The sequence below is a fragment of the Thunnus albacares genome, chromosome 4 (genome assembly GCF_914725855.1).
Source record: "Thunnus albacares chromosome 4, fThuAlb1.1, whole genome shotgun sequence".
NCBI classification, from domain to species: domain Eukaryota; kingdom Metazoa; phylum Chordata; class Actinopteri; order Scombriformes; family Scombridae; genus Thunnus; species Thunnus albacares.
The window spans coordinates 6381767-6449238 of record NC_058109.1 but is presented as its reverse complement, the minus strand read 5'-3'; the positions used below and the strand labels follow the sequence as shown (position 1 = coordinate 6449238).

The following is a 67472-nucleotide window of genomic DNA, read 5'->3' as shown; positions in this document are numbered from 1 at the left end:
TTGAGTTCCCTTTTTATTCCCTCTCTCGGTTTTCTCTTCCTCATCCTCTCTCTTCCTCATCCTCTCCCTCCAGTCTGACCCAGGAGCAGTTGACATCAACAGGAGGTGTGTGGTCAGCCTGCGACCAGTTCGCCCAGTTGCCACAAGGTTAGTCCAGTCAACAGGATTTTAAAAATGTAAATAATCGGAGGGTGATTGTCATTACCGTGTGCTGATCTGTGATGACATGCGTTCCCACTATTGCCTCACAACAGGGGATATCTGTGTTGAGCTGTGTTGTTGTGGTTGACAGCATGAGAGCATAGTCTTAAAAATCACTTTCAGCTGTATCAGAGCTTCGTTAAGCTGCTGCCTCACATTAAAAGCTTTCCACCGGTGAACTTTCAGATTCAGGTCTTCTCAACAACATGTGGACATATTTGGGGATATCTGGGAATCAGCGAATCAGTTTTAAATATTACAGGGAGGAACAATATAAGCAGAAACGCTCACATTGACATGTTAGATGATCTTCTAACCTTGGTATTTAGTGCAGTGGAAAAACACTCGCACCGCTCAACTGCTTGGGGCTGTTCACAGCACGGCTCAGCCTGAATACCTCCTAAAATACATTACAATTCTGTCCAACTCCAACTTGCTTTTATTGTATTTTAAAGTTATATCAGCTGCAGAAGTATTAGTGTCAATAGTTTCAGTAGTGATATTTGTGTTTGCAGGAAATGGTGCCAGTGCAATAATTGAATGATTATAATTGAAAATAATTGTTACTGGCAGCCCTTCTGCACACACCCTTCCTTTCCCTTTTATAGTTAGTCACTGCAGATCAATTTCAAATTTCAACTGTATGACACTCAGTCTGTATGACAGTGAAATCTAATGTGAAGAGCTTCGTACTTCCTCCTGGTTTGTGAATCAGCTGTTATTTCTAAGATGATCTGATGAATGTGGGACTTCATGATCTGCCAAGAAAAAGTGTTTCAGTATATTTATATTTCTGTTCTTTTGTCTTGAAGTTTTTCCAGATTTTAATGAATTACGGTTTGTTGATGATCTTGTATTTGTATTCTACAGATAATAAGGCAGCAGTGCTGGTGGTTCTGTCTGATCAGATCGGAGTTGTGAAGGACGCGATAGAGGAAATTGAACAGGTACACACACACACACACACACACACACACACACACACACACACACACACACACCGTAAATTCTCCAATAGTGGCCAGAGGTTTTTTTGAAATGGAACAGTATGTAAGAGGACGGCCTGTATAAAAATTGTTCCTGTGTTGTAAGTATAAGTTTATCTCTTTAAAAGCCTCCTTTTGTCTTCATAAATTCAGGATGATCTATATTTCCACATCACTGATTCCACCTGTACGTAAACATAGTCATATCATACTAAACACTTTGCTGCTCTGAGTTTCAATAATGTAATTGATTGTTAGTGGCAGCCCTATTACAAATGTGAAGTTTTAACAACATTTTCCAACAGTTTGAAATTCTGTTTGCGATGTTAAATATAAAAACATTGTTCCTCCTCCACCCAGGCGTTATCCGAGCCTCAGGACCCGTTCAACGACATCCTCGACGATGATGAGGAAGGTGACGAGCCTCGAGGCAACCAGGACACATATTGGTCGGAGAAGGACCGGCAGGTGATCGGTCCGTGCCAGGGGCTGATGAAGGCGTCGGCGGCGTGTCTGAGGAAACTGACGTCGGCCGTCAAAGCTAACGGTGACGTCACCACGCCTCAGAACCTGGCCCAGCTGGACGACCTGGCTGACATCAGCAAGGACATCAGTCCTGGGTACACACACACATACACACACATACACGCACACACACACATACACACACATACACACACACACACACACACACACACACACACACACATCATTTTAGTTAACTGTGAATGTTTTAAAGTCAAATTCTTACTTAATTCTTACATATTGCACCTTTAACTCTTTGGTGCATATTGTAATAACTTGATTTTCAAGATTTAGACATTTTACACATTCAAATTCAGCAGTAACTCATTTTAATGGAAGTGCAGACACTGAGCATAGAAGTTTTTTTTTCCTGCATCAGTCTTAAGTGTAGAAAAATGTTTTTTTCTTTGTCTGAACATCAACAGTTCAAATTCATTTTTTTATACTTGTTCATTTGTTTCTGCTGTTTATGATTGTCATGATTGTGGAAAGAATGTTGCTTCGCCGTAACACATCAAACACTTTATCCAACATTTAATCTGTAATTTTTAATCTGTAATTTTCATTAAAATAAGATATGCATGTTTACAATGTTTCAAAAAGTCAGGATAAATGATTTTCTCACCGTCTTTTCTCATCAGTGTTGATGATCTGGCTCTCTGTCTCTACCCCCCCATGGACTACAGTGGAGTAGAGAACAATGTAAGACACACACACACACACACACACACACACACACAGCTGCACATACAAACACACAACATGAGCTGTGTTTATTTATAAGGTCTAGTTTTTCTGTTTGTGCCTAATGGAAATGGTTTTAGTTTATATTTATTGCCTGTTTTTAGATGCATCACTTGACACACTTATTGTCGTCTTTTTATTTATCAGTTTATTGACTGTAGTGATGTAATGTTTTTTAATTTATTGGCTATAAGGACTCCTGGGCCACACTGACGTCTTATTGGAATATTTGTTAGATTGTGTATAAATATTAATGTTGTTGTGGCAGAAGACCTGCTGCCTATGTAGCTATAAAGGGCTACTTCTAAGGTAGCAAAAACACAGTGATTCTTATTTTCATGGGATTATACACTAATTAAAACATAGTTTTGAATATTATATTCCATTTCTGCCACTAAATTCTACACACTGGTCCTTTAATGTCCTTCATTCTGGGGTTTATGTGAATACGGGTTATGGACTTTGAAGAAGTCATTTTACCTGGTTCTGGGAGGCCAATAGTGTAAAGTCTGTGGTCCGTCTGGGATCTTCTAGCTGCCGTCACATGATTGACCAATTGGATTTGCTGAAGCGGCTCCAACAAAGCTGATTGGTCAAAAGTTGAACGTCCCACCTCTCTTTCTCACGAAGCTCAGTGTACAAAACCAGAACATGCAATAATGTCAAAAGTCTGTGTGCGGGCACACACACACACACACACACACACACACACACACACACACACACACACACACACACACTTGTGAGAATACAGGCTTGCAGTCTGTAACTGAAAACACAAACTTGCAAAACAACGTTTGCAAGGAGACACCGAAATGTTCAGTCTGCAAGTATGTATGTGCAACCAGGCAGCACAGAATTAACAGATACAAACATAAATGTACAAGATCACAAAAATAAGGTCACAGATACAAAACTCTGTTTTAAAACACATCTTTTTTTAATGATATAATATTCTATAGATATTTCCATCAGGAGTTGGTAGAGAGCAAAAACAGCTTAAAGAGAAAGAATATTGGACTGAATTTGTCAAAGTTAACCCTCCAACATATCATCAGGATAAGTAAATACCTCTGACTGCGCTGTTCTTGACTTTATAGACATCATCTCCAAGTGCTGCATCATAGACTCTGATCAGTGTTGTTCATAGTTGCTGCACCGTTCTCCCAACTGATTGAAATTCGGCTCAAATGCAGCCTCTGAAAACACCGGCGTGGATTAAATTGACGTCCCAGGGATGCACAGACGATGTTGGATAATATATTTACTGATTGTTATCTCTGCATTAAAAATTAGCAACAAAGGTTATTTTAAATGGGTCAGTCCTCATGTGGTATCTTGACATGCAGATAGTTTTGGTTTTATTTGTCCAAGTTTTGAGATAATACGTCTCTGAGATTTTCTACAGTAACGTCACTGTCTAGAAGGTGTTTCCCAGTAACACTAAATGATCCAAAGAGCACACCGTCACTGACAGTTTTCAGAGGAACTGTTTTCCCAGTGAAAAAAGTTTACAGTCACACTGCTACATCTTGCATGTATATATATATAAAAAAATCAGTTTTCAGATATTTGTGGTTGAGGATCAGCAGAAGCCCTCTGTGTTATCAGAGTCCAGCCCAACTGGCCCGACTTGTTTTAACGCTTCACTAGTTTTCTGAAGGAAAGTCAAAACTCTGCTGCAGTCAGAACAGGTTACATTTTTTTCTAATTTTGGTGCTTCAATGGAGAAACATTCATTTTCAGTGATTGTATCAGCTGCTCTTGTGAGGAGCATACCTCTCTGCCTGAAGTATCTTTACAGCAGCGTAAGGTTCTCGCTTAAACCTGCAGAGAAAAAGGGCATTTCAAAAAGGAATTTTGTTATTTTTATGCTTTCCCAACCTGCTTCTGTCTCAGCTGTTGTACATAAATACAACAACAACAAATAAATGTGTTTTTTTTTCTCTGCAGGTGTCTAAATTGGCAGCACTGTTAAAGAAAGTTCTAGAGATCATCAGGTAAGATTGATCCACCTACGCTTTTTAGCTAAAGCTAATACAAAAAGTTTTTCCTTGGAAGGTTTTCGGTGTCTTCAGTTTGTAGTTAATGGGTTCCAACATGCTGAGATGTTACTTACAGTGAGACGAATCATAAAGAAATGCAGGTGTTGAAATCGACAGGATAAGTGATGCAAAAGATAAAAATGGATTCAGTGAATGTGAGAAAAAGTGTTTGAGAAACATGTGGGTGGTGAGTCTGAAATCTGAGAAGTCGTCCTATCAGTTCATTTGAAGGGCCCGAACTCGCTGAAAACCGTAAATGATGCGCCTCATTTGAAGTGCGTCATCTGATGCTCCTATACGACGCGCTGCGGGCATCAGATTTGGAACGCTGACACCACAAAACCGACACAGATTTGTTCTTCGTACTTACTGCTGGATTAGTTGGATGGAATGAATGAATGAAAAGGAGGAAATTAAACTAAGAGCGTCTGTCTCCACGTTAAATCATCTGTTTGATGGTTATTTATTTGTGCTTTAGAACGTAACCGCCATGAAACAATCAGAAAATAATGTTTTATTTCTCTCATTCAACGCCACCGTGCTCGCTCTCTCTCACTTGCTCGTGCTCTCAGTTAGCTCGTGCACTCTCTCTCTCTCCATTGGCTGCAGAAGAAAACAGTTTTGGTCGCTGGGTCTTCATTTAACGCTCCAAAATTTGAAACAAGGTCGGATTAGGTGCGTCAAGGCAGTTTGACGCGCCTCATAATGCTTTTGGTGCTCGTTCGGCCATTTAAAACAACAGATTTACTTCAAAATGCGGGTCAGACGCTTTCTGAATCCAGTCAGCTTGTTCACTTCCTGTCACTTCATGACGGACGTGGAGCCGTCTGACATTTTAAAGTAAATACAGTTTCTGTCTGTGACTGATAGGAGCCGATGACGAACTTAATAAACAGAATATTGTTCTAGAAAATAACTTGATCGTCCTTTATTGTGTCCGTTTTTCTCTTTTTCATAACTCTCCTCTCTCTTCTGGCCCTACAGGTCCAGTCACGTATGCGGGGAATCAGAGCTGACCTGGGTTCAGTTCTTAGAAGGAGCTGTCGAACACAACCTGCAAAAAGCCAAAAACCTTATTCACCAGGACAGCTAGTGCGTTTGTGTGTAATTAAAAGTGTGTGTGTGTGATTTTATGTGCCAGTGTGTGGAATGAATGGCTACAGTGTGTGTGTGTGTGTGTGTGTGTGTGTGTGTGTGTGTGTGTGTGCGTGTGTGCGTGCGTGTGCGTCCTCTGCATCTTCAGGACTACATATAAAAGTGTGGATTTCTAACAGTGTATCATTGTGTTCACAAGCACCTGCATGTGCAACGAATAAAAATGAAATAGGTCATATATCAATTGTGTCATAACATGAACTCTTCTGTGGAAAGCATCATGTCATCCTGTAATCCTTCGCATGTCATTACTGCCGTCACAGTTAATCTACTTTTGACTGTTTGCCAAATACACACAGAACATCCTCGTGATGATGGAAGAGTTGTGTTCTTCTGCAGCAACTGAGTTCATTAAAATAACAAGAAAATCTCTTTTGAATCGTCTGTCATTGTCTGTCTGTGACGACTAACTGAACAACAAAAAACCTGACTGATGATCTCCCACAAAGAAAAGTTCAGATAGACTTGAATTAAAAGTTAAAAATGTATGTTTTCACTTTTTTTTTTTACTGCAGCAAAGATGATGAGGCATCTAATGTCACACTAGTGAATTAGTTTCACCGTCATGATGATGTCCGAATTGGCATAATGAACAAATGTGACCTTATATTTATTTATTTTTTGGTTTTGTTTTTCTCGTTTTTTGCAGTGTAATGTATGTAGTGATGCATCATGGTAAAAAAAAAAACTGTATTCCAAATATTTCCTCTTCATTTGACGTACTGTGTATTGAGATATGCTAAATATTTTTCTGGCATACTAAATATTATGGATACGGGTCTTTTAATAATTTTATTTATTTGTCTACTTTGCAACGCTCGTCCGTACATGGGCCTTTAAAATATGTTTGGAAAGCTTAAAAAACAAAACAAGAAAATGCATACAAAACATAAACAATGACTTAGAATTTTTTAAATTTTTTTGGACATGAGATGTGAGGTAACTCCCTGAAGATGAAGAGGTGACATCAGGTGAGTTGTTTCTTCTCATCCTAACTGCTCGTCATCATCTTTCAACGTCTTTTGAATGTTTAGTTAAAACTAAAAAAGGGAGTGTTTGGTGTTTGTGACAAAGAGCAGGTGAACAGAGAAAGGACAGTGATGAATAAAAGATTAATGGGAGTCGCCTGATGATCCTCAGTCTGTCGTCAGTCAACAGATCACAACTCATTGAGGTGGATTTCTCGCTTTTCAACCAGCCTGAGGATAGAAACAAACATCTCTATAGTTACCAACAAGCCACCTAACCTTTGGTGCTCCGCTGTATCCTGGTGGTCTCACATCACAACAACAATTCTCATTTCAGTATTAAAAATTACGAGCAAATGTGGCTGCTGCCTTTGACAGATGAAATACTGGACATTTCATTCAGGCAGAATATTAATTCAGAACAACAATTAACACTTGATTTCCTCCTCAAGTCAATCTGAATCTACTCTCTTTATTGAACTAATTATTGACTGCAAGTTATTTATTTTTTGTCATGTAAATATAGTTGTTTCACTATAAGTCATCATGTCATCTGTTTTAATTAAATTATCAGAAAACAACATACAGGAAGAATTCTCAGGGAAGTATTCATTTATATGATGTTTATTTATATAGGGGACAAGTGTCAGGCATGAATTAATGGCACATAGCACAACATTTATCATCTAAGATAGCTTGCGATCCTCGTTCCTAGATGGGCCTTTAAATTAGATAAAAGTCAACAATAAAATACAAAGAAAACAGCACAAGACAAGTAATGTAACTGATGCACTATCTAATGTCAACTATAGAGTACAAAGGAAAAATGAGCTGCAAAAAAGCTTCTGTAATGTATGAAAATGAGCAAACCTTCTTTTATGATGTGTAACATTTATTGTAATATGACGATACCACAAAATCATTTTTCTATAGAGAGAAAGAGAGGAAGTTGAACAGAAACACAGGTGTTGAATGTGGAGGCCCGTGTGATTATTTATGTGATCATAGTTTCATCTATATTTTCATCTTTGACAGTGGGAGGTGATACAAACATTGATTGACAACAATTATTCAGCGTTAACGTCACCAAATCCTGACGTTTCTCACTTTCAAAAAGGACTTTTTGACTCACGCTTTGTTTTGTCATTTTTAAAAATCCCTTCCCAGCAACAAACACACACATACACCTGTACAACAACACACACACACCTGTACAACAACAGGAACTGTCAGTTACTAGCTAATAACTGAATTAATTATAATTACTGAATGATCACTATAATCACTGAATTACATCACATCATGACAAATAACAGCTGACGACTTTCGACATGAGTAAGCGGTTTCCAGGATGTTCAAGGTTTTTCTTTGTTTATTTATTTATTTCCTCCTTACCTGTGCTCTTCCTGGTGTCCATATTAATGTATCTAAAATGATACACATAACTTCTACCATCTATACTCATCATAACACTCAAGACTCAAAACCATAATTCAAAGGTTCGTCCTGTACAATAGATGGCTCTACTTAATATTATCATCGCTCACAATAATGAGAGCTGTAGCTGTTTCTATCAATATCAGCTTTTAAGAGGTGACTGATAGGTGATTTACATGGAGATCGTTATTTTTCTTGATGGACAGCTGCTTATAGTAACCTGGAAATTGATAAATGGATAACATCCTCAAAAAGAACTAAAATTGTTCAGATTGACTCTTGATGCATGTGCACATGGATCAAGGATCAAGGACTTTGACACCGGAGTCTGAAGTTGACACCAGAGTCTGAAGTTCACATCCTGAGTCCTACATGTGGGCAGTTTTAGTAAGAAAAGCACTTTGGATAAGGATAGTGAAAGATTGTGGTTTTATTTAAAAGTTCATTAAACATGTTGTGTCTCAGGCTTCGAGTCACTGTTGTTTTCTTCAGTGTTAAAGGACCAGTGTGGAGGATTTAGTGCCATCTAGTGATGAGGTTGCAGATTGCAACTAACTGAATACTCCTCCCCCTCCAAGCGTGTAGGAGAGCCTACGGTGGCCAAGAAACTTGCGAAAAACGTGAAAGGTCCTCTCTAGAGCCAGTGTTTGGTTTGTCTGTTCTGGGCTACTGTAGAAACATGGCGGTGCAACATGGCGGCCTCTGTGGAAGAGGACTCGCTCCCTGTGTAGATATAAAGGGCGCATTCTAAGGTAACGAAAACACAACAATTCTTATTTTCATGGGATTATACACTAATTAAAACATACTTATGAATATTCCATTTCTGCCCAGTCTGTTCTGCTAGATGCCACTAAATTCTACACACTGCACCTTTAAACCAAGACCATAATCTCCACTAACATGAACCCAGTGCATAAACATAACCATAAAAAAGTTCAATTCTGTAATTATAACTAGTGGATAGGGGAAATAAATAACATACGTTATCAGTGAACATTTTGCAGATTCATTCTTCATGGAACATTTTGCGACTTGGCAAATTATATTTATTATTCAAGCGACATTACGTTTCAGACAAAACATATTTGCTGTTGTGAATAAGTTGTATATAGATGTAATTTCTAGGAGTCAGAGTTGCTCACACACCTTAACATGGACCTCAAGCCACTATGTGAACACTTTTAATGTGATCTTAACATCTTCTAAATTATCCTGATGTCTTACATGTTCGTTTGCGGCAAAATGAGACGATCCTGATGAAAACGACCCGTTCATCTCAGTTACTGCAGGTCGGACGTCTGTGATGGGAGGCAGCATCGTACATTACTGTCTGCCACTGTGAACTTTTTTTTTAAACTACCACTGGGAAGCACCACAGTTGGAAATAAGTTGGAAGTATAAATTTTACACATAGTGGCTTAATATTGATATTAACATTAACAGTGTTGGGGAAGCTACTCTGAAAGCATCGCTTCAGATGAACTACAGCAAAATTACACACAAGAGAAACATAACTAAAGTTACTTGGAAAAAAGTAGTTCAAACTACTTCATAACAAATGTAAAAACACCTGCAATGTAATACAACATTATAACATACAGGCCAACACAAAATGAAGAGAAATGATTGCAAAAAATACCACTCAACTGAGAGTGAAAACTAACAGTACATACCTCTACTTTTTACTTTAAGCTCGTACTGCAGCCACAATTACAAGGTATGTGCTGTTGCATGCAGTATGTATTCAACAGTACATACTTTGTATGCATACAATTGGGACATACTATTTCATCTGTCATCACATAATAAATCTTTTTCTGGCATACTATAATTACTATAAGAACGCACCGAGTGCATTCAGAGTGTAAGCTGCTTCTCACTTACACAATAACAGAGAAAACTGCAAAAATGTAAACTTGTAAAACTGCATTGTTATGCAGATGTTAATTTAAAACTTGTTTATCTTGAACTAGCTCCTTATAGACCATTTCCTAACTTTACCATGACAACGGTCACCTGTCAGCTCAGTCATCAGCGCAGAGAGAGGAGGGTTGGTCAAAGGGGTTTCACTCAAGAGAGGAGAGAATAAATAATGTAATTCCTTTGTTTTCTATCAGTCTGCGGCCAAAATTGTAGTTCTAGCGATTAACTCCACTTCAAAATGTCAAAAAAAGTAATTAACTGCTAGAATCACTCTGCCAATTTGAATTTAGTTGAACTACTAGCTACTGCAAAATGTAGTTAAACTACTAGTTTAGTTACATGTAGTGAAATGACTCCCTGTCACTGAAAATTAGTATAATTCTGTGACACATCAGTCTTCCTGTGACGCTATGGTGGTCAAATGAAATGAGAAACCCCTGTAAATAAATGTTGATTTGTTGATTTGTTGATATGATTGTATATTTACTGTAATGTTGGAGTGTAAATCACTTTGGCCATCAAGCCCGCTAAAATGATTTATGTTATGTTTGTCTATTGTTTCTAGAGTACAAACGAAAAATGAGCGACAAAAAAAGGTTGTGTAATGCATAAAAATGAGCAAAGCTTCTTTTACAGTTTGTAACATTTATTGTAATATGACGATACCTCAAATTCACCAGAAAGGGAGGAACTGTAAACCAGATATGTTGAACATGAAGGGATGTGATCATAGTTTCATCTCTTTTTTTTTTTCCCCACAGCACATAAAGAAAGTGGGAGGTGACACAGCTTTTGATTGAAAGCAATTATACAGAATTTACGTAACCGAGTCCTGAGATTTCCTCACTTTTAAAAGGAATTTTTGACTCACACTTTGTTTTGTCATTTTTGAAAATCCCTCCCCTGCAACTGTGACTCTCTCTCTCTCTCTCTCTCTCTCTCTCTCACACACACACACACACACACACCTGTACATTTACCAGTAACTGTCAGTTTTAAAGTCATTAAGCATGACTAAAATATATGAATGATATTGCATCACATCATGACATTACCCAATATCATTACATAATAACAGATATTACACTATTCAGTACTGACTGTACCAAGCATAGGCTTGGCAGAATAAGTTTCTCGTTAAACATCATTATTATTTCATCTCATTACATATCTTATGATGTCATAATCACCAACTAGAAAAGACATGTTGCCCATGCTGATGACTTTCGACACGAGTCAGCAGTTTCGAGGGTGTTCAAGGTTTTCTTTGTTTATTTATTTAGTTCCTCATCACCTGGACTCTTCCTGGGGTCCACTTTAATGTACCTAAACATCTGTACTCATCATAAAACTCAACACCAAGACAGACAAAAACATAATTCGGAGACTTGTCTTGTGCAATAGACAGCTCTATATAGTATTATCACCTCTTATAATAATGTATAATAATATATAATAATAACAGCTATACCTGTTTCTATCAATATGGCCTTTTAAGGTGACTGATTGGTGTCGATTTGTTGATATGATTGTATATTTACTGTTCTAAAAAACAGCGTACACAAATATATTTACCTTGTTGAAACTGACAAGAAGTGCAGATGATACAAATATGTATCCCAACAGTTTGAGGAAAAGTCTTTCAAGAACATTCAATGTTTCGCACAAAGCATGAACTCTTTCATAAAGAAAACTCTGCACATATTGTTGCTGAAACAGGAAACTGGGAAAAGCTTTTTAGTAGTTTTTGGTCTGTAGTTAATCTACACATGTTAGAAAAGCTGACGTTCATAACTTAAAGTGCATTCCAGTTCACCAGAAACTAATTTACATTACATCGTAAATCACTTTGGCTGTCAAGCCTGCTAAAAAATGATTTATGTTGTGAGAAATCTTCTCGCTTCACACCCCAGACACAGTGGCGGCCTGAGCTACAGGCTGCTTCTAAACAACCAGGAAACGGATAAAAAAAATCCAGGTTGAAAGACGTGTTTCATGTATGTCATTTGAAGTGGGAGGGGCTCGACAGGTGCTTTAAATTCCATCAGCGCAAACTCACCTGTCAGTGTGCTGCTGACTGGCTGCCAGAGCGCAGTTTACAATCTTCACATCTACTACTGTAAGAGAGAAAGTTCTGGCAAGATGACAGCAGAATTCAGAAGATCGAGTAAGTACTTAAAGTTTTTTATAAAGTTAATCCATTTTACCTGCGTCATCATACTTTATCCTGTGTAAGTCTCAGTGAGACAGCCCACGCTGAATGGTGCATGAATGAAGGGCTTAATGTGGTGTTTTCTTGCACATGTTTTGACAAGCAAACACTGTTGCATAGCTGATATTTCAAATGTGGGGGATGATGCATTCAATCCAGCATGAACTTCATATTGTGCAATAAATAGAAAAATAATAATACTGTTAGATCACAGCATCAGTGTCGATCTGTTTTCCAGAAAATAATCATAGAAATTAATAATTAAACAAAGATACAAGATGCTCTGCAGGAAAAACAGAAAAACAAAACTCAGAGTTGATGTTCATAACAGAAAATCTGGTAATTTTCACCTTCTGAACTCTTCCATAATTGCTGGAATGTTTGCTGGAATCTGGGCCAAATATCAGTGTGTGAAATTACAAGACTAAGAAGAGCATCCCTGCATTTTTACCAAACAGTCGTTCATAAACACGTCTCTGCTTTAGATCACTAAAATGTTTTGTGATATCAGACTTCTCGAGAGCTGCCGGAAATATGATGTTGTTTATGTTTGGCCAGTTGTTGAGCAGATGTGCAGGAAATACAAGAACAGAAGAAGAGCGAAAAATTTGTTCTACACAACTTTTCTGCTTATGATGCGACAGATATAATGTTGTTTGACTAATGTTGTGCAGACCTATTTTTTTTTAACTCAGTGTAGTAATTCATGAAATGTTAAATGTCAATCATTGCTTTCACACACACACTTTATTTATAGTGCACATCATAAAAGAAGATAGAATACATTGTGCTTCACAAAATATGACAAAAATACACCTGAAAAGATAGATGTAAAAAAGTAGGAGCACGAAAGGTTTTAAAGAGAATTAATAATGTAAGTCAGGTAAAAATCTGATAAAAGTTTCTAGGTAATGAAGTGATTTGAAAACAAAAAGCACCTAAAAAACAATCCCATGAGACTTCATTCATCACCAAGTGCTGAAACTGACATGTGACAGCAGCACAAGAGATAAAGTAATAGATAAGAAAACAGATAAGGAACTATTTGAATTAAATAAATGAATAAGATATTTAAGAAATTAGAAAAATGGAATGAAAATAACACTTTAAGGTGTTTTAACTGAGGACACTGAGTCTTTTTTGTGAACCTGCGTGCAATTTAAACTCTACATGTAAAAATTTACACTTGATGGATATTTTATGGGCAGATTCTAGTATTTTTAGACTCAGTACATCTAAAGTTGAATATTTTTAGGTCAACAATAAATACATTGATTCAGCATTTCCCCAACAGCATTTTATTCCAGGCAGTGTGGAGAAAGTTTTGAAACCAAATCTAGATTTTATTTAGATTTTGTTGTTACTAGCCGCAAAATACACCACATGCACTATGCCGACCCAATCACCAGAACAAAACGTTGGCATTGTATGTTTCTGCAAACCACGGATACGTTAGATGTCTATGTTTCAATGTTGGTGGTTATCAGTGGACTAATGATGTTTTATGATGTGACAACACTGTAGTTAAGGTCTAGTTAGGTTCAGGCACAAAAACCACTTGGTTAGGATGCTCTCTGCTGATTTCTAACTTTCTTCCAACAAACTTCCTTCCTAACCATCCACCGACCCCTCCTCCTCCTCCTCCTCCTCCTAATGAGAAAGTCAGCTCATACAGATCTCATGTGAACTACGTCACTTTAGAAATGTTGACAGGATACATATTGCTGAAAGGTTAATATGCTCTTTATTACACGTGTTGAAACGTAGATATTCAACGTATCTGTGGTTTGCAGAAATGTACAATGTCATTGTTTTACACATCTGGCGACCAGGCTGACTGTGCATTTCAAATATTTTACATACTTCATTGTCAGGTGTCGTTTGTCAAACGCACATAGAAACCCTAAAACAAGAAGTAATGGAAGGAAAAGAATATTTAATTTAAATACAATACAAAATAATATATAAAATATATTTAAAAAACATACTTTGGCTGCTAAATGTAACCTGAAAGACTCTGTGTGAGTGTATTCGTGTCAGACACACCCTGCAATTAAAGATGAGCTCCAAATGACATTATCTGATGTGATCTGTGTTCTGTGTGTCGTAACAGAAGGTCGCAGAGTTGTTTCTCATCTCAGGGTGATGAAACGCCTGCTTTCTGCTGCATACAGGAATATCAACATATTTTATGCACAAGACAGTTAGTCCAATCCTTCATCTATCATATTACGTTCGACAAAGTTCTTGCACACAATAAAACTTTGCTGACAGGATGAAAAACTCTCGACTGTGAAGAAACCAAAGTATCTGCACACTGTTGACCACTTGTACTCACGTCTCAGTCTTCAGACCTTCATCTTCATCATCATTTCTTCACATGATCTACTGTAACATTTAAAGCTTGATTTTATTTTTCAAGTTTGTCCTCACGAGAAAAATGACAGCATTGGTTATTTGTTGAAACCCACAAAACAACCTTCACCTGACAAGAACCTCTAAGTGGCCGTATGGATCATGACTCTGTCTGTTCTGAGCAGGTAGAGGTAGCATGATGTTGTTGTTACGCTGCAAAACTTCCTTGACAGTCAACATTGGTTTCTTTTAACCTCATCAATCTTTACATTATCTTAACCAAGTAGTTTTTTACTTAAACCCAACCATGGAGATGGTTGAGTGGTTCTGGAGCTTTAGATCCTACTGTATCACATGATCAGGAGATGGAGTTTGCTCAGATATTGTTGAAACATAGCGCAGATGTTCAAATTCCTCATTTTTTCTGAGCACTTTGAGGATGACTTGTCCATGATTAAAAGCTTAAAAGTTGAGTCTCAAAAATATGAAAAATAAACATGTCCGAGAAGTCCTTAAAGAAGTCCTGCTCTACAGTTGCCTCATAACTAAGCAAACTGCATCTGCTGATGATGGTCATGTAATTTGATAGAAAGCTTTGAGGTGAGATTGTTTTGTTGATATATTTTGTTGTTTACTTTGGAAGATTTGTTGCATTGCAAAGTCTGATTTTGAGTGAAGAAACAGTATTGTCAACATTCATGGCACCAGTTTATTATTTGAGTGCCTTCACTTTTTTCTAATCTTTGTTAATGTTCATAAAGTTTACATCAAGTTAGTTAAAGGAAGGAACAACAGAAAATGAATTAAGTTGTGACAATATTGATACAAGTCAGGAATCAACTGCTGGTCCTTTGAGGTAAAGCTAAACTAATCTCCTCGCTATTTCAGACTTCCTGTGTCAAGTTGTCCTCTCATGTTGTCAACTTGTTTCTGCCACTTATAATGCACAGAGCTTCTCTTTGTATTTCCTGAATAAATAAAGCTTAATAATAATAATAATAATAATAAAATATTTAATCCTTTGAGGGCAGGTTTCCGTCATGCAGTTTAAACAGCTTTTATAAACTCCAGGATTGTGTTGGTGTCGGACCGTGACGTTCTAGCAAGCCGTCGAGAGTTGACACACGTCTTTCTTACATCGTCCTGTCATGTCTTGCCCCATTCATGCACATGTTTCCTCACTGGAATTCCACATCAGTGACATTTTACGCTCTGCAAAACAAATTCAAACAATGTGACTTACTATAACATGCTGAGCTTGTTTGCTCCAGGTGTCTCCGCACTCTCAGCTGAACTCACCTTTCATGAATCACACCTGTCTCAGCATGTCAGTATGTCTTCCCTGGAGCTGATCGTTTTTCCGTTTCATGATTAAACAGGCATTACGTGATCTGTGACGTTGTAGACCGTATTGCATAATAACATAATGCTTAATGTACCCAATAAGCAAAGTTTTGGCATTTTACAGGTCAAAGAACATCTAGGCAGCCAGGTAGAAAGAGGTGGAAATTGGTTTAAAACTTAACTTTTTTTAAAATTGTCTACACAGCATTTTAATTACTGTATTCCAGTGTGTATTTAAACTTGATTCACATTGAAATATTGTCATTTAAATGCTGAAACAATGGTTATACAGTGTGTATGTAACCTGGATGACTAGACGTCCTTTGACCTACAAAGCACCATATCAGTGCTTACAGCTGCAGAGAGAGCTCAATAGACTGCAGCTTAAGAAACACAAGCAATACAATGGTTCAAATAAATCACAAGCAACTTCACCTTTTCATCTACACGTCACTGATGTTGGGAAATGAGCTGACAATGTTTATTTTAGTTTTAACAGTGTCGGCTCCTAGGCCATGACAAATGGCCACAACGGTTGGCAGTACATTAAAGATATTGAGTATAGTTAAGTAGGTGTCAGTCAGTAACATCAGTAATGTAGGTGTGAATGTGTGAACAGTGAGGTGTAAGGTGTTGTGGAATGTATACAAAAGTAATGTTAAATGCAAAACAAAAGGCTGCAGTTTCTGGCTGAGATGAGTCAAGGTGAGAGATACTGGGAGTTGGTCTTTTATCCTTTGGGAGCATTAGGCTCTGAATCTGGCTGTCTGCCTCACCCACATTCTCCTGGATCACACCAGTATCATTATATTTAAGGTAGGTTAGGCAGGGCCAGTCACACCTTTCTGATTGTGTGGTTCTAATGTTACTGCAGGCATTTGTACAGGTATTTTACTAATTATCTGTTGGGTTGATCCATTTTTAATGTCCGCTGGCTGCAAATTTGTTGCAATTATTTATGACTTGTAGCGTTTCTTTATTTGCTCGTGTTTTCTGTATTTGCGGTGCGTTCATGTCATGTATGTGTATATATGTGTTGTCAGATTGGTGAATGTGTTTCTTAAAGAGTAACTTAATGCCAGGCTGAAAAGTGAAGTTTAAATGCTTTGTGGGGTTGGAAAGTTTCAAATCTCTAACCGCACCCTGTCACACCTGTATCCACACCTAACAGTGATGTCACCGTGTACTGATGCACCCTGAAGGAAACCTTTGTATCAGTGCAGCAGCATCAAGGTGTGATGTTAAACCATAAAGTCAGCAACAAGATGAAATAAATACAAGATTTGGACACTTTAACTTGCCTGTGTTTTATTCATTTATTCATTTGTAAGCAGCGTTTTGTTTTTGTTTCTTTATTGCGTTGTGTTTTGTCTATTTGTTCGTGTGTTTTTTTTTAAATTACCATGCACTGAGCTCTGTCAGCCACTGTATTACTGTCTAATAACTGTAAATTTTTTAAAAGGTGTGAGAATGTAATATATAATAACCTATAAAACTGTGTAATAGCAGGCAAAACTGTAATTTAAGGACATTTTAAGTTTGTTATGATCTCAATGTGCAACCAGAAAAACTACACTTATTTGATCTCAAGCTTGTACTTAAGTTTTGGACATGAAACAAATGATTATGTTGATTATAATTATAAGATAAGATAAATATATTATGTGATTGCTTTTTCTACTTGGAGATTTGCACTTCATAAATAGTGGATAGTAATGAAATGAAATATTAGTAGCATCAAATAAATTATATCAATCATTTGTTAGAGTTGATTAACTTTCCAAAGCTTAATGTCTCTTTTAATAAGTAAGTAAACACAGATTTTATCGACTTGTTCATATTTGTATGTTTTTGTTTCTTTCAGTCTTTAACGGAGTCGACCTCCACAGTAAGACCAACAACACTGAACACCACACCAGTGAGATCTCAGTGGATCAGCTGATCGTGAGGCGAGGCCAACCCTTCACCTTGACCCTTAAACTGACGCAATCTTTCAACCCTGACCTTCACCCGCTCGTCATCACTGCAGTGACCGGTTAGTCCCTCGTTAAATTATTTGTTTTTAAGAGTAGTTTTTGGACAATAACGGGCGTCTGTAGCAAACACTGTCACTCCTGTTAGGAACTAGGAGGCTCATTGGCTCATTAACTTAAGTTAATTCACTATTTTGTAATTGATTAATTCATCCATCAATTTTTTGCCACTTATTTGGGTCCAAGTTATGTTAATTGATTAATTATAATGCTAGGAATTATTGTTATGTACAGCTGGAAAGTACTGACAAAATTGTGATATAAATGTCAATAAATATATGAACTTACTAAATAATTGTAGGCCTTATTGCCCCTTCTAGTTTTCTATCATTCAACCAGTTTTATTGAGTATAAAAAATGTGTTAAATTACATTGTATGTGGCATTGAAAAGGTCTTAAAAACATATATTTTAATTTGGTGAACACTGAAGAAACCCAGATTAATAGTACACAGATACACACTTAACAAAACAGAAATGCCTGACCTGATGTAAATGTCCAATTTACCGTTTTTCCTCAATTTCACTGCTTTTGTAGGCTAGTTACTGCTTTATTCCACAGTAGAGGGAAATAACCCGTATCAGGCTTTGGCTACACTGACAATACTTGTTAGAATGACTTTATTGTTTTGACTGGAAGGTTCAGTCAGTGAAAACCAATGGATGGATGAATATAGAGTACTGTTACAGCAGTAAATGTCTGAATGGCTCCCCTCTACAGGAAAACACCCTTCAGAGGACCAGGGTACTATGTCATACTTGAGTATCCCTGACGGCGTGCAGCGTTCACCATCAGCAAAGGCGGTGTGGAAGATAGAGCTTCACAAGAACTCCTCACCGCTAACAGGCAACTTAACCCTGACCATCACCCCCCCTGCTGACGCCCCAGTAGGGGAGTACCAGCTGTCTGTGAAGCACAGGGATGAGGAGACACTGCTGGCAACACCTGCAGTGCTCTTCAACCCCTGGTGTCCTGGTAGGTTGGAATACTGTCTGTCTATATATGTGTTTGTCTGTCTGTCTGTCTGTCTACATTACATTTACAATTTCCATACAATTCATTCTCTCTGTAGATGACTGGGTGTTTCTGCCTGATGAGGTGGAGAGACAGGAGTATGTGATGAATGAACAAGGAATCATCTACAAAGGAAGTGGAAACTACATCATATCTATGAACTGGGACTTTGCACAGGTACACACACAGTGAGATTATAAAAGAAACCTACTCCTATACCCTTTAAATGCAGGGATTTCCCTGACATGACAAACTGACAGTTTTAATGTCCAACTGACATTAAATTGCATGACATGTTGGAAATCTGATGGTCACCATTTGTTCTTTTATTTGGCAAATTGGCATCAGAATTACTGTTTATGCAACAATAACTACAGACAAACTGGAAATGAAACAGTTGCCTGTATATCTAAACTGGCAGTATACTTACAGAATATTGTAATGATCCCCTTTATCCTCCACAAATAAATTAGGATTTAACAAAAAAAGTTCAAATCAATGAACTATGTTATTCATTACATAAGATGAAAATTCACATGTGCAAAACAAAGACTTCAATAACTATTTTTTTTCAGTTTTTAATTACAATATAATTGGAATCATTAATTTTGACAACTGAATTATGTAAAAGAACATCACCATCACCACAAACTGCTTCCACTGAAAGTAAAATGTTATATAATTATAATGGTTGGATAATTGTCCATCTCGACAGGTGGAATCTTTATTATTTTAATTGTGTGTAATTTGTGTAATTGTGCTGGTAAACCACCAGTAAACTGTAATAAACTTCTCCTTTCCCGTCTGCCTTCCTGCCCAGTTTGAGGAGGACATGGTAAAGATTTGTGTGAAGATATTGGACAAGAACCGCAAACACCTGAGTGACCCGGGTGACGACGTCTCTGCTCGCTGTAACCCCATCTACGTCGGCCGCGTGGTCAGCGCCATGGTAGGACGTGCTCTGTGTGTTTTTTTTTTTTACATTTATGAGCTTAATTTGATGAATGTTGAAATGCCCTTTTAGTTTGAGGAGAGAATTTGCAACATATTAAAACTTTCAACTGATAAATGACAGTGAAAGGAAAATTTTCAGCCTGGGTGTCGTGACTGTTTTGAGCTACTGTATATGCTCTTGCTATAGATGAAGATGCTACAACTATTTAAATGCCCCTTGTCATTGTTTTCTTTAAAGGACAAGTTCGCAATTTTTCAAGTCTGTCTTAAAACAACAGTCAGGAGCCCAGATGATCACTGAAACATGTTTTTCTCACTGTAATTATTGCCCCTGTACATACTGACCATTAAAGATCCCATCCTAATGCACTTGCACAGTGTAAGTGATGGACAATTGGTGGTGGTAATGTTCTATAAATGTTTGCAATGTGGCACTAAAGCAGAGAAGAAGAAGATAGCTGATGTCAATGATGCAGTTTTCAAAATATAAATGGGACTGTGTAAGGGAGGGAAAAATCTGGAAGGGAGTCCAAATCTGAGAGAATAAAGTTGTGAATTTTTGTAAAAAAAAAAAAAATTTCCATCTCTGTTTGTTCTTCTCTTTTAGATTAACAGTCAAGATGACGGTGGCGTCCTGGTTGGACGCTGGGGAAATTCGTTTTGGGGCGGGTTCTCTCCCTCTCACTGGAGCAACAGCCACACCATCCTTCAGAAGTGGTTCAACAGCGGCTGCCAGTCAGTCAAGTACGGACAGTGCTGGGTGTTCGCCGGCGTCATGTGCTCAGGTAACATCTGACTCTGCTGCGTCTCACACCTGGAACAACATCTGTAAAGAAACATACCAGCCCTGAAGCACTGTTGCTACAAAAAAGGAGTCTTATTGTTTCTATTCTCATTTCCTGCTATATGTATAATACTGTGCAAAGGTTTTAGGCACTAGAAGGGAAGTGAGGAAGCTTTCAAAAATAATCTAGAGTCTAGATGTCTATGATACCTGATGCCTCCCTGATGGTACTGTGTGATGGATAAGAATCTAAACATCTAAAGTGCCTAAAACTTTTGCACAGTACTGTATAAAATAAGTAAATATTAAGCAGCTGTTCTGGGCATTAATTGTTGCCTAACGGAGCTGCAACAGGTGAGGAAACAGTGCACTGATATGGATTTATTTGAATGATTCACATCTTTGTGTTCGGTTGCAGTGATGCGTCTGCTGGGCATCCCCTGCCGCGTCGTCACCAACTACCAGTCAGCTCACGACAACAACAAGAACCTGACTATCGACGTTTACCACGCCGACTACGGGGTCAGAGTGGCACCAGCGAAGGACAGCATCTGGTGAGTTTCAGAGGGTGAACAGGACACCGTGCGCACCTGATATTACTGATTTTAACATTTTCATACTTGATTGTTTTATGGTCTCTTCTAAGTGTTCCACCTTTAAACACACCTGAATCAAAGAAAACTGAAACAAAACACAGATAATATAATAACAATAATAAATATATGTCTTAAATTCTCCAGCGTATAATTAAGTAATGTATTCTAGTTGGCAAGAAGATGTTATTTGATAGAAAATGATGGCCGTACGATATTTATCTTTCAATCTTCAGACACAGTTTGAAGTCATACCTGCTTTGGTGTTTACTGAGTCTATGTCTTTATCTTTAATCAGAGATCAATTAATCCAATGCAGACAGTTTCCACTGATCAACAGAGCAGAACTAAATGAACCAGAGTTTGGCTACAAGGCTGATTTTCCACTGTTATTCCTGGCCAAACAACAAATCCTCTAAACAACACAATAGGTTGTATTAGTTGCTTCCAAAAATGACTCAATAGCATTTTCTGATCCGCCGCTCCTGTGATTAAAGTCTAAAACTGCTTAGTTAACAACTGGCAACTGGCTTCTGCAGTCGATATGTAAGGATGTTTGTCTTCAAACTAGCAATAAGTATTTTTTCTGCCACCTTGAGGAAGTGGAAATAAGCTGTGAACACAACACTGACATTTTATTTTCTATTACGGTGATATGACATGTGTTAGCTAAGTGATGCATGTTTACACATCCAACAGACACAGAGCAACATTAAGTTCAATATTCACTCTCCTTTTAACTCTGTTTTGCTTTCCACCAACTTATTTGGCTCTTTTGCTGCTAAATGCTCCACTTTCTTCACCATGTGGTCGCTAACTTTGTCTGGCTGTCTGTCGATGCTGAGCAGGTAGAGCACAGTGGGTTTATCAGAGCTTTAAAAGCTGCCTGCTGCTGCTGGAAATGACGCTTAGCAAAAAGTAGAGTTGAAAAATCAAAACAATGACCCTGAAAGACACTAAAACGCTCTGTAGAGCTGAGGGGAAACGCACAGTTGAGTTATAATTCTGGGGGTTTTCTCCAGGAGCTACATCTTTCACATGACAGTGATCCATTCTTAATATAACAATATTGATTAGAGCCCTAAAGTTGTGCAAAGAACTAATAGATTTTGTGAACTCTCTATGTCAAGGAGTAATCAGGTCGGTGGTGTCAAGGCTCCAGCTGGTTTACAGTTTAATTCCTCTGTTTGACACGCAGCGTTATAAATGATCTTGGGTGTGTAGAGTACCGTTCCAGACAGCGCCACTCCTTTTTTTTTTTAGAGGTAATTAAATAAATGTAATTTGCCTGTTCAAAATAATTAAATAAACTTGACAGCTTTTATAGGTCAGAACAGAGTAAACAATACAAGACCATGAAACATGTCGACATGTCAGTACTTGTTTACTTTTACAACTGCATGAACAAGCTTCTGATCCGCCAATAAATAATGTCATTATTGTCTATTGCAGTGTTTAAGTGTCCTGTAATTCTTTAAAGGTCGTTTCTGAGCCTTTTCTAGCACATCAAGTGTGCAGAGCAGTGTGATATTTCAAAGTATTCATTACATCGGGGTTCTAAATGATTCTAACTTGTACTGTTGGGCCTGTTGGGCTGCAGTTTCTGTGGATTATGTTGTGCTTTATACCAGTTTTGAATTATAGAATCTTATTTTCACTTGTTTGTGACTTAACATTTTTCACAAAATCAATATTGTAAGATTTTGTGTTTGTCCTCTTTATTTCAAAACCAACTTTGTTTGGATGGATTTCACTGTGCTCGAATGTTCTGGTGCTTTTGTTTCAGTCTACTGAATGCTGTGCTGTGTTTTAGGAACTATCACGTGTGGGTGGAGGCGTGGATGAGGCGGCCAGACCTGGCAAACGACGGCAAATATGACGGCTGGCAAGTTCTGGATCCAACACCGCAGGAGAAGAGCGATGGTACAGACTTTCCTGTTTTTTTTTCTGTTTTTTTTTCTCGGCTCTGATGACTTTGTTTCTTGTCCAAATTGAACATGCTGACTGCTTTCTACACTGAGATTTTACTGCCAGTGTTACTCAAATAATTCTAAAGCCATCTAAAACAGGGATTTAGGAAAATATATTTTTGCACTAAACATAACTCATCAGAATCATCCTCTTTGAAGTCTTTTGTCGATAATTTGAAATATAATATTGAAATGTGTTTCCATAGAAATGTAACCAATTAACCACCTCCTGAATATGAACTTATAGATAACAATTTATAGATAGTAAATTCTGAGTTTTGAATAATAATTTAAAATATAAAAAGACTGAAATAATTGATTTTGTTATTCTTAGAGCCAAATCAGTAATGAGGCATAAATAAATGTTATAAAATGTTAATGTGTTGTTAAGTTTGACCTGAGGTTACGAGGTCAAAGAGTTTGTCCCGGGGGGTTCATCCTCTGGCGAGCGTAAATGTGCTCAGGTGTTTTCATCACAATCACCTTGACAGATTTTCATATTTCTTGTGTTCAAGAGGAAGTTTTGACCTGATGGTGTTGCTAGCAAGGTCAGAGATAATCACAAAGACAGAGATTCATCCTCTGGGGAGGAAGGTGGAGCTGAATGCTGAGTTGCTTCTCCTTGAGCTACTGTGGTGTCAATTTTACCTCATTAGTACGTCGCTTCTGAATAATGTACAGTGAGAGATTTTGGAATCCGCCGCATAATGGCTTTAAGTCACATTTCACAGTGAATTAGAATGAAAACTATACTGTGGAAAACACTCTGTTGTCATCTCGTATTTCATGTCTGTGTGTTGATTTTAATGGTTTCTCCTGGTGTAGGTGTGTACTGTTGCGGTCCATCTCCGGTCAAAGCCATCCTGAACGGAGAAACTGACCTGAAGTACGACATCCCGTTTGTCTTCGCCGAGGTCAACGCCGACTGCATTGATTGGCTGGTCAGTCTTATAACCTCATCGACGACACGTTTAGTGAAAAAAATAAATACAAATGAGTTTTCAAGAAATTTGTTTATGTGATGTTTCTGTTGTCTGTGTTTGTTGTTTCCTGTCAGGTCAAAGCCGACGGTTCCAAAGTGAAAATCTTCTCTGACACAAAGAGAGTCGGTCAGAACATCTCCACCAAGTCTGTCACCTCCAACAGGAGGATGAACATCACTGACTCCTACAAACACAGAGAGGGTGGGTTCACCGCACAAACAAATCACAAATCAAACAATCAGTGGCAAATTACTGACTTGAATTACTACCTTTACAGGAACGAAGAAGGAGAGGGCTGTCTTTAAATACGCCATCACCAGAGACTACTCCCGAGACGAGAGTGAAGAGACGGAGGAGGCAGAGGAGCCAGAGGAGAACGGAGGGACGGAGGAGCCAGAGGAGAACGGAGGGACGGAGGAGCCAGCGGAGAACGGAGGGACGGAGGAGGAAGAGCAGAGTGGAGGGACGGCACAGAACGGGGTGGTGAACGGGAATGAAACCCCGACTAGCATCCTTCCACCGCCAGAAGTGTCCATGCGATTTGAAGAGGTACGTCAGAGAAACTTCAGTCCCTGAAGTTATTGAAAAGGATGGATCTTGTTTTTAGTCTCATTAGTGTGAGGTTTTTCTATCTGGCTATTATAAAGTTGTTCAGTAGTAGTAAGTTAGTAGTTTTAAAAAGAAGCTCTTGAGCATCCTGGTGGACTGTGGAGCTTTGATGCATTTAATTTCCAATCTCTCAAAGATATAATATAAATATGATATTAAAATACCTAAATACAATTTAATGGCTAAAGTACAAATATGATTGAAGATTCATTATAGATCTGTGTTCTTATTCCATAAATAAGTCCTAACCTGACTTTCATATTTAACAACTGGATGTCCACAACATGGCACCAGTGTAAAAAAAAAGGAACATTTGGCTTCATTATTTACTCGGGGGACTTTAAATGAACACACACTGGCCCTGGTATTATGGTTATGTTAAGAATGGACCATTGTTCTCTGTGAACACAAGTATTGAGAAGCACGCCCAGTGATAATGTTGTTCAGTACATATCCTCATTTCCAGCCACGTCTGTACTGTCTCCTATCTAAGAAAAGCAAAAACCAAAATGAAACATGGAAAAATTTACTTTTTAAGCATGAAACCTGCCACATTTTAAAATATTGACTGTCAAAGACACATTTAAACAGAGCAATTGAAAGTCTTAAAATATACAGTCATGTTTTTTGTCTTGTGTGCATAAGATTAAACAGTGATCTGTCAGGACTTCAGGATCTCTGTACATTTGTAACAGTTTTAAGAAAAATCTTGCCTGTAATTATAGATACTGTGGTGGTGCTTGTTTATGAGTGTAAAACACACCCAAACAAGGAATGCTACTTTGGCTGTGAATGCAGCACTCTGGTGGCCGCAGGCTTAAGCAGTTACGCTATCTGACAGTGCAGCGTAACCTTGAGTATATGACTGCTTCAATATAACATTTCATTCTGCATTTTGCACCAATCACATCATAGATAGCAACTTTGAACTTGTTTCGATAAGTGCATCCTCTCCTGCATCAAGACATCAACAAAAACAAAGGTTCTGGTTAATCAAACTACTCCTGTAGTCGACCCAAATGGCACTCTGCTTCACCCCCTCCCCTTTAAGACAGTTGGTGCACACATCACTGGTTAGTTGTTTAAAAGTAAACAAAATAGACAGATTTTACCCACTTTGGTAGCACTTTACTTTAAGTCCTTATAAGCAGTATACATACATTTTATAGATGGTTTATAACACATTATAATGTAGTTATAAGCAGATATATGGAATTTTTTAAGTGTGTATTGGCTTCCAAACTAGTTGTGATGTCACGGATTATGCTAGCTTTTAAGTAGGCCCACTTAAAATCTGATTTTCATTGAGCTCAGAGAAACTTTCCACTTTCAGCAGATAAATGAAAACAGCCTTGTTGTTTCAAACTCTGCACATACGTCATTCTGCACAGTGAAGCTCATTCAACTGTAGGAACAAGAAGAAAAACTTGAATGGAGGGAGACTTTAAGTGTTACCCCTACTGTGCGTCAGTCCTGTATTTCTCTACTAAAGAAATGTCACAAGATGTGGTTTAAAGTAAATATTGTTATCATGCTGGATGACACTATATGTTGGATACGTCCATGTATGACTTATATATATATATCTCATTCCTCCCATTGTGTGGTGCTGCAGGTGTCCAAGCTGGTGAACGGTGAGGATGTGCGTCTGAATCTGGTGCTGCACAGTGAGAGCAGTGTTGCCAGGCTGCTGTCCATCATCATCAGCGTCTGGGGCATGAGGTACAACGGCTCACCTGTTGCGAGCATCCAGACTGACGTGAAGCAGGAGACACTGCTGCCTGGGAAAGGTAACTCTTGTTTTTTAGATTCCATTCAGCTTAATTGTCTTTGGGTGGAGGCATAAATCTCAGAGACAGATATCTCCACACCTGGACAAATAAACCCCAAATATCCCAGAGGTTTATGTGAGAAAATACTATATGTTTTCCAGGAATTTTGGTGCACCAACTTTAAATCTGTCTCCCCATCTGCTGTGTCTTGCAGATCTGTCCATCCCTATCCTGGTCCCGTTCTCGGCCTACCATAAACACATGCAGGAATGTGACAGTATGAGAGTTTCTGCCATTGTGACAGACAAAAAGAAGTCAGACGAGACATACCTGGCTGAAAATGACATCGTGCTGCTGGACCCTCCCGTCTCCATCAATGTAAGTAGATAGTTCACTTCAACCTCTGTCCATCTGTTTCTAAAATCAACTGTCATCCAGCTTTGTTCACCATCACAAAGAATATTTGTCACTTTAGCTGACAGCTAACTCAAAATTAACAAAATACAGCCATGCAAGCTGCTCTGTGAGACTGTACTCAGGCAGAGCAGTGCTTTGAGTTAAACTTCAAGCTTTATCTGCAAAAACAGGAAGCAGAGTATTGTGAAGGTGATGTATGCAGTTTGGTTTGTTGTTTTCTGGAAGATATAACCTTTAATACCAACATTATATTGCTTCTTGGCGTAATAACACAACTTTTCCACTCTGTTTTTCTGTTTTTTCTCTCTCGTCTTGTCGTCTGATGGGTAACTGCAAGCGATTGTTGTTTTGCTGCCTCACTGAGCAATATTCAATTAAAGCGTTAAAATGTTTGTTCCAGGTTGTCGGTCAGACCAGACTGAACCATGAGGCGAGTGCGGAGGTGATCTTTACGAATACGGTCAAGGAGACGCTGAAGGAGTGCACTCTGACTGTTTCTGGAAGTGGCTTATTGAGAAGGGAATTTGAATGCAGGTCAGTGTGTGTGTGTGTGTGTGTGTGACCTCATGGGGATGTCGGATGCTGTTCAAGGTTGGTTACAGTAAACATGCAAAAACAACTTTTTTTTTTACAATTGATTAATCTGTAGGTTAATTCTAGAGGGTCATCATTTCATGTTGTAGTCTATAAAATGTCATAATTGTCTTTTACAGCTTATTAGAGCACAAATTGATGTTTCATCTTAGCCTGTTCAAAATTTCTTGAGTATTCTTAATTATATGAAAATAAATAAAAGCTGTTATCAGTAAATGTTTTCAGTTATTTTTAATTTGTAAATGACTAAAACTACTGAAATAAAAATATATTAATTTAATTTTCTGTCAGTTAGGGTTTCAGGCTATCATTTCAAATGTGTCAATACTGTGATAATCTGATATATGACTTTTGGTACAGATGCTCCAAAACTCCTTTTTTTGATACCTTACTGTGAGAAATGTAAACACATTTTTCTACAAACCACTTTTTTTTCCTTTCAACAAAAACTAGAAGATGTTCTCAGATTTTCTAAACAAAAACTTTACCTGCATAAAATAGTCTAAAATTAGCAAATTTCTATTTAAATCAGGAACTTTTTGGTCAAAGAATAAGCAAACAACAGACATTTAATGCTAGCTTTTGATACTTATCCAGTCCTGGTTGAAAAATTGGGAAGTTTTGCACAGCATAAATTAAAAGTAAACTGTCCAAAATCTGGGCAACATCAGGCAATGTAAATGTACAAATTTTACCAACAAACTGAGCCATTCTGAGTTTTGTTCTTCCTAACAGTTTCTTTGTGTTATCCACAGACTTCCAGATCTGCGTCCAAATACCAGAATACGTATCAAGTTCTTCTTTGTTCCCTACAAGATCGGAGAGAAGACTCTTGTGGCCGACTTCGACTGCTCCACCTTCAGAAATGCTAAGGGCAGCTCCACTGTCTACGTCCGACCGTAAATCTGAGTATTTCAGAATAAGAGTCGAATACTTTTATTCAGGAACAAAATGTCAGAAATGTCAACTCTTAGTGACAAAACTTCATGGCTGTTTATGTAATCTTTACAGGATATCATATATATGTATCATAGTCTTTAGTGTGCAATACAATCAGTATATTCCAGGAATTATTCACTTACTGTTTCTAATACTACAAATACATATTTAATTCATTGTTTTAGGGAAACTCGTCTTGTTTACATTCAGTCATTTGACAAAAGAAAGAGCATACCTACAACAAACAGCTGTGAAAATCAGTAAAAACAACACAGTTCTTCTTCTGTGCGTCTTTTAGGATTTGTCTTTGTATAGTGTTAAATATTTGGGCAAATCGGAGCTCTAAAGAGAAGACATAGGCACAGACACAGGTTGAACTATTGATTAAAATATTATCCGTAATACTTGGCAGCGATGAAAAACAAATGGCCAAACTTAAAGGATGTCTTGCAGAGCAGGACAAACAGAGACGTCTCACTCCTACTGTCTCTTGGGTTTGTTTGGCTCTGGAAGGTTTATATCTTGCTCCTTTGCAGAGGACGACAGCTGCAGTCAGCTTCCCTTCACAGTTACAATGGATTCAAATGGCGATCCATAACTGGGGTTTAAGTGCCTCCCTGTGGCTAAAAAAAAAAATAAACCAAACGCTGTATAAACTGCACTGTATCTTTCCATTTGTACTGTTTTATGTTTCAATGAATGTGTGAAATACAAAAATAAAATGTTTTTTGAAAGCCCTGTGGTCTTTGTGTCTTTATTACGCCATAGATATTTCTGTCGTCACACTACTGTGATAATCGGTGGCTCTCAACCAAGTTGTCTCAACATAAATCCGAAGGGTCACCAAATGATTAAAGGGATGAGAAAGGCGAGAAATATTTCTATCACACAAAATTATGTCTATTATTTACTGACTTTTCACAAAATTTTGCATTTATCTTTCAAATAGTGGATACTTTTACTTTATTATTATTCTGGCCTCTATAAATCCTCCATATGAAACAATCCCAGAAGGAGAAATGACTGCTAAAAAACTTATATTCACACTAAAAGCTATGACCTGTGATGAAGGGTCACAAGTGGACATTTTAAGGGGTCAAATGCCAGAAAAGGTCTGGAACCTGTAATGATGGTCCTCTTCATTACTAGTATTTGTAGCACAATTTGTAAACAGTACTGGTAAAAGAAATAAGCCACAAACTTGAAGGGTTGAATGTTTTTTTTGTATTAAATTGAAATTGTTGCATGTATTAATGATGTGTGTTTTGTAGATACTGTAGCTGCTTCTCAGCTGGAATTAATTGGCGGTCAACCCTGTAAAGACAAACATATATATACTCAGTTTGGTTACCTCAATATAATGAGCTCATTACCTTCCCCAAAATGATGATGGACTGAATGTAACGTTAACTGTTGCTTGATTGTGCAGAAATATTATGTGTAACATTTGTGTTCATGTCTCCAGGGGTGTTCAGGCTAAAACAGTCGGCAGGTTATCGGAGCACCGATTTAAAGGTTTCAGGAGATACCATGTGGTAATTAGTGTAGGGGTATTAGTGTACTTTAATCTGCTGTTCAGGTTTTCTATGATTCTATTGTAATATGTAACATAAATTAAGATCATGCAGACTATTTGATGTTAGTGTAGTGTAAATGTGTTTTAATGTATTTGTTGTGTTTTGTATAGTTTGATGTCGGGTGAGGGACAGATTTCACCTATACTGAGGTAGGGGTCGAGGTCGTCGCCAGCGGCAGGCTATATAAGGCTGCCAGTTTCCATCAAGCACTGCTGCTGCTGCTGCTGTCAGGACCACATGCTGCCTGTGATCCACAGTGTTTTATCTGGAGAATTATGACAGAACCACTGCTTTACACAATATCAAATGTATCCTGACACCGTTATATAATCTGAGATATAGTTATATTAGTTGTTCTACTGCGTATATGAAATATACATCAAATATGAAAATGTGTCGCCACACAGTTGGTTGAAATGAGAACTTTTCACTTTAAATATGTTTCAAAAATGACATATTCACCTAAGAAAAGGTGTTTTTTACGCAAATTTCACAAAATGACTGACAGTGAAAAAAATTGTGATGTTATTGATGATAAAACCTGACACAAAACTGTTCCCCTTATAGACAAAATATCCCCTTTGCATCCTGGATTCATGTTTCATGGAAACATAGATGTAATGGTACTTCAATGTAACATGACAACTAATCATGCAAGTTTATTTGAATAGCACCTTTAAAACACAGAGGCAATTCAAAGAGCTTTACATGAGGCAAATAAGTGCATTAGAACATTTAAAAACAAAATAAAGAGTAAAATAAAATAATTTAAAAACAAAATGAAAGAGGAAATACAGGAAATAGTTTCATTTCAGTAATAAATTGCCCCAAATGTAATAAAAGAAAGCGAAGTGTAGAGGTGAAATGAGTCACATGAAGGCAGATGAAACAGCAGTTTTCACTTTTGATTTGAAAGAACAAACTGTGACAACGCGAGATTTGCTGTTTGTTATCGACTCCCTGAAATAGAAACCGAACAACTGCTGTGCTCTTTCTAATGATGCGTTCATGAATATTGGAAAAGATGGTAGAAATGAGGCAGACAACCCTTAACTGCAGCTTTAGATGGTAAATTCTATAAAGATGAACTTCTCTGTTCATTTGTAAATACTGTTTGATGGTGGATCCGTTTAGTCCTCCACTTAAATGAATTTCAAAGAACACAGTTGTTACAGAGTTAGTATATAATTGTGTATTTGACTGTGTTTGTACACAAAGACTGTACGTTAATGATAATAGTGACACCTGCTCCACATTGACAGACAAGTATTTTTTTTTTCAAAACAGTCATAAATGTAATTCTTTATTATTAGCTCTTGCCTTATCTTGTGGATTGTAGCAAAGTACATTTACTTAAGCAATGTAGTTAAATGGGCACTTTATTTAATTTCCATTTCATGCTACTTTATATTTCTACTCCACCATATTTCAGTGGGATATATTGTACTTGATCTACACTTGATCTGACAGCTATTACTCATCATTTCTTGACTATTTTTACTGACAAAACATTTGATCAGTTTACAAAATATGATGCATTGTTGTAGGTTAAACTAGGACGCAGTATAAAATCATTCTGCTCTCGACCAGTGACATTATTAAAATGCTGCTTAAATTTTAACAGACAAGTAATTATTCCACTAAAATAATAAATAAAAATATAATAGTAACAGAAGTGATTCTGCTAAGTTGCTTACTTTTAGTTTTGATACTGTAAGTAGACTACATTTAGCTGATAATACTTTCTACCTTTAGTTTTGATATAAGTACATTTTGCTGATAATACTTTGATGTACCTATGCCATTTTGTATGTGGGTCTTTCACTTGTCGTGGACATTTTTATTTATATTGTATTACTGCAACTTTTACACAATTAAAGGATCACTGAATTTTGATCTTTCCTCTCACCAGATGGATCATCCAATGTCCTACAATTTCCACAGGACCTGAACGCAGCGTGTAAACTGAAGCGAAAGCGACACTGAAATATAATAACCGTCCTGTAGGGAGTTTTTTTTTACTAGGATGGCGAAGTCATGACCCACCCTACTCAGCCTCTGATTGGCTCTGCCCCTGATATTTTTACCCTAACCCAGAGCCTAAAACTAACCAATCTAACCAACGAAGGCAAACAGTACTAGCCAATCAGAGGCAGAGTAGGGCGGGTCTTCGCGGAATGCGGTTCTGAAAAAAAAAATAGCCTGTCTAAACCTAACCAACCCAACCAAAGAAGGCAACGAGTACTAGCCAATCAGAGGTAGAGTAGGGCGGGTCATGACTTCGTCATCCTAGGGAAAAAAAATAGGGTTCTGTAGCCCGAGAAGTGACCGGAGTCAGCCGGCAGCCCATATCCACCTCCCCACAAACCCCCCTACACACCGGCCACAGGAGAACCGCGTGGGTCTGAACGACCAGGAATAGAAAGTACTCAGAGTAATGTCAGTATTACCGTCGGACACACAAGTTACAGACTACTTTAGGTGCTGATAGTCGTTGAGACGTTTCGACCGAGTCCTCTGCGTAGTGCGGAAGAGGAGGACTACCTCAGACTCAGACCCTGCAGCCGGTAAGAAGTGTGAGCCTCCTGACATTAGCACAGCTAGCAGCGGCTGTGTGGTTAGCCTGCTAACTTAGCTTACTTCAAAAGCGCCTATTTTGGTACCACTTGAGTTAGCATAACTTAGCCACCGAGCTAACTTAGCTAGTGACCGACAAAAAAGAGTGGAAGTGACGCTGATAAAAACAAAAGACAGCTGACAACAAACGAAACATAATCTAAGTATGCCTCCTTGTCATCGTAAACTTTTAATGTCAGTTTCAGCAAATTGTCTAAAAAGTATTCTGGTTGAGTAACTATTAGCAGCTAGTACGAGACTACTAGCTGCACAACTAGGTTAGCTAACATATAATTTAGATAATATAAATAAATGTGTGTGTAGTTATGGATTATAATCTGGGTTTAAATTGATTCAAGAAAAGTTAGTAAGGGTTGGCTCAGATAGTGGCAGCGGCAGATAGCAGTTTCACTTCCGTCACTGACTTGTTTACGGCACCGGTGCCCCCGATGGCCCACCCGCCTCTGCTCACAACTACATTTACACTAACTCAGTTGTCGAACTTGTGTACTAAATAAAACAAGACACATTCTGTATCTGCGTTTTTCGGAGCTGATAGTAAATTCTCCGGCGTAACGTTTATGCGTCAACTCGACAGCAACAACACACAACACTCTCCAGCAGTTACCGTCACCATGACAACGACGTCGACGATATGGAAGTAAGCCACATGAAAACCACATATGACTGGGCACAGGATCGCTGTGAATGATCTCCAGCTACACTGTAACTGTTATATTCAACGTCACCAACAATTTATTGATCGATAGAAAATTCCAAAATAGAAAACGCTACACATCACAACATATTATAGTCATAACAGGAGGTATGGGCTGGGTCCGGATTGACTGGACGTTCACAAGAAGCCATGGCTCCTATATGTAAACCTTTTTCCTCCGTTTGTCCCGTCTTTCTCAACAGCAGGAGAGGCACCCTGTCATAACCCTGTCTATCACGGATATTAATCACAGATATAGACCCCAAACCCCAAACATGTATATACAGTCTACTAGTCTTGGAGACTAGTAGCTGCTAGGGGTGACTGTCATGGCAGCTGCCAACAAACTGCCTTTGGCCGGCTTGTTGGCAGCTTATTGGCAGGTGTCTTTGGCCGGTCGCACCTGCCAGTGAGCTGCCACTGCCTAAATATATATCAAGAGAGAGAGAGTTGAATTGTCAAAAAGTTATTTTTGAGTATAGAAAGCATGAAGCAGAAGCAGTCATGGCTGAATATTTACCTGATTTCGACTAAACTCTCGCGAGATCTTAGAATAAGACTTCTTGAGTGAGACTTGGTTAGAAACAATAAAAACAGACCAGATCAAGTGAAAAGTAAAGACATGTTTTATCTCTCTGTATGGTCCATAATGTTGTCAGACGCTTATAATAACATTCTGAGCCTGTCAGCGGCGCTTTTAGCGGACGCACATTAACAATGTGCTATTACTCCATCGGATTACATTGCAGCCTGTTTAGTGGCTGCTGGCTGAAGCTGTCTCACTCAATACTGGACCCGTTTCAAAAACTGTTCTCCCCATTAGTCATTGAGACACAAAAAGATGGGAAAATAGGCTCCAGGTTGGAAAAATTTGACACAATTTGACTACAGTTCAGATGTTTTCTCCGGTATATTTCTGAATCCATTCGACACTACGATCGGTTCAGACATTTTCATGCACAGATGGTAACCAGTGTTGTTTCATCTTTTCAGATTAGACAGAAATAGACGCGATGCCTCAGAAACAGAAGTCTCGGTCCTGGACGGAGTTGAAACAAGCTGGAAATGAATGTTTCAAGACGGGCCAGTACGGAGAGGCCACCACTCTCTACAGCCAGGCTATCAAAGAGCTGGAGAGGCACAGTAAGTATGACTTAACTATTAGCTGAGGATATGGATTTCAAACCATAAATTCAACATGTAAACAATATTTTGATCCCAGTCAGAAAATGTTTTAAAGATTATTACCACCCCCTATGTATACCAATAAGTCTCTTTTCTTGTTATACTGAGTGTCTGTTGCCTGTCTGTTAGTTTCTCTCTTTCTGCATCTTTATACAGTTTGTCTCGTTACCAGTTTGGTGAAATGTTTCTCTTAAAGAGTCTTATTTGCTGTTTAGGTAAAAAGAACCCAGAGGATTTGGGCATTTTGTACTCAAATCGTGCAGCCAGCTACCTGAAGGACGGCAACTGTAGCGAATGTGTGAAAGACTGCAATATGTAAGTGTTTTTATCTGATTTCTTTCACTTCACACTGTGTTTTTGCTATTTGTCAGTCATACTATATAGTGTCTTATTTTATCCATGTGTAACTTGTAAACTCTACATGTTCATACATCGCAGGTCTCTGGAGTTGTTCCCCTTCAATGTTAAGTCTCTTCTCCGTCGCGCCGCCGCTTTAGAAGCTCTGGAGCGTTACAGACACGCTTACGTAGACTACAAGACCGCTCTGCAGATCGACTACAACATCGCAGCGGCTCACGACGGCACCAACAGGTACCTGATCTGTAGGCCGGCGACTCTGTGTTCATGTGAGATGTCAGAGGTGGATAAAAGAAACGACGCAACCCAGCGTTTTCAGATTTATCCACTCTGACGTGGATTTACAAGATGCAAGAAGTTGAGATATATTGTTTGTCATATACCTAAACAAGGTATTTAAGTTTTTTTTTTTCCTTTTTTAAACATTCGTTCCATTGTGTCTTCTACTGTTTCTCAGGATGACGAAGGCGCTGACAGAGGCAGACGGTCCATCATGGAGAGAAAAGCTTCCTCCCATCCCCACCGTTCCTCTGTCTGTCAGAGAGAAACTGTCCCAAAACTCTGCCGCCAGCGCTGCACAACCAAACCAACCCAAACCTGCACCGCAGCAGAACGGCACCAGACAAACAAATAAACCCGGTAAGAGGAAATATGTATTCTACTCAGATTAGAGCTTAGAGAGGTCATGTAATTTGAATTATTACCAGCTGGATTTGTGATTTTTATTCAGCTAAAATGATGACATCTCTTTAGCTTTATTTATGTACAATTGTATAGTTTTTGTAGTTCATCTGATTTCTCGTGCATCATGAGAAACTGAAGAATTTTAAAGGGTGACTCAGATGTGAATCCATCTTTTTTTTTTTTTGCCTCTATGACCTTTTATTTTTCTTTGACTGTTTGTCTTCCACATCACATCCCTCTCTCCTCCTCCTCCCTGCTTCTCCTCCTGTCAGCTCCCAGTGAAAAAGAAATCAAGAAAGCTCAGGCTCTGAAAGACGAAGGCAACGCCCTGGTGAAGAAAGGAGAGCATAAAAAAGCCATCGAGAAGTACAGCCAGAGCCTCAAACACAACCCCGCTGAGATCACAACCTACACCAACCGGTGGGTCCCATCATCACTAGTACATTCATAGTTTATCTATTTAATCCCATTTTTTTTCTATGTATCTGCTCATCAACCACCTATGAAACGTTAATTTAATGTATTAATCTTTTGGTTCAGCTGCTACTATGTAAGCAGTAACACACAGTGAGGTATCCTGACACACAATCATAACAAACAAGGTGAAGAATGACACAAAACCGCCAGAGAGTTCAGATCATCATCGATGCTTTTAAAGCGTGTGTGTGTAGACGGGTTAACTCACAGATATGTTAGTCTCACAAGCGGTTGAACTGTTAAAGCAGGAATTACTGTTGCTATGGTTACCTGCAGTTTACACACACATACTTGAACACTGATTTTAAGGGGTCTGGTCATGCCAGAAAGAGGCAAAGAGAAATTCATCAATGCGACTAAGCAAAATATTTATATTGGAGTCTTGGTGATGTTGAGACTACTCACAGTTGTAGATAGAGAGTGAGTTAACTGATTCCACTCTTTAGTGGAGCAGTGAATACTGCAATAGAGGAGGTTAAATAAAAGTTTATAGTGTTAAAGAGCTGCTTCCTCTGTTTTGGGTGATCCAACTCTTCTTTCTCTCAAAAGGTCGGCACTGATGAGACGGTTTGCTGTTTGTCGGCTAAACTGTTTGGTAGAAATATGTTTGAGGTTTCTTATTTATAATAGTTTAATAGACACACTCTGCACACACGCTCTAATTTTGTGTTATTAGCCAATACCAATTTTTGTAATTGAAATAGCAGTTTTTTTATTACATTTTTAAAGTATCTTTTTAATATTTTTAAGCTCATGAAGGCCCAGAAAATGAAAAATTCAGTATTTCGACCATTGTGGCGTTTTAAAACTTTCCACTATAAACCAGCAACCATAAACAGAAAGTGTTTAAGGATGAATATAAAATTTATCTGTATGAGTATAATCTGATGAAAATGTAATATGTGTCTGTAATGAATCAGTTCATATCATAACAACACTACTGACAGCCAGCGAGGTGCTTCATAATAAATATTTACATATTGTTACAGCTGTAATAATGACCTGCATTCATTATCATGTCGTGTATTAAATTAGTCCCTTTGGTTCGAGGTAAAAACAGGCTAGAAATTCTGTAATATAAGCTGTCTGATGTTTTGATTGTGTTTTGACTGTGTGTGTGTGTGTGTGTGTGTGTGTGTGTGTGACACATCAGGGCGCTGTGCTACCTGTCAGTGAAGCAGTACAGAGACGCCATCAGAGACTGCGACGAGGCTCTGATGATCGACAGCAGCAACGTCAAGGCTCTCTACAGGAGGGCTCAGGCTCACAAGGAGCTCAAGGTGAGAGAGAGCCCCCGAACCTTCATCACCGCTCTTCGGTTTCCCACACAGAGCAATCACACGTCAGTCTCAAAAGCGTCTGGAGGTTTTCGGGGGAGGTTGACGATTTCCTGCCTCGATAATCGGCAGCTCGTCCTCATCAGTATTCCACACACACACACACACACAGAGAGGACGCAGTTAGCTCCGTACAGCACGACTCTGAACTCTGGAAAATAGCCCCGACTCGCTCACAACCGTGCTGCCTTACAGTAGAGCAGTCAACAGACACAGATCGCTAATCACTGCTTAACATGCAATCTTATCTGGATGTCTAATCTGGAAAAAAAAGCATTTTAACGCAGGTGGAAATGTGATTTGACAAGTCGGGCCACGTTCATAAGAAAATAATCTGCCCAACAAGTTCAAATATTTACTAACTTTGCAACTTCCTGTCATCTAAAGCTGCCTGTCAAAAAGCTCTAAAAATACACTTAGTTTATTAGGGACAGCTCTCTAAAATCAATACAGTATAATACAACAGCTGTGCAACAGTTTCAAGTATTGATTGAAGTTTATGGTCGTTTATTATGCTGAGAGGTGTTTCTGATGTTTATATATCAGTGAGGACAGACGAAATGTTCTGAGTAGAAGCTGTACAGCAACATCATTTCCCACGACCTCCTCATACACGCCATGTTTGTTAACTGACTGCATATTTAATTAGCATATTGAGTAGAGATGCCACTGATTGAAACCGGCTAATTATACGCCTGATCAGCTCAGACTCTACTCTGACTATAAAGCCGATGAGACCGTCAACATGCAGACAAGAAACCTGATTATTGAGAGTAACCAGGTTATGTTGCCTTACGCTGATTTCATATACATACATACTTCTCCATAGTCGGGCGTCACTGCGCTGCAGCCGGCGTACCCGTCTGCCAGAGAGAAGAGGTCAGTCGGCCTCGTTACATAATCTAAAACGAAAACGGGAATTTCCCCGAGAGCTTCGCCAAACTCTTGGAAATCTGTTTTCATCGGAGATCGTTTTAACATATAATTAAGCGTTCTTCAACCAGCATGTGGAACAGAAAGTTTTTTTTTTACTCTCTGCAGCGTTTCACGGGTCGGGTTGTATTTATCAGATCAGAAATCAGCTGATCAGAAATAGATTGTCTGCTGTGTGGGGGAAAAAAGTTCAGTAACCTGCTGCACTTTATTTAGTTTTCATTCTGAGAAGTTGTTTCATGTGTTTAGTGTTTTATATGCAAGAACAGGTACATTTTTTAATGAAGTCAGACATGCAAATTAGAGTGTAGCAACCGTTCAGGGAGGCTTCAGCTGTTGGTTTGTAACATCAGGAGATTTTGTACAGATGAACCTCCTCAACTTCCTGATCGTCTTTTACAAATTTAAACACTGAAGTCCAGCCATGATAATTCTTTTTGACACGTAAAATATATTTCAGGAAAAGAAGTGACCTTCAGGGATGAATAAACTGAAAGAGGAGGAACCTGTCATTTCTAAATCAGGTCAAACATCTGTTCTCCAACATACACGGTCTGTTCCTTTAAACTTTTGTAGCCATCAGGCCGGTACACGGAGGTTCAGGTTCCTTTTTTTAAAGCTGTGAAATGTGTCGCATGTAATGACAAACCCACAGAAAATAACAACTCTTAAAATCTCCTCGTCATTCCCGCAGGACACAAAAGCCTGTGTGGACGACCTCAACAGTCTGCTCAAAGTGGAACCAAAGAACACGGCCGCCCTGAAGCTGCTGCAGGAGGTGCAGAAGAAGAAGTGACGAAACAACCGAGGACTCCGGAGACAGCGGTAAGGATCTGTCACCGCACCGCCCCCCCCCCCCCCATACCCCCCCACAGAGAGGAGAGAGAGAGGAACACCAATCTGATGTTTTTTAATAAGAGTCAGACGGCGGAAAAACAGCCGAGCGGTGACACGATCCAACTGCTCCGAGACTGTGTTTCCCAAAAGCTCCCTTCCACTGAACACGTGTTTGATCCGTTGACTCTCACCGGAACAAACATGAGCTCGGTCTCGAGACGCTTCTGGGAAAACGCAGCTCCGATTTGGCGGGAACCACCGAGGGGTTGTATCGGGAAGAAGAGGCGCCACCACTTTCAGCCCTGAGATTGTTTGAATTTTACCAGTTTTACTGTTTTCACTGTCAATTTCAAGTCACTGAGTATTTATGGTTATTTATAAGAGCTGAAATGATTGACACATCATAATCCTAACTGATAATAAGCCTTTATCACCATCATTTGTTTATGACCTCCATTTATATGCGAGTGTTTAGCAGGTGACCGGCCAACATGCGGAGTTCCAGCTGGACATCAGAGCAAGAGTTCATTCTCGACCTTGAGATCAGCGTTTGACAAAATAATCACAGCTCAAGATGCATTTATTAGGTTTTTCTGAGTCATTAAAATAAGGGCTGCAACTAGCAATAACTTTGATTATTATTATTATTATTAAACTGCTGATTATTTTCCAGAAGATGTCAGAAAATAGTAAAATAAACATCCATCACGATGTCCTGGAAACCCCAAGGAGACATTTTCATATTGCTAGTTTTATTCGACAAACAGCTGAAAACCCTTTAAGTCAAAGAAAAGCAGCAAATCATTATATTTGAGAAGCTGCAACCAGAGAATGATGGGTTAGGTTCACATTTTCTTCAAGTTTATCTTAATACAGAGCACATATATAAATCTGCGACCGCTGTGCTTCCTTCCTTAAAGCAATCTCAGTCTAAGTGACGGTGAAATTCACAGTAAAAATACTTAAAGTTTAGATGATCTTAATGATATATATATTCCTCCTTTTTGGTACCAAATTCACATTTTGTGTCACTTATCTCTCTGCTACAAAGCAATACTGTCTCTGGAAGCACAAAGACAGAGTTTCATACTAAAAAAAAATAAAGCTCATAACTTTGGAAGATGATTTGTTCGTCCATCACCTGCATTGAAAGGGATCAGGAGGCACAATAACCCAGTATCTTAAGATAACCTTGAAAAAATGTGAACCTATCCTTCCCCCTTTACAACTTATTTTCAATTTTTTTTTTTGTTGACTGTTTCTAAGTTAATTATGCTTTAACTTTTATCCATATTGAAGCCCACAGAAATCACGCAACCTACTCATCCAAACACCGGTGATCGTAAAGGTTCAAATTACAAATATAAATAAATAACCATTTTATTTTCACATAGTATTCTCCACTCAGGTAGTTTACTTATGTATGTGTGAATATCATGCTGTGTTCACGTCATATAGGATATAGGATGGATGGTAGAGATGTTACCTTACATATGAAAATTTGGGTTTAATTACCTCGATCGACGGCTGACGTGAGGCGTCCATATTTGTCTTTTGGATTATTAAGCAGCAAGTCATAGCTTCATTATAATTTCTCTGTTCATCAAACTCCCAATATGACATGAACGCAGCATTAATCTCAAGTTATTTGCCTTTGTTTTATTTTGTAAATCTGTTTGGAAACTTTACCCACTAAAATATGTTTATTCGTGTGGTTTTGTTAACGACATCGCCGTCCTCAAACCCAGAGCCTGTTAGATACAACAAGTGTTCTTACCTTGACGTCTGAAATAACCCTCATCTTCATGTTCATTCACTACTTTTTAGGATCAGAGGAAATAATTCTCAAACGGGTCTGTACATACAAACTTCTGTCTCATCCTGTGTTTTTTTTTCCTGTCACTTCATACATCATATTGAAACAAGTTCATTCTCATCGTGGATCAAGCTGTAGTTCGGCAATCTCCCATCTTTTCTGAAGTGCCTGTCGTCATCTTCCCATCTGCTGCTCTGGAATAGTTTCTGCTGAACAGATATGAGAAAAAAAAAAAGAAAGAAAGAAAAAAAAAAAAAAGTTGCGTCTCCAGATTTGTGTATCAACTTTTTCATGCAGGGAAGTTTTTCTGAAACGCTTCTTCATGTTTGCACAGAGTCGAGCCAAGAAGCCTCACGGTGCGACCGCAGCCTGACACTGTCGGCAACACAGATCCTTTTTTTTTTTGTTTTATCTCACTTTTAATCACATTTCTGCCATTTTTTTTTTTTTTTTTTTGTAATTTGTTATATTGGTTTATGTCAACCTGCTTCTGTTTCAACTGCAAATAAATAAATACTCAGATTTACTGTCTTTACAGTTTGTTGGGGAGTTAAATGGTCGACAGCAGGAAGGGAAGAATGTACATAAATATGCCAAAAACACTTTTTAGAATTATAATAAAGGAAACGTTCCTCATATTTTTACTTTCAACTAAAAGCAGAACATTATTTACACAGCGTAGAGATAACACAGCACACAGATAATCTGAACTTCTTCCTCTTCAGCTGCACACGGAATGACCTCAAATCGAAAGTGAAAGAAAGAAATCCGAGATAAGAAATGTTTTTTGTTTGTGTTGGCTGTACACTCAGACATTACTCTTTTTTTTTCCCTCCCCGCTAGATACAATCCAATTCAAACAGAGAGAAGGAAGTTAAACAACAAAGCACTTATAAAAGCAGACAGTTGATTCTCTTTAATCAGAGCTGGAGTGGAAAAGTTGTGTCTGGTTAATTTAGTTCAGTATTCCAGTCTTTTCTCTCTCTGGTATGTTTCCCCATGTTCAGCTCGGTTATTACATGTAATACTGAAGGTTCGGATTCAGAAATGACAGGAATTTGATCGGATTAAACTGCTGACATGAATCAAAATTTAACTGAATTTCTTAAATTGACATGAGGTGATCAGTTTGGTTATTACTCTAGAGAAAAGTCACACACAGTGGTGTCAGAGTGATACCTCTTCATTCTCAAACAATCTTTGAACACAGACAGCTAAACCTTTTATTTTCATCATTGCAGAGTTAATATTGATTATCTATTGGAACCACAGACAGCAGCAATGTTTTGGCTTTAAAATGAGTCTGCTATCTATCCGTTATCTATTCTTTGTTCATTAAAGAAAGTGAGGAAAGCTAAAACAGACGCCTCCACCAACTGGTCAAGTTGCAGTTTACATCCATGTCTCTCCAGACTCATGTGATGTTTGTAGTGAAGACTTAAAAGGAATTTAATAAAAAGGTATTGAGTGTATCTTCCTTGTATGTGTTCAAATGTTCGGCTGATTCTGATAGAACATAAAGTTGTAGCCGTGACAGCAGACGAAGCTTCAGATGTGGACGTTGCTGCAAAGAAGCTACAAACACATCGAGGCTTCACATACATCTTCAACCCGGCAGCAGGAAGGAACTAAGATCAGAGTCACCAGTTCAGTATATGACCAGATGTGAAATATGGTCACAATCTCCTCCTTCTGTTCCTGAGTTTGGGCGTTGAATAAAGGCTAGAAAAGTGTTATTGCAGAACATTATGATGTCACAGTGAATTTGACCTTTGACCCTTTGTATAAAAAAAAAAAAAAGTCATTACTTCATCATTTTATTCTATTAAGACATTTGTTCAGAAACTTTGTCATAACTGGTGTATGAATTCTTGAGTTACAGCCAAAAAAAATGTGTTTTGTGAGGTCACAGTGACCTTTGACCACCAATTTCTAATTATTTCATCCTCGAGTCCAACTGTGCCAAATGTCATGAAATTCCCTCCTGGCGTTTCTGAGATTCACAAGAACGGGACGGTCGGACGGACAACTTAAAAAAACATAAAGCCTCCAACTTCAGCTGTCGCCAGCACAGAGGCATAAAAAGGTCAAATACCCGATGAAGGTCGTACAGACTGAAATGTTTTAAGCGAGACAAGTGTGATAGAAGATTTGTTAGCATCAGTTTTAATGAATCTGGGTATTTTGCTGACTGGGAACCGGATCCACAATAGAACCCGGCTATCAGAACCCAAGTCTGCTGTCATAGAGAGGCGACATGCTATCAAACGGGGACGAGGGTAAACACAAACTACTCTCTTCTCAATGACAATCATGATGTTGCCCATAGAGGTAGTTGTGTGAAGATTATTTTCTCACCTCCACACACCTGGCTAATCATCTGTGTTAAATGGGTGCGTTTGTCAGTTTCTTAAGAAAAGTTGAACCCAATTCTGGTGTCAGAAGTGGGATTTCAGATGCTGTTGACCCTCTGACAAGCTCTCCTGTTGACCATGACTGACTCTCCGTACACCGATTTTCCCAAAATTAGGATTCAATCCAATCTTTACCGAATAAAAGTGAAGTTTAACCTCTTCTGTCAACATGTACGCTCTCTCACTTTGGGGTGTTCGGTGGGTTAAATGGAAGTTTAAACGGCACTAAACTGATTTCTATTCCTGAAAAAACAGGAAACAGCAGTACACCAACGCCAGGCAGCGTCCGGTCATGAAGGAGGGGAGGGTGGGTGGGTGGGGGGGGTCGGCCGACGTCTAAATGTGATTTTAAAAAAGGTTCTGCTCAGTCGGTGCCACTCTGCTGGTTTTGTCATCTGTGAAAACCAAATGAGAATAAAAAAAAAAATTTGCATCCATCAGTGTTGAGCCCAGACGTTATCCAGGAGGTTACCGCGGTAACGTCGACACAATGAGCCTTTTGTGTTATATCCCGTTTGGGTTATTTGCATTTTCTGTCCCAAACGTCATCAGATCAAAAAAAAAAAAAAAAAAAAAACTCACTGCAGACGTCCACAGACTCACACACATTTCTCAAAAACATGTTATGCTTTTTACGTTTCTTTTAGACTTTTTTTTTTTTTTTTTTTTTTTTTTTTTAAAAGAAGAATTCTAGCATCACTGACATCCTGCATGCCATGCATCTTCAACCAGGAAACTCAATGTGAAGTCAGAATAACATGCGGCATTAACAGGCTAGTAGTGGTGATAATAAACAGAACAGGGATGATTCGGAACTGATAAAACCTTTATTTCACTTTAAATTGTCTTTTACATTTTGTCCTGTTTATAACATGTAAGGTGAAACTAGAGTTTTTTTTTTGTTTTTTTTTTTAAAAGACATACACAAATCTAGTATTACGTCAATAACCAGGGTGTGTGTGAGGGGGGGGGGGAAGGTGTTGAAGGGTTTTCCTTTTTTTTGTCATTTTTTTATTTTTTATTTTTATTGGTGTCCTTAAGCTAAGTCTAAATTTTCACAACCACGTGCGCGCTAAGCAATAAAACCGTCACAGAAGCAAACTTTTTGTTGGTTTTTTTTTTTTTTTTTGGGTAAATTTTTTTTTTTTTTTCCTTTTTATTTTAAGCAGAATACTGGTCAGTAAAAACAAAATGATTTGAGATACCAGATATACAGACAGGCTCGGTGCCACATTCACTACTGCATGGGATCATTTTTTTCCTTTATAAAGCGTAGAATAACTGCCTTTTTTTTGTTCAGCTAACGAGAAAAGAGCGGCAGGGAGGAATCTTTTTTTTTTTTTACCTTTTAAACTTCAGTGCATGAAAACATTTTTTTTTGTCCCCAGCAAAAGAAAAAAAAAACAAAAACAAAAAAAAAACAAAACATTGAGACACATGACTTTTCTACACCTACAGAGTGGAATGTCGAGATGGTTAATGACAAGGTTATTGTGACACTGAGTGGCGAAATCCACTTTTTTTACTTGACTATTTCTACTTGGGAAGGAAAAACGGAGGGGGGGGGGGGGGGGGGGGGGCTCGACAGGTCGTGTCAACTGCCAGTTTGGGACTAGAGACTAGTCCGGTTTGGGATTTGCGTTACTTTTGCGCAGTATCTTACTACTGGCAGGGCATCGTCATTTAATGCACATATTGTAAAAGATCAGATTAAAAAAAAATAATGAGCTGGAAAATGTACCGTTTACTGCTGATTCATTGTTTTCTCTCTTTTTTCTAAAAGCAGCTGAAAGATAATTGGAATATTCGCCTCGATACGTGTATGTTTCCGAAGTCCAGCCTGAATATATGAACCCTGATCCAAACTACAGGTTCTCACTTCCACAAACAGATGATTGGCTGATCGGCTGCCGGGAGATTTATTTGGCTCCTTCAACGCACGTACCTGTTGTGTGGACTCAAAAAAAATGCGCCAAAAAACAAACAAACAAACAAAAAAAAAAACACTGCTTCCTGATTACAGTTACGCAAGTCAGCTGGTTTTTAGCCTAAAAATCAACATGATCTGCTCTAAATCAAAACTTTTTTGATAAAAATCTGAACTCAAGGTTGCTTTTTCTGCATTTTTTTCAGCCAATTAATGAATGAACTTTCAAAATCTCAACTTTGGCTTTTTTTTTTTTTTTTTTTTTTTTTTAAAAAGGCAGTTAGCTGATAACTCTAATCCTGATCATTTCAGATGGAACCATCAGATCAATACCTTGGGCCTCACTGTCACTTCTGCCTTTTTCATATTTTGGAAATGAGAGAGCAGCAAAGTTCAAAGTGTCAATCCGCGGAGTGTACGATTCCCCCGCTTCGATGCTTGCAGTAGATTCACATGGTGATAAATGAAGGCATGCATTCTTGTTGGCAGATCACACCATTCAGCAGTGAGTGGAAACTTAGGACTTTTGTAGACTTGTCAGTACAAGCAGTACGGGGGCATAAAGAGGAAGGAGGCGGAAGAACAGGGGCGGGCGGAGGGGGGGGGGGGGGGAGAAAAAAAATAAAGTACCAAAAAAAATGATCTGGTCAAAAAAAAAAAAAAATAAATGCAAAAGCATACACAGCAGCTGACTGTAACGGCTTCTTTGCAAGCAGGTGTTAACGAACAACATCGACAAACCGTTTTGTTTTTTTTTTTCTTCCAAAAGACAGATTTACAGTTAAGCTCTAAAAATGTTTACAATTTTACAGTTTTCAAAAACCGGGAAAAAAAGGTGCGAGTTTGATTTGTTATACACACACACACACACACACACACAGAACAAGGAAAAGAAAAGCAATCGCAAAAAAAAAAAAAAAAAGGGGGGAGAATGAACATGTGGTTAAGGAATTAACTTCAGGGACAGCAGTACTGATGTTCAACAGCACCTTGACAGGAAGTGGGATTATACAAGGAAGCAGGCGGGTCCCGTTTGTTGTGGAAAAGGTCTAAAATCCTCTCAAACATTAAGATGGAATGTATGCTTTTCAATTTTCCTCAGTTTTTTTTTTTAGCTCCCAATTGGAAATATGCAGAATTAAATAAACCAGGGGGTCCCTTTTAGATCTGACTTGCATGTTAGAAAGGAAAAATAAAAAACGGTGAGTGTTTGATTACGCAGCAGGTAAAATGCTTTTGTTTTTTTTTTTGTTTTTTTTTAGATTTGTCAGTGTCACAATACAGCCTTGTAGGAGGACCCTTCTGTATAAACCTCAGCAGAATTGTACTGCTGTTCAAAAACACAACCCCCTCCCCCAGCTTGAATATTCTTGTTTGCCATCAAAAAAAAAAAAAAAAAAAAAAAAAAAACGAGGATTCTGTTGGCGGAGGTGGAGGAAAAACTAAGCAATCACAGTGTTTGTTGAAAATAAACGGACAGTTTAATAACCTTTTTGTTGTTTTGTTTAAAGTGGAATAAAACCAGCCATTTGCCAGTACACTAAGAAAAGCCAAAAAGAGAAGGGATGGACAACTATATAAATGCATTAACTCGCTAGAGAGAGGAGGGGAGGAAGGTGAGAGAACGTACTGAAATGTTAGGGGGGGGGAAAAAAAAGGAGGGAAGAGGAGCGAGGGAAGAACGGAACAGATGGAGGAGAATGATTAAACGAGGAGGGTAAAAACAGGGATGTGGGCTCCAAAAGACATTTAATTTAATTTTGTGGTTTTGGATAAAAACCCTCCCTGCGTGCTGTAAGACTAGACCGGCCAGGGGTTTTAGTTTGCTTGGCCTGTCTTGGAGTGCCATGAACAAGGGAGGGGGGAGGGGAGGAGGAGGAAGGGAGGGAGGAGGGATCGTAAGGGGTGATGGAGTAGTTTCTCTTTTTATTTCCCCTCCTTTTTTTTTTTTTTTCTTTAATATTTGTTTGTGAAGGTCAGGTACTATTCATGCTGTTGGTTATACAGAAGGGAGGTCGGGAGGCTGGGCTTGAAAAAGTGGGACAAGGGAATGAACGGGCTGTTTATGTGTACGAAGAGAGGAAGAAGAGAAGAAAGAGGAAGAGATAGAAGGAGGAGGAGGAGGAGGAAGAGAGTGGGGATGGGTTAACAGTGAAGTGCGCTCTAGTTCTCTCCCTCGCCGGCTTCGCCCTCGTCTCCCTGGTTTTCTGATGTCCACAGCTGCGGAGAGAGAGAGAAAAAATATCTTTTAGTCGTCATATCAGTGAAAAAAAACGTGACAATTTCATTTTAAATACAGCAGAAACAGGAAGCGCCTGAGAATTTATACCTGATAATATTCTATAAATTATTAACAAATCCCAGGAAAAGACCAATTTATTTATCTTATATCAAATATTGTCAGTTTTTCTGCGTCATAGAGCTCTGTTATCGTACAAAAACTATTAAAAACACATCAATGATCGACGTGTTTAACAGACAAACATTACTTTACGTACACCCTCTTGCTGCCGGAAATACCCACTAGAGCACCGGATATGTATTAATCCGCCGCTGACAATAGTCCCTGACAAATGCGCTGCTTCCTCCTGTTTGAGTAACGTTTGCAAACAACTACAGTGACCGGCTGTTTGAGGGAGATTATTGAGCCTTTTTAAAAATGAAATGATGTATTTTTTGAGGTGTTTTTAAAAGATTTACATCCTCAGTAGGAACCGATGGGGACTCTGCGCTGAGAAAACTCATGAGTATTGAGAGATGGACTCATGTATTGTTGGTTTTTGGTCTTTTTAAATGGTGTTTGTCGACTATAAAAATATGAAATATTACCAGCCTTATCCTAATCTTGATATATTTGAAGTGATAAAGATGTGCTTGTTTTTTTTAGCTTCTGCAGTTTAACACAAAACACACACATGCTGCGCTCCACAGTGAAGCTGCAGCGCTGCACCGTGCAAAATGTTGGGATTAGTTTCAATTTTGCACATCTATTAAAAAAAATCAAGATCATTGCATTGAAAGACTTGATGCAAAATATCTTCCAGACTTGACAGTAAAAATCCACCCACAACCTCACACGCTGCACCGTATCATCATCATCTCTGAGGCAGGTACTTTTCAGATAATCTAGCGTATTTCTGGTGCAGCCACTTTATCTTCATGTGCCTCCTCGTCTGCAGCGTTCTACATTTACCGTAATGCTTCTCAACAACCGAGAGCGATCGGATACACTGAAATAAAAATAAAAATGCAGCCACAGTCGCTCACTAACAGGCAGACATTAGAGCCGATGGAAGATGGCAGCTTAGATCCTTATCAGTCTAACTTCTCTTGTCTGGTCTGGTGGCTGCAATGCATTCTGGTCTATTTTTCTGCTACTATAGCAGTAGAGATTGGCTTTTTTACTTCCCTGTATGTCTTGGTGACTTGGTTTAACGTTATCTCACCATCATTAGGAAAACAAAATAGTTTAACTCCGTTCTCTACTCCGCAGCGTGCGGTTTGATATGTAAATACGGCAGAGTTACTCCGGCTTGTGACGTTTGTAAAAAGAAAAACATGGATACGCTGGGTACACTGGGTGTACTGGGTGTGGAACCTTCTGGTTCATTTCTGTCAACAAAACCAGTGGACATAAGATAACGTCGACAAATATTTACTACTTCATTTGTTTTGTGGCCGTTGTTAAAGCTGATAAAACGCTGAAGAAAAATGAAGTAGTTCCTGCATTAAAAACAATCCAATGCCGGAAGGGTTTATTAAATTCATACAGTACTGTTGTTGTTCAGTATCTGATGTGGGCGCAACTTTAAGATGGAAGACAGCAAATACAGATGGTATTTTTTTTTTTTTTGGTGCGTCATACTCACAGTGAGGTTGTCCCTTAGTAGCTGCATGATCAGCGTGCTGTCTTTGTAAGAGTCCTCGTTCAAGGTGTCGAGCTCGGCGATCGCCTCATCGAAAGCCTGCGGGGGAGAAACGGAGACGTTAGTCAGAGTGAATCTTTCTGACAAGTAAATACACACAGATCAGGTTTGCTTCAGTTAATGAAGTCCACTTCTATGACGTTTATATAAGAGTGACGCATGTGATCCGTAACATGCGGTTGCCTTTTTGTTCGATTGACTGGTTGTCAGGTAGTGCAATAATCCACTTTTACATTACGAGACATATGAGCTATTTCAAATTAACCATAAGCCTTGCAGTGTTGATGTCTGACAATCGTGTCCAGTAAGCGGCCGTCACATGTCTGCAGGTCTGCCAGGAGCAGGAGCTCAGCGTCTGGCGAGACACAGCTCCATCTTTACTGTCTGACTGCAGAGAGGCGGGGCCACCTGTCTGTAACCTGTATTACCGTAAAACATTCAAATTCAGAGCTCTTCCATGAATAAAACAAAAGTGTTTGCGTGTGCAACCCACCTGCTTGGCCAGAGAGCAGGCCTGCTCGGGCGAGTTGAGGATTTCGTAGTAGAAGACGGAGAAGTTGAGGGCCAGGCCCAGCCGGATGGGGTGTGTTGGCTGCATGTCCTTCTTGCTGATGTCGAAGGCCTGCTGGTAGGCCTGCTGAGAGTTCTCCACCGTGTCTGCGCGGCAAAAAAAAAAACACAACCGCGACGGTCACACTGTGATCCTCTGTGACACATCGTACACCAACAAACTGTGCACGGAGACTACGTCGCCGTTTACTGTAACCTGCAGCGGACGCTGGTCTCTGACAGCAGGAACCAACAACTTGACAACTAAGAGTCTACAGCTGAGCTTGGAGCTATGTGAGGCTACTTGGACGCAGCAGTGCTTTGGGCTAAATGCTAACAACAGCATGCTAACACTTTCAAATGTTTTTTTTTTTTTGCAGTAGAGCTGCAACAATGAGTCGATTATCAAAAATTGAATCAGCAATTATTTGGATAATCAAATAATCCTTTGATTTATTTTATTAAAGCAAAAATGCCACAACTTCTGAAGTGTGAGGATATGAAACTTTTCTGCATTATACACGACAGAAAACTGAATATCTGGACTTTGGACATTTGAAGACGTCATCTCTGGTCACCTGATGCTTCAATGTGTCCTCTAACCCTCCTCTTTCACTCTCTGACATCACTCTGATTCTCATGGTATTTTTGAGTATTGTCTACCGCCGGTGACGGTTGGTTCAGGCTGTGATATCAGTGGATCACTAATTAACAGGAGCTTCTAGCTCTTCTTAGAGCAATAAAACAGACTCTTTACTGCGAGCAATAAAAAAAAGCGAGTTCTGTTTAATACAAAAGGAATATTTACTCTGAGCAACACAAAGTGACTTTTGTTTGAGCAATAAAAAGACACTGTGGTTGGGCTTTGATAAGCCGAGTGGCACACTGAGTGGTCTACCTTTTAACTGGGTTCAAGCCCCCCCATGAGTCAATAAACATCATCCTGTCCTGTCCTTTAGCAGTAATTCAACTCAACTTGAACACATCAATATACTGATAAATACTGTATCTATATCTACCTGCTCCTCCTTTAAAAAAAAACACCTTGCTTCTTTACCCGATCACAACGATTAGACGTTTTGGAGAGACTCAAACTCAGACACTCACCCTTCTTTGAGTCCCCAGAAGCCACCTCTGACAGGTATCTGAAGTAGTCTCCTTTCATTTTGAGGTAGAACACCTTGCTCTCCGCCTGAGATGCATTGGGAATGAGGAATTTGTCGAGCAGATTCTGAAACAGACAGAAGACCAGAAGAGGGTTTATGAACCGAAAACGTGAAACAGGGACAGCAGATTCTGTATTTATACCAGAGGACCACACAAAGAAACCTGTCAGCGGACGAGTAAATTCACAACTCCACTACAGATGGTTACTGTAAGCGGGCCTGTGTTAAACAATGCAGGGTGGGGAGGTGGGGGGGGGGCTGCGCTGGCGGAGACGTGTTGCTTCATGTAGCGGCGAGACGTGAAATACGATCCAGGAAATTCAGTGTGAGTAACAGATCGGTGAATCTGAAGGCTTATTAGACACCAAAACGCTGCACAATGAACCTGAGATCAACCTTCATACCTGTACTGTACGCTGTAAGTCCACTTATACATGAGCAGTATATAAACTAATAAATGCTTTATCACACACTATAATATAAGCAGATAAGGACGTTTTGAAGTCGTGTTTGTCGGCAATTCTAAATGCTTTGAAGACACATTTTATATTCCTACAACTGTGTCATGCATTGTCTGTTTATACGCCAGCCTTCACTGATGAGTGATGTATTTAGATTGTAATTTAGAAAAAGAAAAAAAGACAATCTATAATATTTTGCCTCCTTTTTGTCAATGAAAATAGAGAGATTTAGGTAATTTTTTTTAATATTTTTAAACCAAACTTGTGTCCAACGCATTGCCAAACACCACCGACTAAAGAGCAACAACCAAAACCTAAAGAGGTTATTCTTGTTTGAGTACATGCTTCCTGAGATCCCGCCCTTTCCAGCAAATTTTTAAAAATGCAACAGAAGAGTGGAGAGCAGGAAGAGGCGTGGCACCGAGGCCTCCTTGTGAGTGACGACCTGGAGGGCGTGGCTACACCGTGGACGGACCGTAATCACTCAGTATAACTAGCATAGTCAGTGCTACGTACGCGTGCAAGCACTGGAAGTCAGAGCCGAGCAGTCGTGAGTAGCTAACGATGAGCTGTCAGATTCATAGTCGTGCGGTTCAGAGAAGTTAGCGGAGGAGTTCAGGGTGTATCATAGCGATCGGCGTCTCTTGTAACAGTCACTAGCCGAGCTGATTTAGCTTCAAACCGGAGGCCTCCGACCACAGTTCAGCAGTTCAAACGAGGCAACGAAAAGCCTCATGATGAAAGGAAAACAGCTGTAACTCGATGATCAAAATCTGATCTGGCTCAGTGTGAAATTTTAGATCATGATCTTATGAAGTCGCCAGCCTGGCTTTCATCATTCTGCTTTTATACTGGGACTAAAACACTGTCACATCCTTTCAATTAGACCCAAACTGTTAAATTACTGCTAATTGCTCATGAGTAGTATCATCTTTCACCGTTGTGTCAGCGCATGAATAAAATAAAATAAATGCTGATTTATGACAGTTTGCCGCCGTTCGCTGTATAAATAGAGCCGACAGAAATAAAGAGTTCTTACAGTTAACATACCCTCGCTGCCCTCGCCCAGCTGATTAACGTGTGTTCTTCATGAAAAGTAAAAAAACGAGTCGAGTTTGCCGGTGGGGTGTCACTAACTCACAGCGTGTGTGTGTCATTCTTGTTCCTACCACCGCCGCCGCCGCTGTCCTCATCTGATCGCTTTTACCCAGATCATGTGATCAGGGCTGATTTACCCCCGGAGCATCTCCTCACTGAGACCGGCTTTGTTTCAGTGATTACATTTAGACCTTTTAACCACTGAGAAGTCTGTTTTTAATCTGGTGACTCCAGTAACCTGGCCTGGGAATATGTCATGTAGACACACTGGGCCAGGCTGGAATCACCGGATTAAGATTAAGTGCAAATTCATCAACTGTAAATGAACTCTTACAGTGTGGCTGACCAACAGAGCAGCAGATTATTGGTGAAAAAAAAGCTGCTTATGTGCTTGTTTCACCTTGTGTCACTAGACAGCTGGAGAAATGATTGTTTTAAAACACTGCGGGAAAAAAGGAAAAGTGATCTCCCCTAAAAGAAAACAACTACAATAAACTGTTTCTACAACCTATTACTATTTGTTATTAAGATTAAATACAAGACTGTGAAAACCTGTGATTGGTGTTTTTACTATGTTAATCAAACTGATAATATACTCAACCTTACCTGAAGGTAAAGGTAAAAAGTAAAAAATTAGGGAAAAGGCAGAAAAATAATCACAATTTTATGTTAAAAAAATGTTTTTCCCTCCTTGCTTTGTTATTTTGTGCCCCCCCCCCCCCTCCCCCCAGATTTAATTTGTGACCCTTACAAGGGTCACGACCCCCAGGTTAGAAACCACTGTATTAGATAGATCACTGTAGATGTTGTAAATCAATGTGCAAGACTGACTTGTGCCAATATTGGAATTTTATAATTTTTGCATTGATGCAATGAAATAATTTGTGTTTAATTTACAGGATTAGACAAAAAAAAATCCATTTTCATTTAGTTCAGTTTTTCCATTGAATTTCCATTAAATGTACCATATTAGGATATACGTCACAAGATAAAATTATAAACACTTCTTGAGAATTTTAAGAATCATCCGCTCCTATTTGCCACCCACACCTGACCAAATTTATCTTGTGACTAACAAGGAAATAACTAAAATTGTCAAACTGATTCAATGTCTCTATTTCTTCTACTTTTATAGTGTCCACATAGCCAGCAGTCAGAAGTCTGCAGTGGCTAACAACCGCTCTCGCTGCTGCTGCTCGCTGCTGCTCACTGCCAGGTTGTGGCATGTTCTAGCAGTTTCGCACCCATCCTGGTTGCCATAATATCCAGTTTGTAGTCGACCTAATCCAGCCAATGGCAGGTCAGTTAACTATGACAGGCATTATGAAATCAGACTACTTTCTATGACAGCACCTCAATTTGACTGCTGTAATTTTCAGCTGTATGATGAAACTCTTTGTGCATAACAGAGAAAAACATCTATAAATGGTTTCTCCCTCATTGTAATGCAGAACAAATATAACACATATTGGGGGGGGGGGGGGGGGGGGGAACCCAGTCTGATCAATTGGTAAGCTCTTCTAGGTCAAGGTCGCTGACATTTTTTTGTGCCGTGGATGCATCATCGGAGCTTTTTTCGCTCTCCGAGCTTCCTGCTGCTTTAAGGACAGCATGTCTCCACCCGTCCGTCCTTCCCTCCCTTCATTCCTACAGCACCACATCACTGCAGAGGCTTCCAGTTTGACCTTGAAGATATTATTAGAAGTCTGCTCAGGCGCTACAAATTTGAGTCTGGTCTGACCTTGAGGAATTTCTGATCTAACCTAGTCAGGACCTGGCAGTGTTTGGAGGGGGGGGGGGGGCTGTTTGAGGCTGTTTGAGGCTGAAATCATATTCAAGGCCTGAAATGTTTATTATGTTTGTTTTTTTTCTAAAGCATCTTTGAGCAGCTGAGTGAAACTGGTTCTAGCTCCAGTCTTTGAGGTCTCACTAGGTTCAGGCACAATTACTGAGCTTTACTTAAGCTGCATCCATTGTTCGGCTGACCATAACTAACAGGTGAGGGTTCGGTATTTTTGGATCGCTTGAGATTGAATTTACATCACAGAACAATCAAACTGACCACCATCTCTTTCCTGCTTCTCAACAACAAGTCACTGCATTTCTCCTCATTGTACTTCCCTTTCTACCAGAAGCTACAGCTGTAACAGCACGTCTGCAGTGTTAAAGCAGCACATGAAAGACCATCAATGTCCACGCTGGACACCAGACACACACCCTAACACACAATCTTATCCTAGGCTTTGTAAATCATCATCATCATTTCATCCTTTGTTGTGACATTTACGAAACTGTCAAATTATCTTGTTTATATCAAAAAAGTAACCTACCTAGAACAGACACTTGCTTGGATTTAATTGGCCGATGCAGTGTGGTGCCGGATGACATCACGCTGACTCTCATACACCAAAACTAACAGAAAGAGACCGTATGACAGCAGCGCCGTATCAAAAAAAAAAAAAAAAAAATCACAGCTTCCTCTTTTCAATGTGATTCTCCAGCAGAATGTTTGAACCTAGCTCGACATCATCTGGCAACACGCTTCGTCGACCAATCAAATGCAGGCACATTCCAGGTACTTTTTGCGATATCAGTGTTTACATCAAAACCGGCGCGACGCAAAACTAATATTTTGTTTCTGTAATAACTTTGCACAGCTGTAACATCCTGTCTCATGTTGTTATATACACCGCCGCTCGGCAGTGTTTTGTCATCTAATTAGCCTTCAAACTCACAGATGTTTTACTCAAACATGAAATCCTGGATCATATTTCATCATCTCGCCCGTACCTGTATCAACACACCCGCACCGATGCGACGCTGTGTGTGTGTGTGTGTGTGTGTTTTTTTTTAATGCGTCGCTATTTTCGGTTTGCACACCTGCTCAGGCCCCAGCTGACAGAGACCGCTTCAAAAACAAGAATAAGAAATGTCGGGTTTGTAAAATATAAACATTTACAAACACCTCATGTCTTCAATACATTTCTGAATCTACAACCACACAGTTCATATCCCCCCCCCCCCCCCCCCCCCCCCCCACCTCCCCCCACCTCTCCACACAGTATCACATGACTTGCGTCGCCTTTCCAGTCGAGCGCCGAGTAAATACAAAAGAATAAAAGCAAAGACGTGGTAGCGAGGAGGAAAAACCGAGAGGAAAATTAAAGCTTTGTTTGATGAATCTTTCAACAGCTTCTAGTGTCGCTGCTAGCGACATTATTACCGTCTCCACGAGTAACACCATGTGACTGTTATTCTTTCCTCAGCCAGGAGGGATCGGCTCCACTGTGCTTTCTTCCATCTTTTTCTCCCCCCCCCCCCCCCCACCCCCTTATACCTTCTGTCCCCTTCCTCCCGCTCAACATCACAACCCATCTTGTGCTTTCTCTCTCTCTCTCTCCCTCCCTCCTCCCTCTCTCTCCATCTTCACACCCCCACTCATCTGCGCCTGCCCTTTCCCCATCTCTCCCCTCTCTCTCTCTCTCTCTCTGTACCAGCACGTCGTGGCAGATTTCTTGGAGTTCGGACTCGATCTTCACACGGTAATCGCGAGCCATCTGCTGTTTCTTCTCGTTCCCCTCCGTCTTCTGCTCGATGCTGGAGATGACGCGCCAGGATGAACGACGGGCCCCCACCTAAAGGCGACAACAACAACCAAAAAACTGACATTAAAAAAAAAAAACAATATGACATGACTAAATAAACACAGCTGAATTGATAAACACTTAGTGATAAGAGTAAACATGAGTTTGGACAATGTTATTTTACTGCATATGTTTTAAATGAGCAACAGGATGATTTTCAGACAGTTTAACAAAACTAATTAAGTATTTGAAGGAAATATGGCCGTTTCCTTGTCTTTATAATGACATAAAAAACCTGATATTGCTAAAATGTTAACAATTATATAATGAAAAGCTAATATTTAAATATACAACAAAAATATATATAAGATACAGTAAGTGTTGCTTATGGAGTTCCCTATTTCCTACCTAAACATACCAACAGAGTGATGATACTATTCTCCTGGATGCAGCTGGTATTGAAAGATGAAACAAAAAAAAAAAAGTACTGAGTGGTACTCAAAGCTGGCAAGCTTTATAAAAAAAAAAAAAAAAAAAAAAAAAAAAAAATCAACTAAACCTCAATAATAAACAGAGCAGCAGTGCTGAGAACCTGAGGCTGTTCTTACATAATTTGTGCTTCAAAGTTAAGAGTATAAAATCTTCATGAAAAACAAAAAGCACAGCAAATCACGGCAGCCAGTCACAGGCTACGTATTATATAAGGCAGCTTTTCCCTCGGACCGAATGCAAACATTTTAACGTTGACTGTAAACGCTATAAATATACAACAGCAGGGGTAAGCAGATTGTTATCTGTGCATCCTGTAATAGCGCTAATACTGAGGAGTACGGTACAACTCCTGCCTATATAAATGGCATTTTAGTAAGTGATGAGCCGAGATAGGATAAGCTACACAGTGTGCAGTCCGGCGCTGCAGCCTGCACATGATGTCCTGTCCTGTCCCCCCCCACCCCCACCCCCACCCCCCCCAAGTCCCTACAGTACAGGTTTCCTTAGAAAAAATTTGGCAGTCATTCGAGAAAGCACAGAGGCCATAACTTGGGAGACATATTCCTTGCTACCATGGGAGTAAAAAATCATCTTGAAATGCGCCACAGCCGTTTATTATGTGAATAACATTTGGCGATACCAGGCTGTGATAATACTTATAGTAGGAGCTGAAAAATGGATCACCATATCAGTTTAATTCTATGGAGCGCCACAGAATGAACATTTCACATGACTCTGACCACCGGAGGGCTTTTTTTTCTGTCTGTTTTTTAGGTCAATAGTTAATTTCCCAGAAAGACGTTTGTTTTGACAACAAGCAGCTCAGACAGAGAGATCTCCCAACGTACTTCGAACTTCAGTTTCTCTGAATTTCCTACAGAAATTAGGGGAAAAGGCGAACTGCCCTTTGCTCCAGTGTTTGGTCATTAAGTCGTAGTAAAGGATTGTAAAGCATGAAGGAGTTCCTGTGAATCTGCTTCTGTTTGTTTTAGTTTGTGTTTCAATAGACCTCATTTGCATTCATGCTGCCTCTTTTTGTTTACCTGTAAAGCAGAGTAATTCAACCATTGATTTAAAAAGTCTAACTTAAAAAGTCATTGTCTATTTTCAGTCAAACTATCAAGAGCTCTACGTTGTGACTCGAACCAAATCTGTGGCGTTCTGCCCTGATCCGTCCCTGTAGGAGGGGGAAATATTTGAGCCGTTAGACGGATGCCATACCACGTTCTTGTAGGCGACAGAGAGCAGGTTGCGCTCCTCGTTGCTGAGCTCCAGGCCCTGCTCTGTCACGGCCTTCATGGCAGCCGCCATGTCGTCGTAGCGCTCGGCCTGCTCTGCCAGCTTGGCTTTCTGCACCAGATCGTTCTTATCCATCTTAAGGCTGCAGGGAGGAGAACAGAAAAAAAAAAAAAACAAGAGTTGAGTGTTTGGACTTGAGCATAGACGGGTAATATTGGTGTGCGAGATATTATGTAAAGCATGGTGGAGAGCGGGACAGAGTGACAAATATTGAGGGGAGGGTGTCTCATTAAGATAATAAAATTAAACCTCGGTTTATGTAACCTTCTCAGATAAGTCATTGCCTTTAATTAAATCCTTAAAAATATCACAACGCATCATCCGCACTCAAGTTGTGTTTGGTATCAATTCAACATTGTGACCTTTTATTCCATCTGCTGGGCTTCTGAGTGACTTTTTAAAAAGGAGAAACATATAATCAAACCAGGGGCAGTGATTTGGAAAAGAAAAAGCAAAGAGGTATTGATTGAATCCCTATATCACAATAAATTATAACAGCAAAGAAATAACAGCACTTTAACAAAAAGGTCAAAAACCCTTTCGATTCCAATAAAATGGCTGCTTGCAGTTATTTCAGCCCCGAGGGCTTTCTGCTCTCCAGATGAATCTGTAGGTCTAAGTAGGCCACAGCCTCGCCTCCATCTCCTCTATATCCTCTATATCTACATCACACTAGAAACTCTCCGCCGTGCACTTTAACCGTGTCCACATTTGCATGTTTAATTCATTTGAACATGTAAATCTCTACATTTAAGTAAGTTGATACATCTGAAACCGTCTTCAGCTTCACATCTGCATACTAACGACTTTGACAACTTTCCAGTTTGGATACTGGTGACCACCGTTAACCCATAAGAGGGAAATTCAACCACAACCTTGTTGTATTCAAGTATCTTTGAGGCCTACCTAACATTTAACCTCCGTGCAGAAGGAGGTGATGAGGATGGGGTTTCCTTACAGCGGCAAAATAGTTTTATGATACACAGCACGACAAGGAGGTATTACGATTTTATGGATTCAAGCTCCAGCTCTCTTTTTCCTGTATCAATTACATCTGGGTTTCCAACCAAAGGTTTTTATGTATTTGAATTTTCAGGGTATTTTAGTAACTGAGTTTAGATTTAAATAGAAATGTTCCAATGAATTGTGTCTCCAATCTGATCAGAATAATTTACTGGAAAGTCTTGATCTAATGAATAAATGTCACAGTTACTTTAAACTTCATCGTTTTATAATTAAATCACTGCAGATGTGATTAGATTTCATATTTTTATTGATTCCATAAGTATTCAACGCCTTCAAATTAACATTTAGTAATAGCACCTTTAGCAGTTATTACAGTATCTGAGGCCGCAACTAATGATTATTTTCATTATGTCGTTTCATCTCCTGATTATTTTCTTGATTTATTGATTGTTTTGTCTATAAAATAGTGAAAAATGTATTAATAAACATTATAATTTCCAAGTTTGTCTGTAAACGTCTTATTTTGTCTGAACAGTAGTCCAAAACCCAACAATACTCAATTTACATTAATGTATGACACTGAAAAGTAAAAAAAAATCAACACATTTGAGAAGCTAAAAGCAGTTATTTTGATTATCAAAATAGCTGCTAATTGATTTTCTGTTGATTGACCAACTGATTAATCGACTAATCGTTGCAGCTCTATTGGACACTGCAATTCTTTCCATTATTCTTCTTTGCAACACTGCTGTAAGCTCTGCCATGTTTCATGTGGACTTTGGGTGAACAGCGATTGTCAAGTCCTGCCATAAATTCTTGACTGGACTGAGGTATAACACAACCACTCCAGGACATTCATATTTGGTTTAAACCATTACTGTGTGGATTTGGCTTTTTGTTTGAGTTGTTCCCTCGCTGGAAAATAAATACCCTAACTCACAGTTCTCTAAACGACTTTTATTCTGGGAATTCTGAATTACTGAATTCATTGTTATGCAGCATTCCCACTTCATGCCACAACCAGGCTTCATGATGATGGGCGATGCTTGGCATTTTATCGTCAGTCCGTAGACTCTTCTTCATCTCTATCTGAGCTGCCGTAGTCCCCCTGGTGGCCTCCTTCACTAGTGTTCTGCTCACATGGACGGTGAGAAGCATTCTGAGGGCAGCTGTGCTATATGTTTTCCAACTGTTTTTTGTGATAATTGATCTAATTGATATTTGGGGCCTTGGAGAATTTTATGCATCTATCCCTTGATTAATTCTTCCAATAACTCGTTTCTTTGTGTTCATGATGTAGGCTGGGGTTGGATACAGGTATATTTGACATAAAAGTAGGACTGGTATTGTATATTTAATTCAATTTGCCATTTTCAGACAGTTATAGGTTTTTTTTTTAAACTTATATTCTATAAGACCACTAGATGGCACTGAGGCATCCGTAGTAACTAACACGCCTACCCGCTGAGTGGTGGTGTGTTACACATTACTAAGTACTTATGACGTTGAGAAATGGTTGTTCCAATGTTGCTTTGATGTTATCTTCCATTCAATTCATAGTGTCAGATCAGCGTGCAGAATTATATTCATCGCTTTGTAAATTTCATTGTTGTGATCTACTGGTTATTATTGATAGATCAATCATTGGCCTTAGGTTTAACTAAACTCACACTAGGGTTGGAGAATATGACTATATGTACTGAGACAATAGAAATTTGTCAGCCACGTGTGATTTTGCGATACTGTTTATTAGGGGTGTGGAACAGTTCTGAAACCGAGACCGAAACCATTACACAAACATCCACCGTATCGAAACGCGTTTCCGTCTTCTATTTCAAGCCAAGCAACTCATAACCCCTGCTAGTGCAATATGCACTAGCAGAATTTTACCTATTTGATCTGATAACATTTGGAAAGTCTAGAAGAGCGGCACGATTAAATGATTTTATCCTCATTCAGGTTACCGGAGGGCTGACTGGAAGTTAGCTGCCTCGGCCAGCAGCAGTCTCTGGTGCTGATTATCGTAATTACCGCTAATGAAGTACCAAAAAATTAACAGAGCAAAAGGAAGCATATCAGAAAACAAGGAGGTTTCGTACTAAAATATGAGCAAATATCATATCTTATTAAACAGAGGGAATTAGAAATAAAGGCCTCTGTGTAAGCCTGCTTCCAATAAAGGCCTGGTACCGTCTGCAGTTGAGGTAAATAAAAGGCCCCAGCCACTATTAAGAGGAAATACAGTAATTATGTTTACTTAGTTAATCAATGTGAAGTTAATTTATAAAGTTAATCTACATCCATAGTGTTCTTTGGTGTTCTTGATATTTCAAATTGTAGTTGATTTAATAAAACCCAGAAATTTTCCCTGTTTTTCCTTATTCACCCCTCCGAAAACCAAATGAACCAAACTGTGGCTCAAACTCGGGTCTGGACCGAACTATGGATTTGAAGAATCGTTTCACTACTACTGTTTATACCATGGTAACACTTCAATATGTCTGATTGTATTGGGCCATCATGTGCAGTACTGGAAATCAATGAGCAGGCCAATGTCACACCTTGAAATAATAAATAATCCCCATTATACTTTGACTTATACTTTAATTTGTACATAAATTAAGTACATTTGCCCCCCATGATCAATGCTGGGAACGTTACATCAAGTGTAATTCCATATTAGAAAATAAAACATGAAAAAAAAAGCCCAAGGGTTTGAATACTTTTTATAGGCACCATATTAAAACAGCGCTAATGTATTTTGACCAAACAGTATCACTATACTCAAAATGGTATAGCTATAGGCCATCTATCCTCATAAAAATATTTAACTACAATTATATATTTTCATTTTGATACATTGTCCTTTATGTGTGTGATAAAGATCTTGTCTTTCAGTAATACATCCATTATTATATATGGCTTCTGTTCTTAAATTTTTTTTAACCACTGCCATTTGTATATTTCCTATAACCTCTGTAACCTTTTTATCTTAATGTTACTAACTTAATTGATATCTAAGCTACTTTAAGTTGAACTGTCAGCTTTTCTCCTTTAAAATCTGACTGATAAGACTATTCAGATTGATCGATCACATAATATGAGGGTAGTGACATAAAATCTGTACTGTGAAAACTATACATTTTCTTTATGGGAGCTTGAGAAAAAGTTGTTAAAAAAACCATTAAGATTTCTTTAAAAAGGATTTCACCAAACAATACCATATGTATTTGATAATTAATCGTTTTGAGAATTTTTTTAAGAAAAAAAATCTTTTCTGGTTTCTTTAGTCTTCAGTAACAGTAAACGCAATATCTTGTGGACTGCTGTGAACAACACAAGACATTTGAAGACGTCACCTTGGGGCTCTGGGAACCAGTGATCGACATTTTCTGACATTTTTGGACCAAACAACTAATTGATTAAATCAAGAAAATCAATAGATTGATCAATACTGAAAATAACTGTTAGTCGCAGCCCTAAACATTTCTCAATGCTTCAATAATAAAAAAATGCCACAGATTATTACTAGTGTTAGTACTGAGTGTCACCTACACTTCTCAATGTTAGTTATGCTAATTATTTTAATATTGGACTACTCTATGTTGGAATGTCAAGCAACAGCATGACCGCAGATGTAAATGAAAACATGAGGGGACAAATTTAAAAAAAAAACTCATTCTCAGATTAGCTAAATTGTGATGCTGCTGACACTCTTATGCACTTCCTATGGTCTGCAGAGTATTTAATAGCCTCTCAGCTGGGAGCGCACCAACAGCACATTTTCAGTGCTGATTCAAGGGATGGATCGAGAAATCAATTATCTGCTGATATTGAGTGCAGTTCCATTAGTTTACCAAAAAACAAAATGGTAAAACCATTAGCGTATAGGGTCATTATAAATTCACGTACCCATTTCCTCTGTTATCAGGACACTCATTGAGAAAAAAACCTGAGATTGATCTAAATTCACCAGTGTTGTGTTGTGGTTGACATGAGGGAAATGTGTTTGTTTCATATTGATCGAAAGCTCAACATTTACATCACTTGCTCAGCTTCACCTTTTTAATCATATTACATTACTCACACACACCCATACTTAAATTAAAACTTGTGAAAATACAATTATAATGATGATTATGGGAAATGTGTTTTTTTTTTCATGGGTTTTCAAACTGACAGACTATTTTATGCAAATTTAGAGACCAAACTATTTATAAAGTTAATCAATAATGAAAATAATCGTTAGTCTCAGCCCTAAAACACAGACGGTTTCTGTTCTTTTATCTGTGAGGGCTGAGGGGTTTTATCTGTCAGCGGCACCTTTCAAATCACACGTTTCATCATATTAGGACATTGTAAAGTATAGGTATGGCGGGATTAACACGCCCTTGCCGAAATGCACCTGATGTGTCTTACATTTAAAAAAGGGTATTTACTACACTCTTTCCAGAATGATAATCATACATGACAATAGACAAGATAGTGGAAACACATAGCCCATGAAAGGGCAGTTATACTTAATGATTCTGAAAACGGTGTCTTTAGCTTTATGGATTTTATTACTCCGATACAATAAAATTAAATGGGCTAAGCAGTATTTTTTACAATTAATTTGATAGGCCATTAAATACGCACAGATGGGAACATATGGGAACACATACAGTGTAAATACCAGGTTAACAGTGAGGTTTACAGTTAACGCGAATAGAAAGTGAGTCCTTACATGTGGCATTCACACATTGCTGTCATTTCGACAATCGTGTTATGCCTTCCTAGGCTAACATGTTTCAATTTAGCATCCTCAAGCTACCATTTAGCATCGAGTAAAACGTCGCTTATCATGGTTGCAGGCGCATTAATGAAGCGTTGGTTAACGACCCACACATCGATTAAAATCTGTCCAACTTGGCCTCTTCGATCAGCTACAATCATTTGGCTCGCCACCAACACACTCAACAGTAGCAGTGCTATTACTCAACCACCTAGCTGACTATTAAGGTTAACAGGCTTATTATGCGCACCGAAAATGAGGAACACCGTGTTCAACGGCAGACCGAGAAACAACGAACAGCTTAAAAACTAAAAAATTCAAAAAGCAAACGATATAACGCTTAAAACAGCCCTCCAGGCCAAGACTATGAAACATAGGTTGCTTAGTCGGCCTGCTAGCAGCTACGCCCTCCTTGTCGCATCCCCCTGCGGAATTTTAAGATGGAGAGACAGATTACCGCCTAGCTAGCATGCTAACCTCACGTCACAGCACGGCCGTTGGCTGCAACCGTTAGCTTAGCTGCTAACGGGACCTGACCCAGTTCAATCTGGATTGGAGATACAATATAAGCCGACACCGACACACTGTACGCTGAAATAGCTATTACAAAGGGGGGTTAAATATGATGTCTGTTCCGTCTCCTAACAGTTATATGAAATCGAAAGAAAAAAACCCTTTTTAAAAAGTGAAATCGCCTTTGAGGGGGAAACTCCCGGGAAACAGGGAGGGTGTGTTAGCTTCCATGTCGTCTCACTACGCCATGACGGAGCTCGGCTAAAGACATCACACTAAACACATAATCGAAAATCACGCTGCTTTGTCTGGTGTCTATTCTGCATCTAATGAAGCCAGATATGTCGGGTGTGTGGTTAATAGCTTTACGTTATCATCCGTGCCCGTGTAACGTACGCTAGCACTGAATGCTAAAATGTCTCGGGGCTGCTTTCACGACGGCCGCGGCTGCTAAGCTGTCAAAATGGCCAAACTCGGGTACTGCTTCTCCCTCCCTCCCCTACACACACATACACACACACATACACACACACGGGCTCCGGCGCACCGCGCGTGGCATCGACCGAAATCTGGGCCTTCAAAAAAAAAGAGCGACCTGTAAAAAACTCGACAGCACAAAGAACACGGGCGACCTCACGCCAGGTGTTTTGTGGGGTATTTCTCGCTATTTTGGCCGCAAGTCCCGGCCTAAATCCTCGCACCGAGCCCCAAACCACAATAGGCACCTTCCGCCGCAGAGGCAGGGAATGGGGCCACTGCTGGGGCTGATCTTACCCCCGAAAGACTCTCCTTAACCTTTATATAAGACAATAATCGAGTGATATGCAGGTAAACTCACATTTAGAGCGTACTAGGAATCCCGATTTTATTCTCTGAACGATGGGAGTTTATCAAGCCGTCCTCCGCTCGCTGCTCAGGGTATTCAGGGCAGTACCACTTCCGCCTGCTCTGACACTTCCGCTTCCTCTAAACCCCACCCCTCCCCCCGCCAGTATCCATAGCGACTGCGCCAGGGGGTTTCCTAAGCATCTTGCGAGGGGCTTTGACGTCAGGAGGACCATGGCAACCGCTACAGGATGACGTGCGCTCGGTCTCCGTGGCAACTGTCTCCATGAGTCCGCTGCTGTCGTATCTGAGTTCACCATCGTGTCAGCTGACACAGCTTCGTGTGGGTTACACTGATTTTTTCTTTTTTTTTAATACTTTATATGAAGCAGGTTTCTCCCACGACACCACCTACACAACCACTGCAAACCCTGAAACTGCTATCCCATCAACAGGCCTCATCTGATCTATCATTATTTCATCTTCACCATAGATTTTATTATTTTTCTAATTGAATTTGATTTTTCAAATCATTAAAAAAGACATGAGAAGATGTAAGCTATGTCTAAAATCTCCCTTTTGTTCACTCATTTGCTGTTCCTTATGTAATGACAGGGTTAACTGCTAATTTGGAGCATAAAAAACAGCTTTTCACATTTAGACTGCAGCTAACTGATCAACCTGTCAACATAAACATTTGGCCTATTTATTTATTTTTTGATAACAGAGTGTTCAATAGGTCCCCTAAACCCCTACGATCTGCAATGACCCCCACATAATCTGAGTTTGAGACCCTTTCTCTATAATAGGGCTGCAACTCACAATTATTTTCATTATCTGTTGATTAGTTTCTCGATTAATCAATTAGTTGTTTGGTCCAGAAAATGGGGAAAAATGTGGATCGCTGTTTTCCAAAAGGTGACGTCCTCCAATGTCTTGTTTTGTCCCAACTAACAGTCCACAACCCAAAGATATTCAGTTTACAGTCATCAAAGAAAATATTTACATTTGAGATGCTAGAATCAGAGACATTTTGGACATTAAAAAAAATACTCAAAACAATGAATCAATCATCAAAACAGTTGGTGATGAATTTAATAGTTCAGAACGAATCAATTAATCATGGAAGCTCTACTCTATAATGCTCAATATATTGAGATTTTGAACACTTGTGAATCGTCGATATTTTACGTCATCACAGACAACTAGACACACCAATCATTTTTGCATTAATCAAATTCAATGCTTTTCATGTTGGCTTGTTGGTAAAAGGTAGCGTACAGGCTGTGGAAACAATTTCATGTAGGAGAGCCTATAGTGGCTTGCAAAAAACGTGAAAAGCCCTCTCTAGAGACAGTATTTGATTTGTCCGGTCTGGACTACTGTAGCAACATGGCGGTGTAAAATGGTGGGCTGGAAGAAGACCCGCTCCCTATGTAGCCATAAAGGGCTCATTGTAAGGTAACGAAAACACAACGATTCTTATTTTCATGGGATTATACACTAATTAAAACATGCTTATGAATATTATATTCCATTTCTGCCAAGATGCCGTTCCGCTAGATGCCACTAAATTCTACACACTGCGCCTTTAAATGCCTTGAATTAGGTGACTATTTAAAAAAATATCAAAGAGTGGACATTAAACAGAAAGAGACAGAAAAATAGAATGCTTCTGAGTTTATAAATAATGAAAAAAGTGTGTTTGTGGAATATTGTATGTTTCCATCAACTGATTAAATGACTTGCATTTCCCATCTTGAACTGCAGAGTCCTCTATCCTTTCAGACAAGACACGCTTTATCCAAACAAGAAGGCAAAAATGAATGAAAAATCTGTTTTGTAATTTGGGTGAGGACTTTTTATGAATTTCTCATGGTGAAACTGTATGTAGTCAGCCTGTCAAGCAACCGGTAGATTCATTAATTCATCAATTGGTAATCAATCAAAACATCTACAAACCAGTATAAATATTGTAAACAAATTTATTCATTAATGCTTCACCAAACATTGAGTTAATCAAGAAAAGCAAGACACTCAACCAGTGTCAGGAGGTTGTGTGAGTAAAAGTCGGGTGCAACAACAGACCAGTGAGCAAGCAACCAGGAAATTATTAACCAATCAAATCACTCAGTGCTGTCAGAGGTTACTGATTGAAAGCTGAATGTCTCAGTGTAATTTGAATGTAACTGAACTGTGACTGATCGATTTCCTGCTTAAAAGCTGTGTTTTTTTTGTTCTTGCTGTGCTCAGTGTGTGTGTGTGTGTGTGTGTGTGTGTGTGTGTGTGTGTGTGTGTGTGTGTGTGTGTGAGTGTGTGTGTGAGTGTGTGTGTGTGTGTGTGTATGTATATATATAGACTGTATATAGGCCACTGGATAT

The 67472-nt window shown here is 39.1% G+C and overlaps 4 protein-coding genes across 7 annotated transcripts in view; 3 read left to right on the top strand and 1 right to left on the bottom strand.

The window, feature by feature from the left end:
- Positions 1-6035, top strand: part of ccndbp1 (cyclin D-type binding-protein 1) — a 9585-nt gene extending 3550 nt beyond the window's left edge. The window contains exons 6-11 of the mRNA XM_044349944.1: positions 74-147; positions 1072-1148; positions 1548-1807; positions 2354-2414; positions 4410-4456; positions 5486-6035. Coding sequence (XP_044205879.1) covers positions 74-147; positions 1072-1148; positions 1548-1807; positions 2354-2414; positions 4410-4456; positions 5486-5594 — 628 coding nt within the window. The 3' untranslated portion in view covers positions 5595-6035. The remainder of the gene's footprint in view (positions 1-73; positions 148-1071; positions 1149-1547; positions 1808-2353; positions 2415-4409; positions 4457-5485) is intronic.
- A 6041-nt stretch (positions 6036-12076) lies between these two features.
- Positions 12077-29294, top strand: tgm8 (transglutaminase 8). Its single transcript, XM_044349943.1, has 15 exons — positions 12077-12154; positions 17763-17933; positions 18652-18906; positions 19004-19122; positions 19766-19894; positions 20507-20684; positions 21102-21237; positions 23090-23199; positions 24072-24187; positions 24304-24430; positions 24507-24778; positions 26454-26628; positions 26825-26988; positions 27428-27561; positions 28377-29294. The coding sequence occupies exons 1-15, from the start codon at positions 12130-12132 to the stop codon at positions 28522-28524; spliced, it is 2259 nt and encodes a 752-aa protein (XP_044205878.1). The 5' UTR covers positions 12077-12129; the 3' UTR covers positions 28525-29294.
- A 3152-nt stretch (positions 29295-32446) lies between these two features.
- Positions 32447-41619, top strand: tomm34 (translocase of outer mitochondrial membrane 34). Of its 4 annotated transcripts, none has more exons than XM_044349455.1 (9): positions 32447-32704; positions 34465-34614; positions 34872-34971; positions 35095-35247; positions 35471-35652; positions 35970-36117; positions 37328-37454; positions 39139-39269; positions 41432-41619. In XM_044349455.1, the coding sequence occupies exons 2-8, from the start codon at positions 34485-34487 to the stop codon at positions 39238-39240; spliced, it is 942 nt and encodes a 313-aa protein (XP_044205390.1). In that variant the 5' UTR covers positions 32447-32704; positions 34465-34484; the 3' UTR covers positions 39241-39269; positions 41432-41619. The 4 variants fall into 4 exon arrangements, with proteins under 4 accessions (XP_044205390.1, XP_044205388.1, XP_044205387.1 ...); XM_044349453.1 differs by having other exon boundaries at positions 39760-41619; XM_044349452.1 differs by having other exon boundaries at positions 39139-41619.
- A 5277-nt stretch (positions 41620-46896) lies between these two features.
- Positions 46897-65238, bottom strand: ywhaba (tyrosine 3-monooxygenase/tryptophan 5-monooxygenase activation protein, beta polypeptide a). The gene is made up of 7 exons (XM_044348329.1): positions 65105-65238; positions 57936-58095; positions 56133-56273; positions 51021-51144; positions 49858-50021; positions 49308-49403; positions 46897-47658 (listed from the first exon to the last, which is right to left on the bottom strand). Exons 2-7 carry the CDS (start codon positions 58086-58088, stop codon positions 47602-47604), a joined length of 735 nt encoding a protein of 244 aa, XP_044204264.1. The 5' UTR covers positions 58089-58095; positions 65105-65238; the 3' UTR covers positions 46897-47601.
- Positions 65239-67472: the final 2234 nt, after the last annotated feature.

Excerpts from the sequence above, each read along its gene's own strand:
- tomm34 (XM_044349455.1), top strand. The coding sequence starts at position 34,485 with ATGCCTCAGAAACAGAAGTCTCGGTCCTGGACGGAGTTGAAACAAGCT. Across the intron at positions 34,972-35,094 it reads TGTGTGAAAGACTGCAATAT|GTCTCTGGAGTTGTTCCCCT; the intron begins GTAAGTGTTTTT and ends CATACATCGCAG. Across the intron at positions 35,653-35,969 it reads CAGACAAACAAATAAACCCG|CTCCCAGTGAAAAAGAAATC; the intron begins GTAAGAGGAAAT and ends TCCTCCTGTCAG.
- ywhaba (XM_044348329.1), bottom strand. The coding sequence starts at position 58,088 with ATGGATAAGAACGATCTGGTGCAGAAAGCCAAGCTGGCAGAGCAGGCC. Across the intron at positions 51,145-56,132 it reads AAATCTGCCACGACGTGCTG|AATCTGCTCGACAAATTCCT; the intron begins GTACAGAGAGAG and ends TGTCTGTTTCAG. Across the intron at positions 47,659-49,307 it reads TACTAAGGGACAACCTCACT|CTGTGGACATCAGAAAACCA; the intron begins GTGAGTATGACG and ends CTCTCTCCGCAG.
- tgm8 (XM_044349943.1), top strand. The coding sequence starts at position 12,130 with ATGACAGCAGAATTCAGAAGATCGA. Across the intron at positions 18,907-19,003 it reads CTTCAACCCCTGGTGTCCTG|ATGACTGGGTGTTTCTGCCT; the intron begins GTAGGTTGGAAT and ends TTCTCTCTGTAG. Across the intron at positions 27,562-28,376 it reads AGAAGGGAATTTGAATGCAG|ACTTCCAGATCTGCGTCCAA; the intron begins GTCAGTGTGTGT and ends TGTTATCCACAG.